At 36.7% G+C, this 72,089-nt stretch overlaps 3 protein-coding genes across 3 annotated transcripts; 1 reads left to right on the top strand and 2 right to left on the bottom strand.

Annotated features, from left to right (window-relative positions):
• Window positions 1–36,957: 36,957 nt before the first annotated feature.
• On the top strand, window positions 36,958–41,093 carry LOC140891686 (probable serine/threonine-protein kinase PBL11). Its single transcript, XM_073300289.1, has 5 exons — window positions 36,958–37,115; window positions 37,753–38,451; window positions 39,593–39,850; window positions 40,001–40,120; window positions 40,284–41,093. Exons 2-5 carry the CDS (start codon window positions 37,798–37,800, stop codon window positions 40,890–40,892), a joined length of 1,641 nt encoding a protein of 546 aa, XP_073156390.1. The 5' UTR covers window positions 36,958–37,115; window positions 37,753–37,797; the 3' UTR covers window positions 40,893–41,093.
• Window positions 41,094–44,260: 3,167 nt separating this feature from the next.
• LOC140888098 (ATP-dependent DNA helicase PIF1-like) lies at window positions 44,261–45,280 on the bottom strand. The gene has a single exon (XM_073295778.1). It carries the CDS (start codon window positions 45,278–45,280, stop codon window positions 44,261–44,263), a length of 1,020 nt encoding a protein of 339 aa, XP_073151879.1.
• A 33-nt stretch (window positions 45,281–45,313) lies between these two features.
• On the bottom strand, window positions 45,314–46,027 carry LOC140888097 (uncharacterized). The gene has a single exon (XM_073295777.1). The coding sequence runs from the start codon at window positions 46,025–46,027 to the stop codon at window positions 45,314–45,316; it is 714 nt and encodes a 237-aa protein (XP_073151878.1).
• Window positions 46,028–72,089: the final 26,062 nt, after the last annotated feature.

The following is a 72,089-nucleotide window of genomic DNA, read 5'->3' as shown; positions in this document are numbered from 1 at the left end:
GAAGCTAGAGTCGGTATAGCCTTCCAATTTTTAGTTCTCTTCCTCCATATACCATGAACATATTCTTAGTCCTTCGTAAGTACTTAAGAATGTCCTTCACGGCTTTCCAATGCATTTGACCGGGATTAGCTTGATATCTGCTCGTGACACTCAGAGCAAATGCTACATCCGGTCTGGTAGATATCATCCCATACATGATACTACCTATGGCTGATGCATATGGTACATGTGTCATTTTCTCTATCTCTTCATCAGTCTTGGGACACATAGACTTGGATAGAGAAACTCCATGACACATGGGTAGATGTCCTCTCTTGGACCCATCCATTGAAAACCGTTTCAATATGGTGTCGATGTAGGTTGATTGAGTGAGTCCTATCATTCTCTTAGATCTATCTCTATAGATCTGTATCCCAAGAATATAGGATGCCTCACCCAAATCCTTCATCTAGAATCTACCTGATAACCATATCTTTGTTGACTGCAACATCCCTACATCATTTCCAATGAGTAGGATGTCATCAACATAAAGTACTAAGAATGTCACAGCATCCTTAACTACTTTCTTGTACACGCATGGTTCCTCCGGATTCTTGATGAAACCAAAATCTTTTATTGTTTCATCAAATTTTTGGTTCCAACTTCTTGATGCTTGTTTTAGACCATAAATTGATCTCTGAAGCTTGCATACCTTATGCTCGCTTCCCATGGATGTGAACCCCTCAGGCTGCTTCATATAGATTTCTTCCTTAATGTCTCCATTAAGAAAAGCAGTCTTCACATCCATTTGCCATATCTCATAGTCATACCATGCAGCTATGGCAATAAGGATTCTTATGGACTTGAACATTGCAACTGGTGAAAAGGTTTCATCATAGTCAACTCCTTGTCTTTGAGTATAACCTTTTGCCACCAATCGCGTCTTGTAGGTCAATACCTTACCATCAGGCCCAAGCTTTCTCTTGTAGATCCATTTACACCCTATTGGAACAATTCCATCGGGAGGATCTACTAAAGACCAAACTTGGTTTGTATGCATCGAATCTATTTCCGACTGCATAGCTTCAAGCCATAAATTTGAATCCACATCAGAAATTGCTTCCTTGAAGTTTCTTGGATCACATCCAACATCGGGTTCATCTTGATCCCCTTCAAGAAGAAGACCATATCGAATAGGAGGTCTAGAAGTCCTCTCGGATCTTCTAGGTGCTGGCGTGTCCAGCAATGGTTCCTGAGGTGTAGGATCTTTATTTTGTATTTCGGGTTCTTCTCGAATTTCTTCGAGTTCCATCATCTCGCCTTTCTTATCCAATAAGAACTACTTCTCCAAGAAGGTGGCATTCCTTGAAACAAACACCTTTGTTTCAGCAGGATAATAGAAATAATATCCGATGAATTCTTCGGATACCCTACAAAATAACATAAGCTGGATCTACTATCCAACTTATCTCCCACTGTCCGCTTCACGTAAGCAGGACATCCCCAAATCCTCAAGTACGAATACTTAGGAGCTTTGCCATTCCATAACTCATATGGTGTTTTGTCCACTGCTTTAGTGTGGACGTTGTTCAACAACAATACCGCCGTTTCAAGCGCATAGCCCCAAAACGAAGGTGGAAGCTCAGTGAAGCTCATCATGGACCGAACCATGTCCAACAAAGTTCGATTACGACGCTCCGATACACCATTAAGCTGTGGTGTCATAGGAGGAGTCCACTGAGAGAGAATCCCATTCTCTTTTAGAAAGTCTAAAAACTCGGTACTCAAGTATTCTCCACCTCGATCCGATCGAAGTGCTTTAATACTTTTACCTAGCTTGTTTTCTACTTCAGCCTTGAATTCTTTGAACTTTTCAAATGCTTCAGACTTATATTTCATTAAATATAAATACCCATACCTTGAATAATCATCAGTAAAGGTAATGAAGTAGGTGTGGCCATATTGAGTCCCAACTCTAAATGGACCACAAACATCTGTATGGATCAAATCCAACAGATTTTGACTACGCTCAGGTTTCCCCTTAAAAGGAGATTTAGTCATTTTTCCTTTTAGGCAGGATTCACAAGTAGGTAGAGAGTTAATATCAGACATATCAAACATGCCCTCTCCCACTAGCTTGTTCATCCTCCTTGAGGAAATATGACCTAGCCTAGCGTGCCAAATGTTTGCCGGGTTTTGGCTATCGATTTTCCTTTTGTTTGTTGTTGCCGGTTTATCAACATAATTTATTGGAACGTCTTTTAGTTTTAAGTTGTATAGATCGTTTTCAAGTTGTCCATTTCCAATTAAACATTCATTCTTGTAAATATTGCAAATCCCATTCACAAAATTGCAAGAATAACCATCTCTATCAAGCATAGAAACAGAAATAATGTTTTTAATTAAATCCGGAACAAATAAAACATCTCTTAAAAGTAACTTAAAACCGTTCTGTAAAATTAAATAAACATCTCCCACGGCTTTTGCTTCAACTCTGGAACCATTTCCGAGCCTCAGCTGGGTCTCACCCATCCTAAGCCTGCGACTTCTTGTCATCACCTGCAAATCATTGCAAATGTGAGATCCACATCCGGTATCCAATACCCAAGAAGTAGTATTAAGTGAAACATTTATTTCAATATAGAACATACCCTTTGCAGTTCGCAACTGCTCTAGATATTCCTTGCAGTTACGCTTCCAATTACCGGGCTTCTTGCAGTAATGGCAAACATCCTTGGATTTTTCCATGTTTGAAGCCTTTGTCTTGTACTTCTTCTCGGGTTCGACTTTCTTGGGTGGGGCAGAACGTTTCTTACCCTTCGTACTTGGCCCCTTCTTAGCAGAAGTAGAGGAGCCCACCAAGAAAGCCGGTTTATCCTTCTTTAATGTGGATTCATATGTCACAAGCATATTGACCATCTCTTCAAGGGAGGCCTCTATCTTGTTCATATTGAAATTTACCACAAATCGGTCAAACGAAGAAGGAAGAGACAGAAGTAGTAAGTCCACGTTGAGTTCATGCTCCAACACCAAATCAAGGGTTACCAACTTCTGTATGAGCCAAATCACTCGTACCCCAAGATCACGGACCGAAGTCCCTTCACGCATGCGACATGTCATTAGCTCTTTTACAGTAGCGAACCTTTCAGCCCTCGATTGAGCCCCAAAAAGTTCCTTGAGTTGAACGTGAATGTCAGCAGCATTCACGGTGTCCTCAAATCGCCTCTGGAGTTCATCAGACATCGAGGCTTGCATATAGCATTTGGCCTTGATATCATGGTCCCACCATGTATCAAGTTTGGCTAACTCTTCCGGACTTATGTCAGCTGGTGCTTCCTTCGGAGGAGATTTTTCTAACACGTAGAGCATCTTCTCCGAAGTCAAGACAATCTTCAACTTAGGGAACCATTCCGTATAGTTTGCGCCAGTCAATTTATTTTGTTCGAGGATCGAGAAAAGTGGATTACGCGAATTCATCTTTATGAAATACTGAAAAGAAACAGACAAATATCAGTGATTGTTTAAGTAATTTACTAAGACATAAAATAGGCGAAATTTATTTTATGAATCTCACTCTCACTATTTTAACGATTTCACTACCCTCTAGTGAAAACGGGAAACTATTTTCCTTAGTGAGAACATGGAGTCCAATTGACAAACTATGGTCCCGAATAATATCAGCCAACCATAATTTTCAAAAGGTAGAGCCCAATTGCTTCTAAAGCAACCTCCACGTTTTTACCTCATGTCCAATAAGGGCCCAATAATATGACGTCGTTTATTGTGACATGTCAAGATGACCCATCAATATTAAGTTGTGATGGACGGTCGCCATGTGGATCCCCCAATAATATGAGCCGATCCCATGAGAGTTCCACCCAACTTACAACATGTGTCGATCCAATGTACAGCTTTCCGACGAACGGGCCCCCCCAATAATATGAGCCGGACCGTATCCGCGGGTAGCATCTCATACATTGATCGTTGATGGAAGGTAGGAACATTTAAACAAATTTAAATTTCCTTTATTTATATTGATATCAATTTTAAATCATATTTAAAATGAGGGATTTTTAATTATGAAAATTTGTCTCATCATTTTTATAATTTTTGTATGCTTGTCGGATTCACACAATTTTGTATAAAACATGCATACAACTATAATATCACATATTATATAGGATGATCGATTCCATTTCTAATCGACCCGTGGTTGCCAATCACGAGTCTTAGTCCAATCCTATGTAATATGCAGTATGCAATGCAATCCTATTACATTTGCTTCCAATTTACATTTCTTCTGTCTTTATTGTCTGCTGGGCCCACCTCCATCTTCAAATCTTCATCTCCCACTAAATCTAATGTATTTACAATAAATAACAATGACAAGTAGGGGATACATTTTTAAGGGGTGGGAACGGGCCATAAACCAAGCCCACTTTTATTACATATGACATTCATATTGGGCCATAAACCAGGCCCATTAATAAAACCAACAACAATAAAACAAATGTAAATTCCTAACATACACCTACAAAATTGGTCATGGCAATCGATCATCCTTATCCAATAACATTTAATTCAAAATTAATTTATTGGATAACATGCAATGGCAATTTAAATTTAAAAAGATAAAATCATATCTCATACATAAAATCTTATTTTACATGTAAAATCATATTTTATCTTTTTATCAAATAAAATCATATTTTATCTATAAAATCCAATTTTATACATAAAATCATATTTTACTCAATATATCCATAAGATCATATCTTATCATCAATTGTACCAAAAATTAATTAATTTCAAAATTCAATTAAAGGATAAAATATTAAAATTTTCCAAAAATTCAAATTTATCCAAATATCAATTTTAAAATTTTCGGACTCGAACAATTCGATCCGACGCCTCGTGGACCAATCAAAACAATTTTCGATCGGACCAAAAATAGAATTTTAACATATTAAAATTTAATTTAAAAAATTAAAAATAATTTTTCCCGCGGGCCGCCCGGGACGTTCCCGGGCCGGGCAGCCCGGCTGCCCCTAGGGCAGCGACGATCGCTGCCCATGGGCAGCGCCGTGCGCCGCCCTGTGCAGCGCCCAGCGCTGCGCAGAGCAGCGCCGTGCGCTGCCCGGGGCAGTGACCATCGCTGCCCAGGTTTTTGCCCGAAAAAATATTTTTATTTTAAAATATTTATTTTGTTTCAAAAACCGAGGCCTAAAAAATTTTTGTACAATCGATTAATTTAATCGCTTGATCTGAGCAACCTGGCTCTGATACCACTGTTGGAGAACGCGGCTTTCAGATCAAACAAGATTGATACCCGGTGCAGCGGAAGTTTAAAATATTTATTATATGGAACGATTCCATATTGGGTATCAAATCTTTACGATTAAATTACGTGTGTGTAAAAATTTAAATAACAATTATAAAATTTTTACCTTTAATCTCGTATCGAGATTTTGGACACCAACAGATTTCTCTGCTCTTGTTGTATCTCCCTGGAACCGATGGATGAACTGTTCTTCAATCAGGTCCACGAATAGAGATTTAATCCCTCTGATAGATTGCACTAGAAAATCTATCAGAAGTTTTCTACGAAGAGATTAACGAATTTGATTCGTTAAACCAGACTGTAATTCAAAATCATAGGCTGGATTTTTCTGACAGAGAGAGGGAGGGGGGCGGCCACCTTTTAGAAAAATACTTTGGGTTTTCGAAAATTGTGACCTATTGTTTGTAATTTCTGTACTGCAATAACTTATTTATAATGTAGGCCACTAACAGCTTAGGGCCCATTAGTCATAAGTTCAGGCCCGACAAGCAAAGCCCGCATGTTCAGAAATTAATATAAAATTCATCGTGACTCCAATTGATAAACCGATTTCACCAATGTGCACAGAAACCATTTCTGCACCTTTTAAAGTCAAGATAAATTTTTCTGAATCCGAATTCAGTGATTTCCAAAAATGGCCATCCCTATGTCATTTTAGGAAATCTTACTCCTCTACTCTTAAATAAGAAGTCCAACTTCTTCGTTCATTAAATTTAACTCTTTAAATTTAACTATATCAACGGGGATTAAAAATCCATTACACTGTGTGACCCTCAATGGTTCAGGGATACAGCTAGCCGTGGGCTCACAACTCCTTGTGACTCGGAACAACAATTTCCGACTTGCCCATCGAATCATGGTATGAGCGCCTAGCAACATCGCCCCATGATTCCCTAGGTATCACTGATTGTGCCTACAAGAACCAGTAGATTTTGGTTAGCGTACAGTACGGTCCCTTCATCCATATATCCCGATCGAATCAACAACCATTGGTATATCGAGAGTCTCTCGAGATTCGATAACTATGCAATGCATCTTGAAGATCAAATAGTGACATCGCATGTGCTACTAAGAAACCATTTCTTAAATCACATCATGTACTCTGGCCAGAGATTCGTCACACTAATATCTCCTCAGATCGCATAGGATATCCACACTCGCAAGTATGTGGTGAATCCTTGACAACAAAGCATCGACTCCTATATGTGTTGTAACTGTACCCAATCCCGACACCTGATGACCCCAATAGAGTCGGTAAACGAGTCAAAACACAGTACTAGAATATAGAGTCTCAATGATGTCTCAAGTAGTAAGGACTAATGGTGTACAACCAAAACCGCGGACTATATCCACTCGATAAGTGATAACCACTTGGAAAGTCCGGATAGGGTAGTTCGATCATTCATCATATGAATATCCATTTGCATGCTTCGAACATCTCTATGTTCCTTACCAATGAAACGTGGTACTCTGCATCGCAAATGCTAGTCTCAAGCTCGAGCGATCCTTATCCTTATTATCGGACGGCTCAATCGACTAGGAACAGTTTAGAATATACAGTGACTATAAGATGTGTTTCATGATAGACATCCCCATGTTCTACCACATCTTACATACACTATAGTATATTCAAGGTCTTTATCAAAACAACAATAGTATATCACAATATTACAATATGAAGAAAGATAAAGTCATTGCCATTAATAAAAGTGTAAATTATATTAAACAAAAGATTGTTTATACAAAGAGTCATCAAAGCCCTTAGCCACAAGTTGGCTCACCGGGCACCCACTCTTTCAGCATCAAGAATCACTCATTTTGAATTTCATATGAGAGAGTTATTCTCAAAATACCAGACTATGCCAGAATTTCAGTGCAGACCTAGAGACTTCAATGTAGTTTATCAACTCTTTATGATTCGATTCAGACTTCGACGTGTGAAGATGATTCGTAGATCATGTTATTAGTTTTTCAACACATACTAATTCATTCCATTTGGATAAACAAGCTTCAAGACATGACCAAAATACCATAACTGGGTTGTCAACGGCTTGTTGTCATCTTATTCGTCCAGTTCAATGTTGAGGCAGTATTTTGACCTAGATAACATCCAAATTGGACCGACTGGTCTGAAATATAACTTGTAGATATTTGAGTTGGTTGTTCAACGATTATGGCAACTGGTCATCTGCATAATCAAGATATGAAATATGCTCGAAACAATAAGTTACGCCAGAAACTCGGTTTGGTTGAATTTGAGTTCATCATCTCGAAACTTACAAAATGTGAACTACCAACTACACACTCAAGTAAATATGTTAGAGACATAATAACAAGTTTTGTTATCATCAAAATCAAGATTTGTCTTTAAAATAGACCTAACAGTTTCTTTTCCCGACTTACTTGGGGCAATCTCTTGAATTGGAGCAGCTTCCTTATCAGCCATAGGAACAATAGGGAGAAAGGGGAAGTCTGTGCATGATCCATCGGTGTTGTCACTGTTTGAACTACAAATTTTTTATAATTGACTAAGATCTAGAAACTTCAGAGATCAACTGATCAAATACCGAACACAAAAGACACTAACTAACTGAAAGTTCTCAAGGAAAAATCAAGAGATCAACTAAACTGATCTTAGGTGAATAAAAGATTAACTGAATATATAAGAAACGAGTATTACTCAGTCATCAGAGAAGTTGATCAGAGTCCAACTGAGAGATGAAGACAACTCGATTCAGTTTATCTGAGATAAACTGAATCAGTTGGGTTTAACTAAAACCTAAGCCGATCAAGAATCTGTGCAAGCCAATCCAAATCAAGAGGAACTCTTGTTGATAGATTTACCATACCAAACAAAAGCGCTGAAAAGCAGAAATACATCGGTGAACGATGGTGCCAGAGAATGTTGCAGAAAATACAAGCCAACGGCCAATTATTTGAATTCAAATAGAGTCGTTGTTTGTTGATGTATAAATACCCACTCATGTGATAATTCAACCATCTGACTCCTCAAGAATTCTCATATACACATTCAAGGCATCAAACATAAACTGAACTCATCCAGATTACCCACTCAATCAAGAAAGCAAGCTTATCATCTAAGAGTCTAAGAACACAAGCAAGAACATTCAAACAGAGAAAAGATCAATTAGTGCTTAGTGTTGTTTATCAACAAGTGTTGTATCAATTGAGGTGTTGCAAACCTCATTGTAACAAAAAGAAGTCATGAAATGTTCTCTTGAGTGTTTCTAGGAGTTCTAGGATAGGCAGTGTGTGTAAGTCCTAGTCTTGGAGTGGGTTGTTTCAAGTGTATTATAATAGTCAAAATCATCTAGAGTGAATCCTTTCGAAAAGAAAGAAGGGGTGACATAGGAGTCTTTGAAATCTTCGAACATCCATAAACAACCATCTGTGTCATTTTTCTTCAGTTTTCCACAATCACACACAGTTTATTAATATTAAGTTCAATATATTAGTTGGCATCATTCCTCACAATATAGTTGTTTGCCAATTAACATCGACACATGAGAAGGAAAGAAATCAGTTGACTAACCTCAACTGAACTCAACTTGATAGATTTCGAAGTCAACTGCTACACTGAGTTTGGGAAAATCAGTTTACCAACAACACCGCACTCGATCCTATTAGTCACGTCAGGGGAAACATCTCTACCAAAGCCCATATTGCTCTGAATTTTGTGAGAATCAAAGACCTTTACTTCCATTTATGATATAGTATTAGAGATTTTGTGATATATTTTTACACAAAGAAACATGGTAAATATGAGAGCATAATAAAATCAAGAGAGAGCAGCACATATGCATGAGAAGCAAGTGAGAGGAAATGAAACAAATAGGGTAAAATATAATTAACCATTCAATGGTAAAAAAAATTCCCAAATAAACCCGTTCACATCCCAACAAAGTTTCCAAAATTTTTAAACCAATGGTAAGAAAAGTATTTGATGAAAAACTCATCATTCCTAGAGTAAGGAATATTTAAAAATTCATGTATATTCTTGTCCTAATGATGCCTAAAGCAGAGTGAAATATTAGAGAGAAAATGAGAACAAAATGAATAGCATGTGATCAAATTGTGAGGTGTTTGTCATGGATATATGAGACATCTCCCAGCAGTACTTCCAGTCTTGAAAAAAGATTTTGAAAAATTATCTCTAGAATGATAAGAAAACACTTAAATTTTATTATTACTCAGAAGTGGTAGCTCACACACTAGAAGAACGGTCTTCATTGGACTTTTCTAGGTAGTTTTTTCTATTTTCTTATGATTTACTTTTTGGTTTGAAATTGTTATGATAATTTGATTCCAATCGTATTCAAGAATCTCTCAATTGTTCGAGACAAATCACACAACCGTAGATTAAAACAATAGCAAAAATCATCAAGAATAAGAACACAACTTGTTTATAATGGTTCAACAATAGGTTGCCTGCATCAACTCCTAGAACTCAGAACAAGTTTATTGAATCACGAAGAAGAAATTACAAAGTGTTTTTCAAAGAAGAAGATACAACACTATATATTGTATCGTATTTCCCTATTCTTGTTTTTTTTCATATTTACAGGTGCAAAGATACAACAAAACTAAGCGGGCCTATCTCTCTAATATATTGGGATACAACAAAACTAAGCGGGCCTATCTCTCTAATATATTGGGGTGCTTCTTGATCCAGTTAGTAAGAATCCAATAGCCACTTAGACCTATTGACTTCTTTTAGGCATAAACATCAGTCCATTTCTCATCCTTGTTGTTTGTAAATGTGTTTTGTTACACTTATCTATTTTGATCCTATATATTTCTAATTATTTATAACTTAATTAGACATTCCTCGGCTTTCATTCGTAAATGGATTCCCGTATAAAGTGATCTAGAATTAACAAATATTTACCTGATCACTCAATCTATGCACCTTGTTCTTCATAGTTACAGGTGTCTTAGGTCATTCAAGGTGGTTTCTGTGAGGACCTCGGTTCTAATCATATAATCGAGAATAAATCATTCAAACATAAACAAAGAGTCAAGACAAAAGTAAAGAATTTTTTTTAAAGTATGCACGGACCCCGTGAACACCTACGTGCTTGGGTCCGTGCATTAATATATAGCCAAAGATCGAAGACTACAGGGTACACAGAACCCATGCACACCTCTGTGCTCAAGTCCGTGCCCAAAAATGCACTAAACGCAACTCTCTATTTTTTGCACGAACTCCGTGCCTCTTCTGTGGTGGGGTCCATGCACAACATATCAAATTTCTCAACTTACTGTCTCGATAGAAACTCACATGGACCCATGCACGGATTCATGTCAGGGGTCCGTGCATGGTCAAAATCCGAATAAATCAAAATGCGAGGATACATGGACCCAGTCACGGATGTATGCACGGGGTTCGTGCCCTGCTATAAATCAGAAAAATAAAATAAGGCATGCAATACTGAAAATTCCATATCAACTCCAAAATACAACCATAACATGTAATAATCCATTCATCTAACATATTACAATACATTATATATCTAAAGTTGTTCAAATACTCAAAAGGTAGAGCATGCATCGGTTCAAGTCTAGTTACATCAAAATACATATCGAGTTCGAATACAAAATGACTTCTACACCAAGTATCCACTTCTATTAATCACAACCCAAACTAGTCATGTCGCCTATGACTCGATCCCGCCCCACCTATTGCCAAGTACACATACAAAACAAGACAACAGCCGGATAACTCCAGTGAGAATAATATTCTCAATAAAAGCAACATAACATGCAATAAAAAATAGTATATCAAAATCATGATATAACTTCAACATATTCCAAGATAAGATAGAATGAAATGAATGTCTTGAAAAATCGAGTTTATCTAATCGGATAATCAAAGGAAAAAATGGTTCTTCGGTTGGGATCATGAGGACAAGATATCACAACAACTCACTGACTCTCTCGATCAATGTGGATGATGTATATCTCAATCCTCTAGACTTTGGAGCAACTATAAAGAGTATTCGGGCTCTTGGAAGAACTCAACAGCCAAGTCCACTCGATTATAGTCCCCAAAACGTCTAATTCGAAGTGAAGTCAAATAATTTGGCTCAATATGAATGCATATGTAAATCGTAATACATTCAAACATAATTCAAATAATTCAAATAAACATGCAAGTATGTGATTTAGGAAACTCGAGAATCAATTCGGATTTGATTATTTGTCCCATTCAACTCGATGCCAGCTCTTTTTTCTCGAATCAATTGATGCTCCAAATCTGGAAATCAACATCAAACATATCTATCAAACTCTATTTCAATCTCAAAACAAATACTCAAGGTAAAACTCATTACCAACTCGATCAACTCTTTATCGCTTCAAATTCTGACAACTCATATTTAAAAAGCCTTCAAACAAATTTGTACGGAGATATATAATTCTCAATATCATTGAAACAAACTCAATTCAACTCTAATTCAAATAATATTCAGAAATTCTCAAACCGACGGCATAACGGCTAATAAACGGACAATAGAAAAACAACAAACATCAGTATATCTAACCAAATCAACTCTTGACCTCATCAATCCATCAAAATCCCATAAATTGACATTTTTAAATTATCTTCCAAAAATTATAACAAATCCAAACGCCGTTATATTTCCGAACCGTCTTAGATATAACATCACAGTTATCTCAAGAACAACATATCCAATTGAAATCAAATTTTGACAATGTCTCAAAATCAAAACATGTTGGATCAAAATAAAACTTACGATAGAACGAAGCTCTCACAGTTATGATCGCAAATATATACTCAAATCGAAATTCTATCGAACGGATCATGCAAACCGAAGAAATCAAAAGCTTGGAGTTCCCGTTTGGAATAAAAATGGAGGATGAGGCATGTTGGAGGAGAAGTAATGGAGAAGAAATAAAGCCTACTCATCACTATAATCCAAGACCAAGTCAAATAAGAGAAATTGCACATTGTTCCCCGAGCTCTTCAAAAATTGCAATTCAATCCCTGATCAAATATCAATTCAACCCTAGAATTTTCCTAATCTCGGAATATCAAAATTAATCTCAATTAATCTCAAATTAAGATAATTTCAGGGCCTTACAATTCACCCCCTCTAAGAACTGATTTCATCCTCGAAATTGCATATAATTAGATCACATAAGATAAAAGCTAATATCAAAAACTGAATAAGAACTCATATCAAAGAAATAAATCTGGGAATCTTTGTCTCATATCCTGCTCTGTCTCCCACGTCGCTTCATCAACTCCGTTTTGGCTCCACTGCACTTTCACTAATGAAATCAACTTGTTTCTGAGCTGTTTCTTTTTTCGGTCTAGAATCTGTATCGATCGTTCGAAATAACTCAAAGTCTCATCAAGTTATGCCTCTTCTGTCTGAAGAACATGAGAAGGATCTTGGTGATACTTTCGCAACGTCAAAACATGAAAGACGCTGTGAATACCAGAAAGAGACGGAGGAAGTGCAAGTCTGTAGGCAAGATCGTCTATCTTCTCCAGAATCTCGTAAGGACCGATGAATCTCAGAGACAACTTCCCTCTCTTTCCAAATCTAACTGTGCCTCTGAAAGGAGAAATCTTCAGAAATACTCGGTCTCCCTATTCAAAATACAGAGGTTTGCGTCTGATATTCGCATACTTGGCATGTCTGTCCTGAGTTGTTTTCATTCTCAACCGAATAATCTTCACATGTTCAGTCATATCTCAAATCATATCTGTTCCCAAATCAGGTAAATCAGAAATCTCATCCCAATACAAAGTAGATCTACATTTCTTTCCGTACAACGCTTTGAAAGGTGTCATACCAATACTCGGCTGATAGCTGTTGTTGTACGAAAACTCAACAAGAGGTAAAAAATCTTGCCAACTGGTACCAAAGTCCAACACTACAGCTCGTATCATATCCTATAAAGTTTGAATCGTCCTCTCAGACTGTCCGTTGGTCTGAGGATAATATGTTGTACTCAGGTGCAATCAAGTACCAAGTTCCTCTTGAAGAATGTTCCAAAAGTGAGAAGTAAACCTATGGTCTCTGTCTGAAATGATAGATTTAGGCACACCATGCAATCTGACAACATCCCTGACATAAATATCGGTCATCTAATCATGTCTAAATGTCATCCTGTACGGGATAAAGCAAGCAGATTTAGTCAATCGGTAAATCACTATCCAGATAGAATTGCAACCTCGGACTGATCGTGGTAGCTTCGTGACAAAATCCATCGAAATGTGATCTCATTTCCACTCTAAGAAGGATGAACTGTGTCGGGTACCCGAAAAAAATGGGTAATGTCGGGTACCCGATTTTGGGTACTCAAAATTTCATCATCAGTATGACAAATGGCATCCTTTAAATTTCAAATTCTCACAATTCAAAATGAAGTCCAGCTGTAAAACCCACATCCGCCACCTCCAAGATCCACGCCTCCAAATTGGTATTTCATCTTCTCATCATAGACCCTCCATCACCATTGTTGATTTCTTGGAAACTTACAACTACTGAATCTCTTCCAAATTAATACTACCAATTCCACGCCTTTTTCCTCCAAACCCTTTTTCATCTCCCTTCCCTCTTTAGTTATTCTCACGTAAAGTAAAATAAAAGATCAAAATTTTGAAATAAATTGAAACTTCTTGAATCAAGGTTATCATTCACTGAGAGAGAGGACATCACAGTTTGGTGGTGGTTTCAAAGAGAGCAGACATCACGCAGGGGTTAACTCGAGCTTCAAGGCCCTGAGGTATAAATATTTTTTTAAAGATGTCGGGTACCCCCAAAATTACCCGACACCAACCAAAATTTTAATAGAACCCGAACCCGATTTTTTTAAAAATTAACCGACCCGATCGGGTTTTACCCAATTGGTTCGGGTCGGATACCCGATACCCGAAACTAAACGCCCACCCCTAGTCAAGAGGCAAACTTTGTTTTCATTTCCACTCTTCACATATCCCTCTGGTTGAGATATGTAGATGGTTTCGTCCAACTCTCCATGTAAAAAGGTTGTCTTCACGTCCATTTGCTCTAATTCAACATTGTATCTGGTTACCAATGATAGTAGAATTCATATAGAGATTTTCTTAACAACTGGTGAGAATATTTCATTGAAATCAATCCCTTCTCTCTTACACCCAGTGTTCTAAAAAGCTCGTTTAAGCGACGCTTAATCTCGCTTAACCTTTAATACGCTTAAGCTCGATCAAGCGACCGCTTTTTAGAACGGAAGATTACATTTGTTTTTAAAATGAAAACATTTTTATAAATATGTATATTTATAGTTTAGAACTTGAATTATCTATTAAATCATATATTTATGGTTAATCTTACATTTTATTTAATGTTTGTCTTAAAATAATTAAAATTATAGTAAAAATTTAAAACATTTTTTCACGCTTAAGCTTGTTATAAGCTCGCTTAATCTTGACCACCACGCTTCGACGCGCTTCATGCTTTTTAGAACCTTGCTTACATCCAATAATTATTTGTTTTTCAGGCTTAGGAGCAAGGATCCATGTTCTATTCTTGTGTAAGTATTTCATTTCCTCATCCATTGCTTTTTCCATAGATGGTTTTTGCCACTGCTCATAGCCATCCTGAATTTCTTTGGTTCATCACCAGATCCTTTGGCTACTGTCAGTGCATAGGAGATAACATTAGCATATCCTAGTCTATTTGGAGGCTTAATTTCCCTTCTTACCCTATCTCTTGCTAGCTGATATTGGCTCAGATCTTCTTCTTCTTCAAATTTTGTTTCCTCTATTGTAGCTTGATCTTCACCAAAACTTATTTCATGTTTAGTTCTGTTAACAAATGAGGTTTTTGGTACTATATGTTTCTTGGATCTGCTGAACTTGTTCACTTATAACTTTTTGTTCAGAATTGGGCTTTAAAATTTCAAGCTCATTGAACACACATCTCTGTTGTAGATAAGTTAGGATTTGTTCCTGTCTTTAAGCCAACATCTATATCCTTTCACTCCATCCGAGTACCCCAAAAATTTACATTTGTTAGACCTCGGTTCTAACCTTCCCTCATTGAAATGTACATATGCTGGACATCCAAAGATTTTTAAGTTTGAGTAGTCTGTCTTTCTTCCAGACCAAACTTCCTCGGAAGTTTTAAAATCTAAAGGAGTTGAAGGTGATCTATTTATGATGTGCATAGTTGTGGATACAGCCTCCCCCCATAAATGTTTATCTAGGTTTGAAAAATTTAACATGCATCTTACTCTTTCCAAGATGGTCCTATTCATTCTTTCCGCAAAACCATTTTGTTGGGTTGTATATCGCACTATTTAATGCCTGGCTATTCCTTGATATTTACAATATTCTGTTAAGTATTTGTCTAAATATTATAAATGTATCATTGTCAGTTCTAAGCCTTTTAATTCTCTTATTCGTTTGATTTTCAACCAAGGCTTTCCACTGCTTGAATGTTTTAAATGCCTCACTTTTATGTTTTAACATATATAACCATACCTACCGTCAATAGTCGTCTATGAATGTTATAAATTAAGCTGCTTCACCTAGAGTCCTAACCTTTGTTGGTCCCAAAATGTCAGAATGAATGTAATCCAAAGTCCCTTTGGTAGTGTTTTTACCTTTTTACCACTGCTGAATTTTACTCGTTTTTTGTTTTCCCATCAGGAAGTTCTCACAAAATTCCATTGTATGTACATGATCTATACCAAAGGCACCTTATTTCTTTAATTCATCAATGCCTTGCTGGATAATATGTCCTAATCTTAAATGCCATATTCTAGTCATATCTGAATCTAGTTCTGAGTCTAAAAGTTGAAGGATTAGTGTTACCTTGCAGAACATATAAGCCATTCTTTTTCATGCCTTACATTACCACCAATGATCCAGAGTGCACTTTAAGTATTCGAGCTTCTACCTTATATGTGTATCCTCTATAATCAAGTGTCCCAGGTGAAATCAGATTCCTTTTAAGATCTGGGACATATCTCACTTCAAAAATAACTTTGCAGTTAGTTACATCATTCATACTGAGTCTTATGGAAATGATTCCGTTAACATGGCACTCTGCATCATTTCCCATGATGACTTTCCCTCCATCATAATTTTGAAAGTTTCAAAACAATCTCTATTGGGATTCATATGATAGTTGAAACCCGAATCTAGAATCCATTCATCCCCACCATGGCTTTTTGACAGTACAAATACCTCAGGACTATCATATCCATATGTGATCATGGCATGTTCTAAGGGCTGATTTTCTTTCTGTTTATCCCTTTTCTTTCTTTCAGGACAGTCCCGTTTAAAGTGTCCCTCATTGTGACAGATAAAATACTTGAATCTTGACCTTGATTTTGATCTACTTCTTCCTCTCATTTTGTCATTGGAATTCTTTTTCCAGGTCTACCTCTTGCCATAAGTCCTTTTCCATCTATTTCTTTGAGAATTCTATTCTTTTGGGATACTTTGGATTCAAGTGTTGTTAGAACTTCATCAAGGGTCAAGGTTTCCTTTGAAAAATTGATTGTATCCACAAAGATCGTATATAATTTTTGTAGTGACCCACTTCGTGATCACCTACTAATCAGAAGCTTAGGCATGCAATTAAATTTTAAAATAAACATAATCAGATTAACTGTGAAATTAATTCAAAATACTGAATCGACGGAATACAACCGATAAATAAACCCAAATAATACAACCCAATCGAATTAACTTATACAAATGAAGTAAAACCTAGCGACTAACCTTGCAATCCTTCCTTGGTCACCACCTAATCTCCAAATCCTTGGGAGAACTATTTGCAACTGCCCCATCGAATGGGGTGTCCAAAAAATACAGAAACATGGACGTGAGCGAACTACGCTCAGTACGAGAGTATTAGTATACAAATACTATATGAGCATGGATGCAAGTGTATGGGTACCAAGACACTAGGTCAAGAAATCCTGCTCACTGACTCGGGGCCCAGGTATATAGCACTCTATGCCGTTGCACCAGGATGTGGCTCATATACCCAATGTGGATATCGATGACCTGACACGATTCCACGTGTTCAATCATCCACTACACGTAGGGTGAGCGCCCTACTATCGACTACCTCAAGGTTATAAGCTCAATATGCTAATGCATGAAGCATAATATCGTGAAAAGTAATATTCAGATAAAATCATGTCATATAAACAATGCAACACATAATACATTCATAATCAGTCTGGATATCTCGACCAGTACTTTTGTACTTAATAATTGTCCTAGATGTCCAAGAATCTACATTTCATCACTACAAATCATGATAATCATGCATTACTCATAATATTCTAAAAGTCTTAACTAAGCTATTAAATACTCCCAAACTATTTATAAGATCTCGGGAATATCTTCATCCATCGTCAGTCCGTAGATGTCGAACACCCCAAAACTTGGGCACAACTCCACTACAACTCCGGGACACCTCGTCAAGGCTCGTCCCTTGCCAAAGTTACTGGATACTACTTAGAATCGAGAGAGAGAGAGAGAGAGAGAGAGAGAGAGAGAGAGAGAGAGAGAGAGAGAGAGAGTTGGTGAATTGGCGCCCAAAATGTGATCTCGGATCTTATATTTATAGGCGGAGATCGGAAGCCCAATCTCTAAATCGGACGTTCCGATCCTGCATAAGGGACACGTCGCATGCATGCACAATTCGAATGCTCCGATCGGGTTCAAACGTTCCGATCTATGGAACGTGTCACTCCAAAGTTTACAACGCATAGGACACTAATCTGCATGAGTTCGGAAGCTCCGATCGTGGGATCGGACCTTCCGATCTCTCCCACACCTCCCAAACTTCAACTTACATTCCGATCGTAGGATCGGACCTTTTGAAATAAGAAAATATTTCTGAAATTCGTGTTCCAGTTATAAAATTTTGATAGTTGAAAATTTTAGTCATTAATTCCATTTCATTTGGGGTAAATTAATTATTTGTATGTGACTTGATATAGGGTTTGGGATCGTTGAACCCATGAATTTTGAGAATCAGTCTTCTAAAGGACCCTTCGACCAAATCCTTTTTGGGAACCAATTTTTTTCCTCATCTTCATCTTAATATTTCTATAAAGATAGTGATGGGTTGTTTCTTGTGTTTTAGTTTCATCCCCCCGCAGTATAATGAACCAACCAAATTTTGTTGTGATCAATTTTTTGTTTCATGCTTTGTTCTTTCTTCATTTTCCTCTCCAACTCAATTAATTTTTCCTACTTCAAAGGCACATGGCTTCTTACAGTTCTTATCATGTTGTGATTATACATTTATATCTCCGATTCATAGAATGTTCCTTATCTTTTTAGTTTTTTGGAGGATAATATTTCATTGGTCTTCTTCTTTAGTTATTTCCAAGATAAAATTACCTAAAAAAAAGTTAAAGTGGTGCATGTTTACAAATGAGAAAACTCAAGTTTTGAAAGTAATCATGTTATGTACTAATTGATTTACAAAATTGGTGATGTTTTTCTGGCAATGGGATTGACAAAGCAGCTTTTCTCTTATTCTTGGATTTTGAAACAAAAAATCTCCCGAGTTTCTTCGAAAAGGTAGTTTATGACTGACTAATTTTCAGTCTTCACAAGATTTAGCTTCTTATTGCTTCTGTATTTTATGTTATATAAAGTTGTTTATTTACCATTCCAATAGAAGGTATTCAATTTTCTTTGCAATGACAAGCATAACGGCTTTGCTGGTATATAAAGGATTTTATGACATTGAAGTGGATTATTAAAGTGAATGCCTGATGGATTGGATGAATGTAGAGGCATGAGATTTTGATCCAAAATTTATTAATCATAGTTGTATGTTTTTAGGTGTCTGGACTTCGGTCTTTTGTTTATATTTTCTATTGCCTCCATGAATATGTATTGGTTTTTGAATGATGGTCTGTCATTACTTTAAACATTTATGTTTTTCTATGATATTTTAAATTCTTAAGAAGTAGGAAATTAGAAATGAAGAAATTGGTCTGCATGTTCCTATTCACTACAAATATTTTATTTTAATTTATTTATAATCTTTCTATTGTTGAAGATATAGATCGGAAAATTGAAAGATGAATGCTTGTTTCCAGTACAAAACTAATTGAATTTTGTGAATTTTTCGATTAGAGGTTTTTTAGATAGAGGGTAAAATTTTTTTGTTGAGATGCATATGAAATACACATAAATGATGAGCAAGCCCTAAAGTGACGGTGACAATGCAGGTGTTGAAAGCACAAAATGATTCTTGTTTTTGTGTTGGATGTTTGTATTTCCAAGAGAAAAGAAACTCTATGGACTATGATTTTGTTAAGTTTCTGCGTGTATCTACATAATATACCTTGTGTGTGTGTCTGTGTGAAAATTTGAGATATTGTTGAAAGTTTATTTTATGGTGAAATTATGTTAAATATTTTGAAAAATATTACGACGTTAGTACATGATATGTTCATGGGGATCTTGATATAAACCAAGCACTTCAAAATTTTATCACATTTTATATATTCAATAAATTATATTCCACACACGTAATGTGTGTGTATCCACTGCCTGTAATTAATCATTAAACAATATTATTTGACCATTGCGTATCACTTATATTTATTATTTATTTTATCAGTATTTGTACTTTTATTTAAATAAAATAAATTGGGATAATATCCATTTGGTCCTCGTTGTTTTTCTAATTTCCATATTCAGTTATTTTTATTTGAAAATACCTAAAATAGTTCTTTAAAATTTATTCCATTTTAGTCTAAAATTCAAAGTTTACCCTTGTTTTCTATTTTTATTTACTTTTTTTTTCCATCATGCTTCCATAGAATAAAATAAGTTTATTACCTTTTGACCGAAATATCCACAGGATTTTATAGACTATTCCTCACAGCCTTACCACACATTCGCAATCGATGGTTCATGTCACAGATTATTTCAACAACACCCAGCACATACTTGTTTCATTTCCTACATTAAGACGTACAATAATAGACTTAATTTGTAAATAAAATCAACATGAGAGGGGCAAAAGCCTGGAATTTTATTCAACATGCTAAATATTATTATAGTAGCAGAAAATACCCAACACATAAACTAGAAAGAAAAATATTATAATTTTTATTCTGAAGAAAATAAAGAGAATAGTCGATGTCTTCATCTTCCTTCTACTTGATATTTATAGAGGTTTTTCACGGATTTGAAATCCGAACTTCAATCTTTCTAACTTCTTATATTATTGCTGGCCATTTGTTTTCATGACTTATTGCTTGCACTTTCTTTTTTCAGGTGGTCCTGATTGGTTTATTCCATCTAGTGATGGTGGAGTTACATTTTTTCTTTTATTTTTGTCGGGGAATATTTGAATTTTGAGGTCCCCAAGAAAAATTATTTTTGTGTGAACCTTCCTCACTTGGATTAATTTTCTGCAACGTGTTTTCGATCAGATCTTGGTCGAAAAACTTTCTAAAATTCTGGTTCATTTTGGTTCGTGTGGTCTGGACAGATATTCTTTATCCATCTTCCGACGTGAACCATTTTGCAAAATTTTCGGCGAGTTTCTTTACTCCCTGGAAGCTTGTTGTACTACATAATATTTTTTTTTTCTTTTCAAATGCTTCTTTTACAAATCCTGTAATTCTTTTTTTGTCATTGTGTTTAATAGGAAATATTCGTTAACTGAATTTTGGTAAAATTTGAACAAAAATTTGACTTTACCAATCTATGTGAGACAGACTCATATTCCCCATGCTCTCCTGGCAGATATTTCTTCTTCAATAAGTGTGGCAACCAGAGACATTTCTTCTGTTGGAGAGTCCATAATAAATTTTTGAGCATTTATCTCCGGCCTAGGCTTCAATTGAGCCTTTCCCAGCTGGTTTTGGTGCTCTACTAAAACAGTATAGTTCCAGAATGTATCCTCTGGAAAAATAATCATTATTTTCTCAAGTTTCATGTACTGCTTCCTGGATCCATTTTGGTAGCGATGCTATCTTCGAGAAACCTGGTGAGGTGGTATAGACGAGACAAGGGCCCCAAAATCATACCATAGTTTAAATTCTTTTGGATGGGCATTGGGTCTCATCCACTTCCTTGTATATTTTCCTGTAACATCAACCCGACTTATAGCCGGATTAATTCCTACTCTAGTTTTTAATTTCTCACAAGTTTGTTGATATACCTGAAATGGAGAAATTGTAGTTTCGTAGTATCAACCTTAGTTTTTTCCTTGTCAGTACAAGGTCTAAGGTTCATCTCTTCCTCTTCAATTCCCGAGGTGAAGGGTTGACTTGATGGCTCGAGATACGGATTTGGAGCCCCAATTTTTGCTTGGGTCGACTCATCCGAAAATGATCCCAACTTTGCACTTGTGCCATAGGTACTTGAATCTGATCCTACTTCAAGTGTAGAGTCCTCTACACGAAAACTCTCCTTTTGGGAAACCCGTGGTTTCTCAATAGCCTGGAGAATTGGCTTTTGTAATACATACCATAACTGAGTATAGGCCTGTATGTAAGGGTGCAAACGAACCAAGCCGGTTCATGAGTTTTACGAGTCCACTCGATAAATATTTTATTTGTATTCGAACTTATTGAACTCGATCAAAATTCGAACATGTTCGAACCTTTTTTTCGAGCCAAGCTATAGCCAAAATTATTTTGTTCGATATTTTGCGAGCCTCAATATTTAATTAATATAATATAATTATATAATAAATATATATACATTTCAAACTTTTTTGAATATTTCGAGCTTTTCAAACCATAATATTCGAGCAATAGTTCACGAATAGGTTCGAATGTTTCGAGCTGAACTCGAACTCGAATTTCATTTCAAGCCGAGCTCGAGCCAAAATATTTGAAATTATCGAGCTTCGAATCAAGCTCGGGTTCGAATATACTCTTATCCAGTCGAATTCGAGCCTTAAAATTTTACTATTATTCGGTTTGATTTGGTTCGTTTGCACCCCTACCTTTATGCATCCTGTGATTCGATCAAAGACAGTTCTCTTATCAACCAGTTGTAGGCTGGCCGCCACTTTTGAATTTAGGACAAGCTTATTGAACTTGTTTTGAAGCATTTCAAGGTGTTCTCTCAAATGCCTTTGCATTTCATGATGACATCGACATCAGCACTGTCCATCTCTTGTTAAAAAAATCTACAAGAATATTTTTATGAGATATAATAATAAAAATATCAAAAATATAATTTTGATATAAAGCTTGTGATCTTAATAATCTAGCCTTTTCTGGTTTAGATTTAATTTTATTTTATAAAAAGGTTTTTACCTGTTTATTATCAACTTTTGAAGTAAATTTCTTAGAAATTAAAAATGATAATTTTTCAAAGGCCTTTTTCACCGAAAAAAATTCTTTGTTGTTGATATGTCATCTTGCTGCTTCTGCATCTGAGAATAGACCACTGCAGTATCTACATGGTTGTTCTCCATCTGATATGAGCTTTGTAAAAACTATTGCCCACCAATGGTCACTAGCATCTATGTATAATACTATTTCATCTTCATCTTGAGGGATAGCCATTTTTTGGAGATTTTTGCAAATATTTTTTAGTTGGCTAAGGCCCTTAGTATGATCTTCTTCCCATACAAATCTAGCATCCTTCTTCAGTAATGGACAGAACATTTTTCTGTGTTGTGCTAGATTTTTTTTATGAACATTCTAGCAAAATTAACATCTCTTAGGAAACTTGGAGTTGCTTCTTGTCTTTGAGATTTTTTGGAAAATTCTTCACCGTTTTTATAATATGTTTTTGTAGAATTATTCCCGATTCATCTAATTTTACTCCAAGAAATTCAATTTTTCTTATTGCAATGACTGTTTTCTTCTTTGATAAAATATTCCTTCTTGCTTACAAACTTTAGAGAAAATTTCTAAATGTTTTATATGTTTATCCATATTTTTAGATGCTATTAAAATATCATCAATATGGACAAATATAAACTCGAGATAATCTTTAAATAAATTATCCATTTTTCTCTGGAATATTTGGGGTGCATTAGTCAATCTCATCGGTAATACTTCTCAAATATAATGATCTTGTGGTGTAGTTAAAGCTCTGAATTTTTTGTTTTCCTCCTTCATCTGTATTTGATAAAATTCGGACTTACAATCAAATTTAGAGAACACTTTTGCGTTGCGTATACAACTGATTTTTTTTGAAACTGTATACAACTGATTAAGTAATCTCTACTTGATATAAAATAACCTTCAAATTCTAATATTTTATTTATTTCTTGGTAATTAATGACTAACCTAGGTTTGTTTCTCTTGATCTCACCATGATTTCTTACCAGAAAGCCCGAACTGTTGTATGGTGATACTTCTCCTTTGCTAAGATCAATGTCCAAATTTTTCTTGATAATAATATATCCTTATGATGAATTATATTCATCGGGATAGTCTTGCATCTTACAAAATCATACCCTTTGTCTTCCTTAATTTTAAGGCTGGCTTGGAGTTGGTTTCTTTCCCACCATGTCAAAGGATCTTCATTGTAATTTTCTTTAATCCTTCTTGTTAGTTTTGGACAGTCTGAAATCACAGAAATACCAGAAATAACTTTTTGACTTTAAGAGTTTGTGTTATCTTTCAGTGTTGGCAACACTTCAAGAAAACACTATGCAACAAAATTAAATAATTAAAAGTAAATAGCACACAGATATTTATGCACAAGTATTAAATACTTGTGCGATGTCTCATGGCGAAATAATCACTTGAAAATCAAATCAGTTTACAAAAACCAACTAGTGACTGTTTTATGAAATCTACTTTTCTCAACAGATTGAGAATATAAAAGACTTCCTAAAAACTAGTAAGAACTAGAGTAATAAACCAATAGAAAGTTCTAAACCGAAAAACAAAAACCAAAGAACCACTTTCAGAACAACACTTCACTCGTGTGTTCTTTAGTATTTCCAACACTACTCGGCAACACAACGTAGCAGTAGTATTTCTTCAAAAATTCTTCAATGATCGATCTTCAACGCTCCAGAATTTTTTCAGTAATTATCTATGTATTTTGCTCTCTACGTTCCATTCTTTTCTCTCGTTAGTTTTCTAAACGTTCCACCATCTCCTTTAAATAGAGATTAGAATTCCTTCCATGATTAGAATCCTACAAAATATGAAAACAATATATTATCAGAAATCAAATATTTTCAATAGAATATAATAATTATCACCAATTTTAAAACTTGTCTAAGAAAGGGAAAACTCTAAAATAGAATTTTATCTCAATAAAATTAGAAAAATATCACTAAGGAATTTATGTCTTGCAAGGCAAGTTATATTCATTTCACTTCTCTTGGCATCTTCTAGGAAAACTTTTGTTCCGTGGTCTACCTCTTTTTGGTGTAAAGTTGGTAGCGCATAATCGTGTCACGCCCAAATTACCCGACTCAATCAGATAAACAAATAATGCAGTAGTGTGAGTAGGGATCGTTCCCACGAGGAAAGGTAAATTTAATGCGCTCTAAATAAATAAAAGGGGGTTTTGAAGTTTGAGATTAACTACTGAAAATTTTAAACAATTAAAATTCACTAACATGCAAGATTGAATAATAAACTTGGAGAAATCAATAAGAGACGAGACTTGGTATCGGTCGACTACACCCTTGATATTCATTCATTCAATCATCGATTCCCTAAAAATAATTAATCCTATTAAATATTCGTCACTGAAAACTAAATTTCTGTTTCACCATAATTTTAGTTAATTATAAAACAGCATTCTAAATTAACCCTTACCAATGAATTAACCCGATAACAGCAATCTAGATTTAAATCCACGGTAGCATTCAAACTAGTAAAATTGACGAACCTAGACAACACAAACACCAGCGGTTGTATTTAGCCTAGTCAATAATTGATCCTACGATTTAATAAATTCAACAGCAGAAAATATCAAACGTAGTTGCTTCGCAAATTAGATTGTTCAAACAATTACGGATTTGAATTCTAATTTAGCTATCGTTCGCAATACAAAACTCTAAGATGGCCAATCCTAAAATCTCGCATACAAACATGAAATCAAACAGATCAAAGATTGATACTTAATAAAGATTAAACACTAAGAATCGAATCTCATGAATAAAATATATCAAGGTTTCGTCTCCCTCAACCAAGTATTAAAAGGTTTAGCTACAACGATTCATCACCAAATCAATAAAAATTCAAAGAAAAGAAGAAAACTAGAGAAGAATTTGAGGAACAAAACCTAGCCTCCAAGAGAGAGTGTCCACAATCTGATAATCAATCCTTAAAAATGGAATTAAGAGTCTAATAAAACCTAGAGTCCAAAATAACAAAATTTCCAAAATTAAAAAATCATTATCGAACAGGCCCGCGCGCTCGATCGCATTGAGTACATCCTGTTGGATAACTCGGCGATCAGATCAATCAGAATTGATACCCGGTGCAGCGGAAGTTTAAAATTTTTGTATGGAACGATTCCATAATGGGTATCAAAACTTAACGATTAAATTGTGTGTGTAAAAATTAAATAACAATTATAAATTTTTACCTTCAATCTCGAATCGAGATTATGGACACCAACAGATTGCTCTGCTCTTGTTGTATATCCCAGGAACTGATGGACGAACTGTTCTTCAATCAGGTCCACGAACAGAGATTTAATCCCTCTGATAGATTGCACTAGAAAATCTATCAGAAGTTTCTACGAAGAAAATTAACGAATTTGATCCGTTAAACCAGACTGTAATTCAAAATTCACAGACTGGATTTTACCGAGCAGAGGGGAAAAGGGGGCGGCCACTTCAGAGAAAATTACTAGGGTTTTTCGAAAATTTGTGACCTGTTGTGTATAATTTCTGTACTGCAATAACTTATTTATAATGTAGGCCGCTAACAGCTTAGGGCCCATTAGTCATAAGTTCAAGCCCGACAAGCAAAGCCCGCATGTTCAGAAATTAATATAAAATTCATCATGACTCCGATTGATAAACCGATTTCACCAATGTGTACAGAAACCATTTCTGCACCTTTTAAAGTAAAGATAAATTTTTCTGAATCCGAATTCAGTGGTTTCCAAAAATGCCCATCCCTATGTCATTTTAGGAAATCTTACTCCTCTACTCATAATTAAGAAGTCCAACTTCTTTGTTCATTAAATTTAACTCTTTAAATTTAACTATCTCAACGGGGATTAAAAATCCATTACTCTGTGTGACCCTCAATGGTTCAGGGATACAGCTAGCCGTGGGCTCACAACTCCTTGTGACTCGGAACAACAATTTCCGACTTGCCCATCGAATCATGGTAAGAGCGCCTAGCAACATCGCCCCATGATTCCCTAGGTATCACTGATAGTGCCTACAAGAACCAATAGATTTTGGTTAGCGTACAGTACAGTTCCTTCATCCAAATATCCCGATCGAATCAACAACCATTGGTATATCGAGAGTCGTTCGAGATTCGATAACTATGCAATACATCTTGAAGATCAAATAGTGACATCGCATGTGTTACTAAGAAACCATTTCTTAAAACACATCATGTACTCTGGCCAGAGATTCGTCACACTAATATCTCCTCAGATCGCATAGGATATCCACACTCGCAAGTATGTGGTGAATCCTTGACAACAAAGCATCGACTCCTATATGTGTTGTAACTGTACCCAATCCCGACACCTGATGACCCCAATAGAGTCGGTAAACGAGTCAAAGCACAGTACTAGCATATAGAGTCTCAATGATGTTTCAAGTAGTAAGGACTAATGGTGTACAACCAAAACCGCGGACTTTATCCACTCGATAAGTGATAACCACTTGGAAAGTCCGGATAGGGTAGTTCGATCATTCATCGTATGAATATCCATTTGCATGCTTCGAACATCTCTATGTTCCTTACCAATGAAACGTGGTACTCTGCATCGCAAATGCTAGTCTCAAACTCGAGCGATCCTTATCCTTATTATCGGACGGCTCAATCGACTAGGAACAGTTTAGAATATACAGTGACTATAAGATGTGTTTCATGATAGACATCTCCATGTTCTACCACATCTTACATACACTATAGTATATTCAAGGTCTTTATCAAAACAACAATAGAATATCACAATATAACAATATGAAGAAAGATAAAGTCATTGCCATTAATAAAAGTGTAAATTATATTAAACAAAAGATTGTTTATACAAAGAGTCATCAAAGCCCTTAGCCACAAGTTGGCTCACCGGCACCTACTCTTTCACATCCGATCGAGCGCATCAAAATATTCAATTCTCTGTTTTCAAACTTCTCGGCCCGCGCTCGATCCTGCTGAGTACGTGCGATCGAGCGCACCAAAATCTCCAAAATTCTGCCTTTGCTTTCTTCATCTTGAAATCTCCTACACATTAAACCCGGGAGTATGTTATGAATATAAATGCATGCAAAAGACAAAACTAAGATAAAACATGAACAAACACAATTAAATGCATGCAAACTATTAACAAAATACCAACAAAATATGCAAACAAAACACAACTACCAAATACCCCCACACTTAAACTTTGCTCGCCCTCGAGCAAGTCATGCAAAAACAAAATGAAACAGGACAAACACATAAGCAAGGACGATTATGCATAAAATTTAGCCTAAGAGAAAACCACTTTTATCCAAAACAAGCTCATAGCTACTCTCAATCATCAATGATACACCTTCAGTCGAATGCGAACGTGTGTGTGTGCCATGTTACCCCAGTTACATGCAACTTCAAAAGAACAAAGTTTCAAGACTGTTCGCCGGCCTATAACAATTCAGTGTAAGTCTCACAATCCAGAAATCTCCTCTCAACAATCCTCCAACACAACAAAACTTCCTTAAGAATAATTACGCACCATTGGATTTTTCACCCAATATTTTTAAAAGTCCCAATAATTACCCGCATACTTAGCTATACTAGATAGGATTCGAATTTCAATCCCCTCGTCTATAGCCCGTATGGAACTACAATCCCATTAGGTCCGCAAACTTAGCTATGAAATAATGAATAGAATTTTATTCACATTCCAAGCCCGGATGGAATCAAAATATTTTTTTATTTTTTTTTATTTTTTTTTTCCAAAAGATTAACCCCATGTAATCCGCATACTTAGTCACAAACAAGATAAATAGAATTTCATACATCTCGCTCGCAACCCGGATGGAGTTGATTGGTTTCCAAAAATTAATTTTCTTCTTAAAAACCAAAAATGTTAGGTGCGCCCAAGAAAGTAAATGCCACATCAAAGAAATCATCAAAATTCAAGAACTATCATGTTCCACAAACACCTATTATCGTGCAATGGTCCAACAGACATCCACAATATCTAATACATCGGTACACTTTACTGGTTCAACATGCGTGCTTGGAATATTCAACAAACAACCTACGGTTTCTCATGTCCAATCAAGAGTTAAAATTTTTCAAAAATTTCATTTTTCCATCATCATAGGCTAAAAATCATCATCCTACTTATGCATACGACACAAATGAAAAACGACACAACAAATCACAAACTCAATGCAATAACAAAACAAAACAAATGCAACAATATGAATACATCCCCCCACACTTAAATGAAGCATTGCCCTAAATGCGTCAAAACACAAACACAAACAAACAACTAAACACAATGCAATGCAAAAAATGTAAAATGAAACTCCCCTGGTTTAACAGTTGGCACTGTCCTCTTCAACGTCTGACAACATCACGGAAGAATCATATTGAAACTTTGTCTGTGGAGGTGGCGGCATTCGGGAAACTAAAAACAACAAAAATAAAATGAAAGAAAAAATGAAAGAAAAGAAATAAAAACACTGGGTTGCCTCCCAGCCAGCGCTAAATTTACAGTCAGTCTATAGCTCGACTGCATTTTTCTTTTACTCATGGTGGTTCATATCTAGTTCCCTTGTCCACCTTCACCCACTTGCACAGTTTTGTAGAGATTTTTGGTCTTTGCTTCTTCTTCTTGGATTTCTTGGGTTCCTGCAGTTCAGAACGAACACTTTCAGTAGTAAAATTCTTCATAGGTCTTGCAATAACCTTCTTAACTTGATTCCCATTCACAACCTTCTTGTGTTCTTACGACAAGTTATTAATAACATCAAGATTATTAACAACACTTTCACAATCAGTAATTTGCAGGGTATCAAAAATATGAAACTTAACAACCTCCCTATCAAATTCCATAGTGAGAGTACCATTATTCACATCTATAACATACTTTGACGTTTTCAAAAACGGTCTTCTTAGCAAAATTGGACTATTCAAATCATTATTTTTCATATCAAGCACATAGAAATCAGCAGGAAAAACCAAATTACCAACTTGCACAAGAACATCTTCTAGCACTCCTCTTGGAAAATTTGTAGATTTATCAGCCATTTGAATAACAATTCCAGTTTCAGTCAAAGGCCCAAGATTTAAGGAAGCATAAACAGAGTGTGGCATGACATTAATATATGCTCCTAAATATAGCATGGCCGTATCAAGCTGACTATCTCCTATTTTACATGGAATCGAGAACATACCTGGGTCCTTGCATTTTGTAGGTACCTTTTTTTGAATGACGGCAGAGACCTGTTCTCCCAATTCAACTCTCTTACATCCCTTCAACTTTTGTTTTCTTTTCGCAGTACATAATTCTTTCAAAAATTTAGCATAGCGAGGTACTTGCTTAATAGCATCTAACAGTGGAATATTTACCTCGCATCTACGAAACACTTCATACAACCCCTTAATTCCATCATCCCTCCTAGACTTTTTCAATGCTAAGGGAAAAGGGGCTATAGGTTTATACTCGGAAAAAGGAGGGAACTTACCTTTAGGTGCTTCCTGAATTGTGTCGTCCTCCTCTACCTTGGATTCCTGCTCATCTTTGTTATGTACTGGTTCTTTCACCACTTCTTCATTAACCTTCAACTCCTTTCCACTCCTCAAGGTGATTTCACTCACATTCTCCCTCGGATTCACCACAGTCTATGATGGTAAGCTGTTCGAATTCAGTGCCTCCAACCTGTTCACTGCGGTTGCCAACTGTCCCATTTGAGTGTTCAACTGTTGGATACTTGCTCGAGTTTCATGTTGAAAAGCGGCAGTATTAGTAGCAAGATCCTTAACAATGTTTTCTAGAGACTCACCAGGCGTGGGGACTTAAGGATGTTGTGGTTGTTGGGGGTATGGGGGCCTATAAGCTGGACTGTGCAATGGTGCTTGAATTGCTTGCGGGTTCCCATATCTCAGGTTTGGATGATCCTTCCAACCAGGATTGTATGTGTTGGAGTATGGATCCTTCCGTTGTGGTGGCCCTGGAAATCCTCCTGCTGCATTGACTTGTTCCGCAAATCCCTCTTGAAGTGTGGGACACGTGTCAGTCGCATGTCCCCTTGCAGTGCAAATTCCACAAACCTGCATATTTTGTCCATTCCCTACAGCCATTTGACGCACAAGAGACGTCAGATCAATCAGTTGCTGTTCAAGGGAAGAAACATTTACCTCATTATTCCTTCCGGGTGTTGGATCACTCCTGACGGTTCCAAACTGTTGAGAATTGGCGGCCATGTTCTCTATCAGATTCCTTGCTTGGACTGGAGTTTTGTCCACGAAAACTCCTCCACTGGCCGCATCCAGCATATTCCTGTCATGGGACAATAAACCTTCATAGAAATATTGAATTAAGAGATTTTCACTTATCTGATGTTGCGGACAGCTAGCGCAAAGCTTTTTGAACTGCTCCCAATACTCGTGAAGTGACTCTCCTGTATACTGCTTGATGCCATAGATCTCCTTCCTTATGTTTGCCGCTCTAGATGCCGGAAAATACTTCTCTAAAAATATCCTCTTCATCTCTATCCAGGTGGTGATGGACCCAGGAGGTAAATAGTATAGCCAATCCTTAGCAGCATTCTTTAAAAAAAAAGGAAAGGCTCTTAGCTGGATTTGCTCCTTCGTTACTCCATGGGGTTTCATGCTCGTGCACACCACATGGAATTCCATCAAATGTTAATTCGGGTCCTCACCTGCAAGACCATGAAAAGCAGGCAACAAATGTATTAGTCTAGATTTAAGCTCAAATGTAGCATTATTTTCTAGGGTAGGAAAAGTAATGCATAAAGGCTGCTGGTTGGGATCAGGAGTGCCCAGTTGTCTCAAACTCAGATTGGCGTTAGCAGCCATCTCTTCTTCTGGGAATGCAGCTCGAGCAGCTTTTTTTTGTTGTTTCCTACGAAGTTCTCTCCTTCGCGTAGGCAAAGTCCTTTCTATTTCCGGGTCGTAGAGAAAATCTTCTTCAACAGAGTCACCTGAAAGCATGAACGAAATAACTCGAAACAAAGAAAGAAGAGAGTGAGATAAATCAAAACAAAAAGAAAAAGAAAAAGAACACAATAAATTAAACACCGTTCCCCGGCAACGGCGCCAAAATTTGGTAGCGCTTAATCGTGTCACGCCCAAATTACCCGACTCAATCAGATAAACAAATAATGCATTAGTGTGAGTAGGGATCGTTCCCACGAGAAAAGGTAAATTTAATGTGTTCTAAATAAATAAAAGAGGGTTTTGAAGTTTGAGATTAACTACTGAAAATTTTAAATAATTAAAATTCACTAACATGCAAGATTGAATAATAAACTTGGAGAAATCAATAAGAGACGAGACTTGGTATCGGTCGACTACACCCTTGATATTCATTCATTCAATCATTGATTCCCTAAAAATAATTAATCCTAGTAAATATTCGTCACTGAAAACTAAATTCATGTTTCACCGTAATTTTAGTTTATTAGAAAACAGCATTCTAAATTAACACTTACCAATGAATTAACCCGATAACAGCAATCTAGATTTAAATCCACGGTAGCATTCAAACTAGTAAAACTGACGAACCTAGACAACACAAACACCAGCGGTTGTATTTAGCCTAGTCAATAATTGATCCTACGATTTAATAAATTCAACAGCAGAAAATATCAAACGTAGTTGCTTCGCAAATTAGATTGTTCAAACAATTACGAATTTGAATTCTAATTTAGCTATCGTTCGCAATACAAAACTCTAAGATGGCCAATCCTAAAATCTCGCATACAAACATGAAATCAAACAGATCAAAGATTGATACTTAATAAAGATTAAACACTACGAATCGAATCTCATGAATAAAATATATCAAGGTTTCGTCTCCCTCAACCAAGTATTAAAAGGTTTAGCTACAACGATTCATCACCAAATCAATAAAAATTCAAAGAAAAGAAGAAAACTAGAGAAGAATTTGAGGAACAAAACCTAGCCTCCAAGAGAGAGTCTCCACAATCTGATAATCAATCCTTAAAAATGGAATTAAGAGTCTAATAAAACCTAGAGTCCAAAATAACAAAATTTCCAAAATTAAAAAATCATTCCCGAACAGGCCCGCGCGCTCGATCGCATTGAGTACATCCGATCGAGCGCATCAAAATATTCAATTCTCTGTTTTCAAACTTCTCGGCCCGCGCTCGATCCTGCTGAGTACGTGCGATCGAGCGCACCAAAATCTCCAAAATTCTGCCTTTGCTTTCTTCATCTTGAAATCTCCTACACATTAAATCCGGGAGTATGTTATGAATATAAATGCATGCAAAAGACAAAACTAAGATAAAACATAAACAAACACAATTAAATGCATGCAAACTATTAACAAAATACCAACAAAATATGCAAACAAAACACAACTATCAAAAGTTATCTTAAGAAACTCTATTTCTTTTGGTCTGAGTTCCTGCTCCTCTTAATTGGAGCATTGTTTCTCCAAATCTTCTGGATTTCTTCATTTTTGGGTGTAGAAGTTTACCTTCATCACCACGCTTGCTGCGAAACTTGATTGACACTTTTCTATGAAATGCCTCCCTAAGTCTCTGGACTATGATTTTGTGATCACACGGTGTTGTGAACGTTAATCTTCTAGTGTTGTTTTCTTGTGTATAAGATTTAAACATTTGAAGGAAATTATTTCCTAACAAGACGTCTGCTCATGTATCATGAAATATATTGATAGTGTCTTCACCTTATACCAAAGTGTTTGACTAGCTCCACCAATTAAAAAATTTATTTGTCTTAATCCCTTTGATTAAGATTTATAAGATTATTTTTGAGAAATCAGGCACAACTATTTAAGATAGTTCTTGTTCTAATTCATTTGGAAAAACTCCTCTTTTTTGCTGTACAAATTTCAGCTCTTGAATCAATAGAAGCAACAAAATATTCTTCTTTATATTGTTCGTATAACATCCCGATTGAGATGTATATCGAGAATGGACTAGTGGTCATTGGATTTTTCACACTTGGTCCTCTGCCACAAATTCCATTCAATTTATAGATGTTTCCAAGGTTTGTGTTCCTCAAGAAACTCTAAGCCTAGAACCAGTTAATCTGGTTCTTTTCCTGGAATTTTCTTAATATAAACTTTAAAGTTTTCAATATTTATTACTCCTTGGTAGGTTCCTATTATTGGTTGATCTAAATAGTGTATGGTACTACAAGGGAATTGATTTCTCTAACTTGTAATATCAAATACTCAAAATATCAAAAACTATTTCAACTTCTTTCCATACCTCCAGACATCTAAGTTTTCCGAGAGTTGAAAAAAAATTTGGTACTGATTGAAATTCTTGCACATGTGTTTTTTCTCATCCGTAACTAGTGATTCTATCTCCTTGAAAAGATAGTCTTTTTGGTTCTAATCTAAGATTTTGATTTCTTTGCAAAATCGATTTGTCTTGGATTTGTATATCAGTTTCCTGTATTAATGAAAACTCGATTCTACCTGGATATATTGCTTGAGAAACTTTTTCAAATATTTTTAGTATTTCAATAAACTCATTTCTAATAAACAACTCTGAATGATGTGTATTAGATAAAGCATACGATACCTGGTAGGTAAAAGAATATGTATTATTTCCTTCTTTCATCAGCCTTTTTTCTTTGAAATTTTGATGTAGAGTTAAGGCTCAACTAAAGTCTCGATGTGCTAAAGTATAGGTAATTCCTGGATAAATCACTCCTACAATCTTTCCCACAAAAATATTTTTTGAGATAGTTCCCAGTATCGAATCTTGAAGATTAACCATTCTTTTATCACATATTGTAATATCTATAGGTGAATCTATCTCTTCTTTGAAAATAGCTTTTATCATGATCTGGACTGCTCCAATATGAATCCAGGACATGGTTCATGCTATTTCTGGCTTGATCTTCTGCAATTCCTCTTTCATTTCTTCAAAAAGAATTAATTTCATTTCCATAAGGTTTTCTGTAAGTTCCATTGGGATTGTCATTTCTCTTCTGGAAACCTTATAGATCAGATGATGCTTTTTTAGGCCAAGATTTCCCAAGAATTTCTCGATTTGTCTTGCAGAAAATCCTTGATATCTATGTAGAGTTGGATTTTCTCTCATAATTTTTTGAACCATATTATGAGATATCGTGGTTGGCTAAAGAAACCAGATAAATCTTCTCGTGTTTCATATCGAAACACTTCTTCTTCAGTCTCATTCTGATTTTGTCTCTCCATCTAACTCCCATGAACTAAAGACTTCTTCCTCTTCATATATACTTTCGTCTGAGGAAATATTCTCGAACTGGTATATTTGATACATATCTTAATATTAAATTGCTTCTTCAATATCTAGAGTTGATTCGAAACACTTTATCCATTTCTCTCATTTTCTGGACAATTGGTCGAGATGAGACCATTTGCCCTGCATGTCTAGCAATTGCAATATTTAAAAATTTCATTAACTATGACATGAGTTATTTTGAAAGTTTTTCTCGTTGGGGTTCGTCCCGTGCTTTGAGATGAGTTCGATGCGTGGGATGATATCCTGCTTCTTGATGGTCAACTTCTTGTCCAGATTTGTAAAATCTGGTCTTATGTCTAGACCATATCGTTCTTGTCTTCAAGAACTTCTTCCTCCTTTTTCTCTCCTAGTATATGGATGAGACCTATAGTTCTTCCTTTTCTGCCTCTGAGGGTTAGTTCCAATAATTATTGGAAGGTCATTTTCTCTACAACATAAATGAGTACGTCTGTTGATACCCCTTAGTCTTTTGTAGTTCTTTTGTAAGATTGTCATATGGCACCATTTTGTCAATTTTTCTTTTAGAAAAGAGGCTCTTCGTGCCAGAGTATCTGGATTCCAATGTATGTATTCTCTTATTAGTATTTCTCTCCAAGGACTTGAAAATTTTGCGAAGAAAAGTTGCATTGTTTTGCTTTCTTCGACTCTTGAATTCCATCTGTATTTAGTGAATAACATAGTGTATTCATCTACTAAACAACTCATTTATAAAAGTTTAATGAATCATTCTTTATTAAGATCAAGTGTTCCTGCTGCGATTTTCATAACTGATGTCCATTCATCTATAAGGTCTTCTCTGTTTTTGAAATCCAATACATCAAGGTTAAGCATAACCCCATAAGGATATATTGGTTCTAAAATAGTTTTTCATAGGGTGTTTGGTGCAAGAGAATTTGGTTCCTTCTTGACCTTGTCCCTGCTGCATGTGATTCTCCTTCTGTTCGGAAATCCGTATGATTTTCTCCCATATTTGTGTTATAAGTCTCACACTTTCTTCTCTTTGTGTATTCTGTCTTACTAAGGATTGATCACCCTAGTGATGTTCATTTTTAGATCTACGATCTTGAGATTTGCGAATGATTATGATAGGTCCCGTAGATCCTCAAAACTAATCTTTGCTATAGTTGTCATCAATTTTTTTTTCTGAGACAAATTTGATAAGTCTGATCAATTTTTTTTCATGGGTTAAAGGTTTATGCACTACTTTGGCTTTTCTCCTCTAATGTAATAGAGGTTCTGTATCATATGATAGTGGTATCCTTCCTCCCGTGACCTTTTGACTAGAACTAGGTTGTTGTTCTAGATTTTGGATCCTTGTTTGAATATCCTTTAAAGTTTCCAAAATTTCTTTTTGGTGTTTAAGTATGACTTCAATTTATTTTGGTACATAATACAATTTATTACCATAATTGTGTACTGTATTTTGAATTTCTCTAAGATCTTCCAATATAATAGATGAATCCGGAATAATTTCTAAAAATTTATGACTTTAATTTAGTTTTTTATTCATATCGGCTTCCAGCCATTCATGATATCTAACTTATTTCCAAAATATTGAAATAATTCCTGAAAATAAAAAATCTCGAACATGTATTCGAATCCTCTTTTTTTTTCTTTTTTTTACAAAAGTGTTCGAATCCCATTATTCGAGAGAAAATTCCTCTTTTGCCAAGTAACTTAGAGAGTAATAATAATTTCTTAGGTTTGAAAAAAATAGCTAGGTTATGATATCATTTTCATGGTATTTATCAATATTTAACAATTATTTATATTTCAGTGATAATCTTGGATTTTTTTAAAATATTTTAGGTTTTAGGACTAAATAAGATAGTTTTTAAAAGATTAAGGATCAATTTTTGGGAACTTTAACGTAAATGAATCAAAATAAAATTTGTGTAAAACTGTGGGGACTGGTTCGCAATTGCCCCAAATAAATTTAATAAGTATCTCTCTATAAAAAAACATAAAGATAATAATTTCTCCCATTTTCCGTTTTCTTTTTCTGTTCATTGGTCTCTCCTCTAGTGCTTTCATTTACCACCAAAATTTTTCATTGATTCACAAGATTGAATTTTTCTTTCACTCTTTGGTATTGATCTGCGAAAACCTGTGAAAACTGAAATCTAACCTTGAAACATTGGAGTTGATTGCCCCATCAGGTGTGTCATTTTGCTTTTGTTGAATAAATTGGGATTCTGCAATAAATGTTGAAAAACCTAGTATGGAAACTTATATATTTTGGTTAAATCAGTAGTGGATTCATCTCTTTTTGTTGAAATATGAGGAATTATTGGATCCGACCTTGTGTTTTTTGTGCTTCAACAACTATATAATGGTTATCTGAATGAATTTTGTCAAACTAAAGGGCAGAAATGCAACATTGTATTTTGTTTTACATTGTAAATTCCTGACCATTTTTATTTTTTATGATATTTCTACCGTGTGGATGAGTTGTCCTGTTGTTTTTAGGCATTTACTTGGAGACCTTTTGAGGAGTAACATAGCATGAGCTGTTAGATTTCCTGAAATTTGGGGCTTGAATCATGTGTGAAAATTGAGTGGACTTGTACCTGGGAAATTGGTAGTTTTTGAATTGACGCTGAGGCAATATATTATTAAAAGTGGGACTTGGCTGAGGAAGCACCCCACTCCCACTCCCAACCCGACCATTTTCTAGTTCAAAATGGTTTACATTATTTTTGGTTTTGGTTCTTTTGTTTATGTAAGGATTATGATACTGAAACCGTCGTGTTACAGTTTTGCTGTATAATAATTCTTCTTTATTGTTGTTGGCAGGAACTGATCGTGCCTGGTTAAAATTTGGAGTTTTTCACTTTCAACATGGGATGTTTTACTGTATTAAAGAGTAAGAAAAAAAAATCTGAGCAGACCATCTTTATCAAACGCGTCAACCCTCAGGAGCATTCACCAACTATGTTACCTGAACCCCAAACTCAGACACGATCGTTGCAGTCTGCACCACCAAGCTTTAGAAATAGAGTAAAACCAAGCCCGTCAAATAATGCTATTAGCAGTAGTAGAACACGGACATTGTCGGCCCCTTCAAGTCTTGATGCTACGGAACAAGATGCACTAACGTCTGCTGAATATGAGGAACAAGAGCAGCCCGCCAGTCGCATTGGATCAATTAAGGAATATAGTTCGCCTACTCCTCAACCGCTTCCTCTTCCATCACCTCATGGCACTAATGCTCTGAAGACCACATCAAGCTTTAAGATGAACAATAACAATGGCTTACTTAATTCATCTGGACCACTTCCTCTACCTCCTACAGTTCCTCTAACCCTACCGGGTAAAGGAATGCTTATTAACTTTTCATTTGATGAAATTGCATCAGCTTGTCACAACTTCTCTCCAGAGAGATGCATGTCTGAAGGTCTCTCTTCTGTCATTTATCAAGCTTCATTTGGGGATGATAATTCAGGTCCAAGGAAGTTTGAAGCCACTGTTACTCGACTTCACTCTTCCAACCAGGTAACATTAAGGTTCACATCTGTGCTGATATTTGAATTGGTGGTTTAGCATCTCTATTTGACGTTTCTTAAAAGTCATCATCGCATGATGGGATCTAATTATTGTTTACATAAATGGGTGAACGGATGGCTTTCATTGGTAGTTGTCCTTCCTTCCTCTCGGAAGTTCATATATTCTGATAATTAATGTTAGATAAATGGGTGAACTTATTGCGCTTAATTGGCAGTTTTCTTCCACACTGAAGTTCATATATACTGTTTGCTTCCATGTTTGTCATTTCTGGTATTTGAGGGCATATGTTTATCTGTTTCATTTAAGAGGATGTTTCACTAAGCTTGTTAAAATAGTTGCTTGCTGTTTTAGGAGTTTATAAGGTGTCAGGTCTTATTTAAAAATAAGCTGCTAAAGTGTTTGAGTGAACTTATTTTAAACAACTTAAATATGTTATGTGTTTAGTATTATAAGATCTTTTTATTGTCAAAATTACCGCTTATAAGCTGTCAGGTCTTATTTTAAAAATAAGTTGTTAAAGTGTTTGGGTGAACTTATTTTAAACAACTTAAATATGTTATTTGTTTAGTATTATAAGATCTTTTTATTGTCAAAATTATCAAAATGTTGTAACATTATGAAAGTAATGTAAAATAGTAATATATATACAAAAATATTTTTAAATTTATTATAAATGCTAAACATATCTTAAAAAATTAAACTATTTTTAATTTTAATTTAGAAAAAATTTGATAAATTATGTACAAAAAATGGGCAGAGGACAGGGTGAGAGTTTAACAAAAAATATGGAGAAGTAAGATCTTTTCTAAAAAAGTAGGGGTCACCTTACTTTTTTAAAAACAACTTATAAACTGTCAAACAACTTATTTTGACACTTTATAAGTTTGACAAAAAATTTGCCAAACAAATTTAAAAAGCTTATAAGCTCTTAAACAACTTATAATTTGTTTTCATGAGCTTATAAGCTCTGCCAAACACCCACTAAATATTGACTGGTTGAAAGACTCTAACTCCCTCTCATACCATTTTAGCTTTAGCTCTATCTGGTTCTACACAACATCAGTTTAAGGGTAATTCTAATATCTTGGGCAACTTTGAGTTAACATGATATTTGATTTTGTTTTCTCAGGGTTGGAAGGAATTTGTCAATGATGTGAATAGCCTTGCATCTTTGCAGCATCCTTTCCTCTGTAAATTGGTTGGTTTTTATGCGCGCGAAGGCTCAGATCACAGGATGTTGGTATACGAGAGGTTATTTTACGGAAGCTTGGATAGGATTCTATATGGAAGATCTGATGGTCCACCTATTGACTGGAACAGCAGAATGAAAGTGGCCTTCTGTGCTGCACAAGGTCTTACCTTTCTGCATGAGGAAGGGCCCTTTCAGGTCATCAAGATTATCTGAACCATTTAAATTCGAATTACATTTGTATAGTTTGAGTACAGTACCGTACATATGTCGTTTGTTTCTTGTAGCTGCCACCAGTTTTGGATTGTACTGGGATTTTTCAATAACTTGTATTTGGCTTCTGGACAGGCAATGTTCCATGAATTTTCAACCGTACATGTTCAGATCGACAAAGATTTTACTGCAAAGCTTTCTGGATATGGTTGCCTTGGCCATATTCCAGAAACAGACATATCCAGTAGCTCAGTTGTAAGCATTTTTTGCATGTGCTTTGTAGCATAATTTTCACGCCTCTTTCTGTATAATATTTAATTTAGTATGCGCTGTTGTTGGTGGGGCTGTTCTCTGTCTCAGCTCCTTATACCACTCAAAATCATTGTCACCTTGCTGAACTTTCCCAATATTTGTTCAGGCTATGGCAAATCTTTCAATGGAGACGCTCGAACGAGGGCTGCTAACCCCGAAGAGCAATGTCTGGAGTTTTGGAATTGTGCTGCTTGAATTGCTCACTGGCAAGAAAAACCTTGACAGTAGGCATTCAAAAGAGGAGAGAAATTTAGTCAAATGGAGTCGACCTTTCCTCGCAGATGACTGTAGACTGTCCCTAATCATGGATCCGCAGCTCAAGGGCCGTTACCCCCTCAAAGCTGCTCGGATAGTGGCAGATATTGCTCAACGATGTCTCCAAGTGGATCCGTCAGAGAGACCAACCATGAGAACTATTGTGGAGCATCTCAAAACCATCCAAGACATGAAGTATACCTCTCGGTTTCCTCTGCAAGAGCCAAGACCCGTTAGTGGGAAATACATGTCAAGATCCCCTAGCCTGAATGGTATTATTACACCAACTCCAAGATCAAATATCTCTCCACCTCCAACAATTGCAGCATCTATTTCTCTTACTAGGCTGTCTGCACTGCCCTTGGCTGTACCTCCTAGAATATGCTCGTCTACGCAATCATTGGAAGAAACTGATCGACGAGAAAGCAATCAGAGATCATCACCATCAAGTGTTCGTTGATCTAATGTTGAAGGCTTCTGAATGTCAATAGCGACCATTTTTTTCTTATTTTTTTTTATCAACTTCAGGGAATCTGATGTTTCATGGTACATGGATGCTCATACAATTGTGATGGGATGAGTTGGTGTATTGATCGAAGGTTTTGTAAATGAAATACTTTTCTTATGTTCGTTCGGTATTTCTTCATTCTGAATTGCTGCTGATCCTTTTTTGTCAGGAGTATTTATTGTATTCCTAGGCTATCTACATATACACGCATGTTATATTCTTGATTTAAATTATCACAGTAACAGGCGCAGATTCAGGAGTGTAAGTTTGGGGAGGCCGCATACTAGGTGATGGTAGCATTCATTGATGACAGAGCTACAAATTTTCGAGAAAGTTGTCATATTTGCTATTTCAAAATTGTAGTATGTGTTAGTTTCTTGAAAATTTAGACATTTTATATTTTATTATTATTATTATTATAAATTTAATCCAAAGTAAAGAAAATATTGTTATTTTTATCAATTTTTTAGATCTTTTTCAATATAAAAATAATGAATGAAAATAAATTTTAAAAGTTAAGTTTTGGTTTACGGGAGATGTCACGCATAACTTTAATACATAAGAAAGACAAAAGTTCAGTCACCTAAATAAAAACTAGTTCAATAATAGAGATTAAAATTAATCTAATAAAAAAATTATACAGTTAACAATAGATTAACTCGCTAGACTCAATAAAACAAATCCAATTAAAAAAAAATTTGAGAACGAAGCATGATGGGTTAATCTAAAAACAAAACTGAAAATGAGTTAATCACAAAATAAAATAAAACTGAGAATTGGTAGATCTAAAACGGGTTAATCCAAAAATAAAACTGAAAACGGGTCAATATAAAATTGAAAGTGGCTTAAGCTATCTGATGTAACCAAAAATCACTTGTACACAAGACGGTGCTTCCGCAAAGTTCGGAATATCAATGGATCTTGTATGTTCCCGGTGAAGATCTTCAGTGGGTTGTTCCTACGTCACAAAACAAAGTCAGAGGAGCCGGGAGGGTTCCCGACGAAGGCACTCCGACGCTCAAATCAGTTATTACTCAAGGAATAATAATCGAGAGTAGAGCGATATAGTGCAAAAGAAAGTGTGTAACTTAATAATGATACTTGAGCTATTTATAGATATTCGGAGAGTTTTCACGGGTTTGAGCCTCTTATGGGCTTTTGTAGAATTCAGGGTCTGCTTGAATTAAATATATATAATATTTAAATAAGCTTGGACCTCAAAAATATTTGGAGTGGACCTTCATTATTGGGCTCAGGCCCAGTTGAATTTTTAGGTGTAACCTATCACTACCCAAAAAAAAAAGTTAAAGTGTGTCTTGATTCGAACCCGCATCATTTCCAAAATTTATGTTATCTTAACAACTGGGCACACATCTATATGTTAAATCGTGATAACAGATTATATATATATACTAGCGACCGAGGCACACGCGATGCGTGTGCGAGATAATTAAAGTTTGAAGTATATTTTTATATGAAACAATGATGTTTTTATAATGAAAATTTTGTGTGTGATTTGTAATTACATTAAATATAATCATCGGTGTACTTATAATTTTTTTAGAACAATAATTAATTTTAAATCAATATCACAAATTCACCATCAGTATTCAAACATAAAAAAATCAATAAATGATTTAAATTGAATATCTACCTTTATTTAAAAAATATTGAAAAAATAAAATATTCATCTTCACCTTCACATTGCAACATTTTGTATCCCCTAATGTTCACTTATTTATAATAGGTAGACATAAAACTATTAAATGTATATATCTCATAAACATGAGATATAATTATTTGAATCAATTGTTCAAAACTTATTTTCTTATTTGCGACGCTCGTAAAACTGCAGAAATAACAATTATAAATTGAGAATTTATTCTATTGAATTGAAGTAATATTTAGTAAGAATAATATGTAATTTATGTAGTACCGTTTTTATGTCAATATCATTGGCAAGTCTGATTTTTTTCCTGTCAATATATAAATAAGGGTAAAAAGTATAATGAAATAATAAGTAAGGTTATTATTATTTTTTCCTTTCAACTATAAGCGCATATGTACCTGAACAATTTTGTTTCTTCTATCTGCCTTCGTTTTGCTATGCCTTTCTTTAAAATTAATGTGATCAAAAATTGTAAAACTTAAATAGACATTAAACACACTGCATTTATAAAATCTGAAAGAGTATATGTTGTCATACCTTCGTTAGATCTCAGCCTTCAATCCAACCAATTCTCTTCATACTATAAAATAAATTTAAAAAAAATATAATCATAACTTTCTAAGTTAAATAAAAAAGATAGACTGTATAATAAATTTTCTTACGTATGTCTCTTAAGTTTTTGGAATATTTTTATAATCAAACGTCCAAAGTCAATTATCTTCATTCCAATTGTGATTTTCCAGCCCAAACCAATAATCCGCGTCCTTGTAGGCATTAAATTTTTCAAAGTCAATGTTAGATGAGACTTATTTATAAAATTATACGTAATTAGAATTAAAATAACAATTAATTAAAATATATCATATGCAACATAGCATTCAACCGCAATATATTTTGTTGATAAATTGTAATAGCATCAGTGTTGAACTGCATCTTGAGCTTTATGATGTCGCCTGCTATTCAAAAAAAAATGAGTTGTATAAATTAGTAAATAGAAATTTTTAACGATAATAGGAAAAAAAAAATAATGATATCTCACATTCATGTTTTTCTCATCAATTTGGTAGCAGTATGTCTCTGTACACAATGTTTTTGGTGTACACCCCTGATCGATTTTGTAACTTTTCATCTTTTACTAAAATTTTTGTTGATCTTTGAGAAACTCCTCTAGAAAGTGCGACATACAGTTGACCATGACTAAACACATGATTACGCAGGAAAATACCAACATTTGGTATTGTTTGACCTTGTGCCTTGTTTTTGGTAAGAGCAAAACTTAATCTTATGGGGTATTGCCTGCGTGTCAATTCAAATGGCAGTCCTGAATTTTTTTCACTTTTCATAGGCATTCGATGAAAAAAATATCGTGTACCCTTATGAGGACTTGTTATGATTTTTGCATCTATGAAGTTCCTCCCAAGATTGCGGCATATTAATCTTGTTCCATTGCAGAGTCCGAGTTCAGGTGCAACATTCTGTAAGAGCATAATTGGACATCCTACTTTCAATGTGATTCGATGAGGTGTCAAACCACTCGGACAAAGAGAATTCAAAAACTCTTCTTGGAAAAGATTGTTGTTATCATCTTCTACGGAGTCCCAAGATGTGTATATTTTTTCTTCTTCGGGAAATTTTAAAATGAGAATTTCATTTATTCATCAACATCTACATTTTTTGTAGTGATAATAGCTCTGTCAACCATGTAATTTGCATCATTTACATGGTCTGTCATATTTGGAAAAACAGAATCAATCAATTGTTGAATTGAATTTTCACTTTCCCATGGTATGATCATCGTATTCGGCAACTTTATAAAATTACCACCTACATTTTCTTCTAAACCATCACCAACACGTAAAAGAAATTGTGAAAACTCAATATCTTGGGCAGATCTCATATTTTGTTGTAAGTGTAATATCTTCACTGAATTCCAAAATGACGACCTTGAAATGATGGCAGCAATTTGATCTCTCATTGATCCTCGTTTAACAACCGATAATACTTGCCTAAAGTCACCACCAAAAATAATAGTCTTTCCTCCAAATGGCATTTGGTTATCCATTATATCTTGGAAAGTTTGACTGACAGCTTCAAAAGCATAACGATTTGCCATTGGAGCCTCATCCCATACCACAGTTGTTGCACGTCTTATTAACTCTGCAAGATCTGACTGCTTGTTAATCTTGCAAAGAGTTGATGCCGTCGGTCTTAGTGGTATTTGGAGGCGTGAATGTGCAGTCCTACCACCGGGTAACAATGTTGCAGCAATTCCAGAAGTTGCTACTGCAATTGCAGTTTTACCGTTTTTTCGTAACTGTGCCAGAATTGATCGATAACGAAAAGTTTTACCAGTCCCACCTGGACCATCAATGAAGAAAATGTTTGAGTGATTGCGCGTAATACTTTCCATAATAGTATCAAAAGCCATCTTTTGATGTGCATTTAAATGTTCGATTGATCTCAAATCTTCTTCAGGTATTTCAATCGAGAGCTCATCCTCGATTATTCTCGGCAGTGGGGAATCTCCTAAAAAGTCGATACCTATTGGTGGCAAATCAAAGTCATCCAATTTTTTTTTATATTGATGCAACAATCTTCGTATCTCAAGAAGCAATTTATTTGTGATGATTAAACTACTTCCTGAAATAGATCTACCATAATCTTCAGACATATATAGGTTAAACTCATCCCAAAGTTCTCTAACTCATGTTGGTTGGCAAAAGACCAATATGGACACAAACAACCTTCTTAGTGAAGATGGCATGTTAGAAGACCATGCTTCCTGCAAACATTGACGAATATAATCATCTTGTTGGAGAAGACATCCCATTTCAGCTGCCTCTTTGAATGTTGTATATGTAATCCCATTTACTTTCCTCAGTTTCTCAAAAGAGCTTGGCCCTTTAACATGGTTCAAAAGTATACGAAGGTAGAACATGTCGCCTTCAGATGGTGAAACAACATATAGCCTTCCTACAACTTTATTTTGGCTTCGTCGACGAATCCAATTTTTTCCAGATTGTATCCACGCATAATATTGCGGGAAATCACGATATACGTACTTCTCAACCATGGCAGGATTGGAATTCATTTTGAAAAATTCAGTAAGCATAGTCTTCGAATTGTCTTCGTCTGCAAGTATATCGCCTAAGGATTGATTTGGATTGTAACGGATTAACTGCTCATTCGGTAAATGTATTTGCAACCGAATAACTGAAGAATACATCCTACTGAATTCAAATGAATAAATTCTCCAAAGTGCTTCTGGAGCGCAAATCCACCTTCCATCAACATATTGTTGGATTTCATCACAACTTTGTCTATTACGTAACTCTAATGCGACACGATCAGGTCCTTTGTGAATGTATTTGTATATGTATTTGATTGACACATTTAATACCCCCACAGACTTCAACATTAATATGACAATAATATTTCAACAAAATCCACGGATTATAAGGGATAACCCAACCATTGTCAATGATAACTTGATCATTGTTGTTAGATACTACTCGTATACCTTCACGTCTCTGATACAAAGGATATGAGTCATTACCTCGAGAAGTATATGCGACAAACGGCTTTGGGAAGTTCTTTTTGCACTTACCATCTTTCATACATGGACTATGAGGATTGATTAAACCACACGGTCCATGTATCATATGGTGTATAACCACTTCATATAGACTGGGTTCATCTCTCTGTGAAGGTATTTCAGCACGCAAAATTGAGTCAAAATCTATTGGAGTATGTATCTTATCACTGTTGTCAAATATAACCAACATATGCACATGAGGCAGTCTCCTCTTTTGATATTCGATGACATATGAGTAAGAGAGAACTCTTCCTAGAACTCCTTTATCCACCACATCTTTCTTGAATTCTTCAAATTTTAATTTGAATATCCTTGTAATCAAATCTGGACGATCCTGAGGAGATTGTACAGGAAGTAGTTGCTCTTTTATTTCATGTCAATTAGGATTGCATGTCATTGTAAGCATTAAATCTGACTTTCCATATGTTTGTACCAAAGTCATAGCATCTTGGTATCGTTGATACATATCACGTGGGCTTCCAAAGAATGTTGATGGGAGAACTATTTTGTGACCAATATTTCCTGGATATTGTATTTGTTAGAACACCGGAAATAAATAAATCTTAATCATATGTTAGATTAAAATTATCATATTATACATGTGTTGTGTTGGAAAACTGGCGAGTTCCCAGACCAATTACGATTGATACCCGGTGCAGCGGAAGTTTAAAATTTTTCTATGGAACGATTCCATGGTGTGGGTATCAACCATACAACGATTGAATTATTGTGTGTGTAAAATTTAAATAACAATTAAATAAATTTTACCTCAAATCTCGCAACGAGATTAATGGACACCAACAGAACAATTCTGCTCTTGTTGTCTCTCCCTGGAACCGATGAACGCCTTCAATCAGGTCCACGAACAGAGGTTTAATCCCTCTGATAGATTGCACTAGAAAATCTATCAGAAGTTTTCTGCGAAGAGAATACACGAATTTGATTCGTTATTCCTGACTGCAATTCAAAATCACAGACCGGAATTTCTCGGGCAGAGTGAAGGGGGGCGGCCGAAATATGTTTGAGAGAGAGGGTAGGGTTTTCGAAAATTGCTCTCAAAATAATGACCTATTCTGTGTAATTTCTGTACTGAAATAACTTATTTATAATGCAGGCCACTAACACCTTAGGGTCCATTAGTCATAAGCTGGGGCCCGACAAGCAAAGCCCGCTCGTTCAGAAATTAATATAAAATTCATCGTGACTCCGATTGATGAAACGATTTCACCAATGTGCACAGAAACCATTTCTGCACGTTTTAAAGTCAAAATAAATTTTCCTGAATCCGAATTCAGTGGTTTCCAAAAATGTCCATCCCTATGTCATTTTAGGAAATCCTACTCCCTTACTCTTATTTAAGAAGTCCAACTCCTTAGTTCATTAAATTTAACTCTTTAAATTTAACTATCTCAACGGGGATTAAAACTCCATTACACTGTGTGACCCTCAATGGTTCAGGGATACAGCTAGCCGTGGGCTCACAACTCCTTGTGACTCGGAACAACACTTTCCGACTTGCCCAACGAATCATGGTAAAGCGCCTAGCAACATCGCCCCATGATTCCCTAGGTATCACTGATAGTGCCTACAAGAACCAGTAGATTTTGGTTAACGTACAGTACGGTCCCTTCATCCATATATCCCGATCGAATCAACAACCATTGGTATATCGAGAGTCGCTCAAGATTCGATAACTATGCAATACATCTTGAAGATCAAATTAGTGACATCGCATGTGCTACTAAGAAACCATTTCTTAAATCACATCAAGTACTCTGGCCAGAGATTTGTCACACTAATATCTCCTCAGATCGCATAGGATATCCACACTCGCAAGTATGTGGTGAATCCTTGACAACAATGCATTGACTCCTATATGTGTCGTAACTGTACCCAATCTCGACACCTGATGACCCCCTCAGAGTCGGTAAACGAGTCAAAGCACAGTACTAGCATATAGAGTCTCCATGATGTTTCAAGTCGTAAGGACTAATGGTGTACAACCAAAACCGCGGACTTTATCCACTCGATAAGTGATAACCACTTGGAAAGTCCGGATAGGGTAGTTCGACTATTCATCCTATGAATATCCATTTGCATGCTTCGAACATCTCCATGTTCCCTACCAATGAAACGTGGTACTCCGCATCGCAAATGCTAGTCTCAAACTCGAGCGATCCTTATCCTTATTATCGGACGGCTCAATCGACTAGGAACAGTTTTAGAATATACAGTGACTATAAGATGTATTTCATGATAGACATCTCCATGTTCTACCACATCTTACATACACTATAGTATATTCAAGGTCTTTATCAAAACAACAATAGTATATCACAATATAACAATATGAAGTAATATAAAGTCATTGCCATAAAAGTGTAAATAATATTAAACAAAAGATTGTTTATACAAAGAGTCAACAAAACCCATAGCCACACAGTTGGCTCACTGGGCACCCACTCTTACAATCTCCCACTTGCCCTATAGCCAACTAGTCATACTACGTAGACCCATTGCTTCGCGATGTTTGTCAAACAATGGTCCTGGCAAAGGCTTAGTAAGTGGATCAGCGATATTGTCTGCAGAGGCCACTCGTTCGACACTGATGTCTCCTCTTTCCACAATCTCCCGGATTATGTGGTATTTCCTCAGTACGTGTTTGGATCTTTGATGAGACCTCGGTTCCTTTGCTTGAGCAACGGCACCCGTGTTGTCGCAGTACACCGGGACTGGACCAACAAATTCAGGAATGACGCCCAACTCTTGGACGAAATTCCTCATCCAAACGGCCTCTTTAGCAGCAGCTGATGCTGCAATGTATTCAGCCTCAGTGGTGGAATCCGCTGTGGTGTCCTGCTTGGAACTCTTCCAAGAGACAGCACCACCATTGAGCATGAACACAAATCCAGAGGTTGACTTCGAGTCATCCACATCACTTTGGAAGCTAGAGTCGGTATAGCCTTCCAGTTTGAGTTCTCGTCCTCCATAAACCATGAACATATTCTTAGTCCTTCGCAAGTACTTAAGAATGTCCTTCACGGCTTTCCAATGCATCTGACCAGGATTAGACTGATATCTGCTCGTGACACTCAGAGCAAATGCTACATCCGGTCTGGTAGATATCATCCCATACATGATACTACCTATAGCTGACGCATATGGTACATGTGTCATATTCTCTATCTCTGCATCAGTCTTGGGACACATGGACTTGGATAGAGAAACTCCATGACACATGGGTAGATGTCCTCTCTTGGACCCATCCATTGAAAACCGTTTCAATATGGTATCGATGTAGGTTGATTGAGTGAGTCCTATCATTCTCTTAGATCTATCCCTATAGATCTGTATCCCAAGAATGTAGGATGCCTCACCCAAATCTTTCATCGAAAATCTACCTGATAACCATATCTTTGTTGACTGCAACATCCCTACATCATTCCCAATGAGTAGGATGTCATCAACATAAAGTACTAAGAATGTCACCGCATCCTTAACTACTTTCTTGTACACGCAAGGTTCCTCCGGGTTCTTGATGAAACCAAAATCTTTTATTGTTTCATCAAATTTCTGGTTCCAACTTCTTGATGCTTGTTTTAGACCATAAATTGATCTCTGAAGCTTGCATACCTTATGCTCGCTTCCCATGGATGTGAACCCCTCTGGCTGCTTCATATAGATTTCTTCCTTAATGTCTCCATTAAGAAAAGCAGTCTTCACATCCATTTGCCATATCTCATAGTCATACCATGCAGCTATGGCAATAAGGATTCTTATGGACTTGAACATAGCAACTGGTGAAAAGGTTTCATCATAGTCAACTCCTTGCCTTTGAGTATAACCTTTCGCCACCAATCGCGCCTTGTAGGTCAATACCTTACCATCAGGCCCAAGCTTTCTTTTGTAGATCCATTTGCACCCTATCGGAACAATTCCATCGGGAGGATCCACTAAAGACCAGACTTGGTTAGTATGCATCGAATCCAATTCAGACTGCATAGCTTCAAGCCATAATTTCGAATCCGCATCAGAAATTGCTTCCTTGAAGCTTCTTGGATCACATCCAATGTTGGGTTCATCTTGACCCTCTTCAAGAAGAAGACCATATCGAACTGGAGGTCTAGAAGTCCTCTCGGATCTTCTAGGTGCAGGCGTGTCCAGCAATGGTTCCTGAGGTGTGGGATCGTTATTTTGTATTTCGGGTTCTTCTCGAACTTCTTCGAGTTCCATCATCTCGCCTTTCTTATCCAATAAGAATTCCTTCTCCAAGAAGGTGGCATTCCGTGAAACAAACACCTTTGTTTCAGCAGGATAATAGAAATAATATCCGATTGAATTCTTCGGATACCCCACAAAATAACACAAGCTGGATCGACTATCCAACTTATCTCCCACTGTCCGCTTCACGTAAGCAGGACATCCCCAAATCCTCAAGTACGAATACTTAGGAGCTTTGCCATTCCATAACTCGTACGGTGTTTTGTCCACTGCTTTAGTGTGGACGTTGTTCAACAACAATACCGCCGTTTCAAGCGCATAGCCCCAAAACGAAGGTGGAAGCTCAGTGAAGCTCATCATAGATCGAACCATGTCCAACAAAGTTCGATTACGACGCTCCGATACACCATTAAGCTGTGGTGTCATAGGAGGAGTCCACTGAGAGAGAATCCCATTCTCTTTTAGATAGTCCAAAAACTCGGTACTCAAGTATTCTCCACCTCGATCCGATCGAAGTGCTTTAATACTTTTACCTAGCTTGTTTTCTACTTCAGCCTTGAATTCTTTGAACTTTTCAAATGCTTCAGACTTATATTTCATTAAATTTAAATACCCATACCTAGAATAATCATCAGTAAAGGTAATGAAGTAGGTGTGGCCATGTTGAGTCCCTACTCTAAATGGACCACAAACATCTGTATGGATCAAATCCAACAGATTTTGACTACGTTCAGGCTTCCCCTTAAAAGGAGATTTAGTCATTTTCCCTTTTAGGCAGGATTCACAAGTAGGTAGAGAGTTAATATCAGACATATCAAACATGCCCTCTCCCACTAGCTTGTTCATCCTCCTTGAGGAAATATGACCTAGTCTAGCGTGCCAAAGGTTTGCCGGGTTTTGACTATCGATTTTCCTTTTGTTTGTTGTAGCCGGTTTGTCAATACAATTTACTGGAACGTCTTTTAGTTTTAAACTGTATAGATCGTTTTCAAGTTGTCCATTTCCAATTAAACATTCATTCTTGTAAATATTGCAAATCCCATTCACAAAATTACAAGAATAACCATCTCTATCAAGCATAGAAATAGAAATAATGTTTTTAATTAAATCTGGCACAAATAAAACATCTCTCAACAATAATTTAAAACCATTCTGCAAAATCAAACAAACATCTCCAATGGCCGTAGCTTCAACTCTGGAACCATTCCCGAGCCTCAGCTGGGTCTCACCCATTCTAAGCCTGCGACTTCTTGTCATCACCTGCAAATCATTGCAAATGTGAGATCCACATCCGGTATCCAATACCCAAGAAGTTGTATTAAGTGACATGTTTATTTCGATATAGAACATACCCTTTGCAGTTCCCAACTGCTCAAGATACTCCTTGCAGTTGCGCTTCCAATGACCCGGCTTCTTGCAGTAATGGCAAACATCCTTGGATTTTCCATCGTTTGAAGCCTTTGTCTTTTGCTTCTTCTCGGGTTCCACTTTCTTGGGTGGGGCAGAACGTTTCTTGCCCTTCATACTTGGCCCCTTCTTAGCAGAAGATGAGGAGCCCACCAAGAAAGCTGGCTTATCCTTCTTAAGTGTGGATTCATATGTAACGAGCATATTGACCATCTCTTCAAGGGTGGCCTCTATCTTGTTCATATTAAAATTTATCACGAATCCATCAAATGAAGAAGGAAGAGATAGAAGCAGCAAGTCCACATTGAGTTCATGCTCCAACACCAAATCAAGGGTCGCTAACTTCTGTATGAGCCAAATCACTCGTACCCCATGATCACGGACCGAAGTCCCTTCACGCATGCGGCACGTCATCAACTCCTTAACAGTAGAGAACCTTTCAGCCCTCGACTGAGCCCCAAAAAGTTCCTTGAGTTGCGTGTGAATGTCAGCAGCATTCACCGTGTCCTCAAATCGCCTCTGGAGTTCATCAGACATCGAGGCTTGCATATAGCATTTGGTCTTGATGTCATGGTCACACCATGCATCAAGTTTGGCCAATTCCTCCGGACTTATGTCAGCTGGTGCTTCCTTCGGAGGTGCTTTCTCTAACACGTAGAGCATTTTCTCCGAAGTTAAGACAATCTTCAACTTCCGGAACCATTCCGTATAGTTGGCGCCAGTCAGCTTGTTTTGTTCGAGGATCGAGAATAAAGGATTTCGCGAATTCATTGTATGAAATACTGAAAAGGAAAACAGACATATATCAATGATTGTTTAACAATTTACTAAGACATAAAATAGGCGAATTTAATTTTATGAATTTCACTCCCACTATTTTAATGATTTCACCACCCTCTAGTGAAAACGGGAAACTTTTCCTTAGTGAGAACATGGAGTCCAATTGACAAACTTATGGTCCCGAATAATATCAGCCAACCATAATTCTCAAAAGGTAGAGCCCAATTGCTTCCAAAGCAACCCCCATGTATTTACCTCATGTCCAATAAGGGCCCAATAATATGACGCCGTTTAAAGTGACATGTCAAGATGACCCATCAATATTAAGTTGTGATGGACGGTCGCCATGTGGATCCCCCAATAATATGAGCCGATCCCATGGGAGTTCCACCCAACTTACAACATTTGTCGATCCAATGTACAGCTTTCCGACGGACGGGCCCCCCCAATAATATGACCGGACCGTATCCGCGGGTAGCATCGCATACATTGACCGTTGATGGAAGGTAGGAACATTTAAACAATATTTAAATTTCCTTTATTTATCTTGATATAAATTTTAAATCATATTTAAAATGAGGGATTTTATTTATAAAAATATTTGTCTCATCATATTTAATTTATTGCATGCATTGCCGGATTCACGCAATTTATGTCTAAACATGCATACAATCATAATATCACATATTATATAGGATGATCGATTCCATTTCTAATTGACCCGTGGTTGCCAATCACGGGTCTTAGTCCAATCCTAGGTAATATGCAGTATGCAAATGCAATCCTATTACATATGCTTCCAATTTACATTTCTTCAGTCTTCATTGTCTGCTGGGCCCACCATCTTCAAATCTTGATCTCCCACTAAATCTAATGTATTTACAATAAATAACAATGACAAGTAGGGGATACATTTTTAGGGGGTGGGAACGGGCTATAAACCAAGCCCACTTTTATTACATATGACATTCATATCGGGCCATAAACCAGGCCCATTAATAAAACCAACAACAATAAAGACAAAATGTAAATTCCTAACATACACCTACAAAATTGGTCATGGCAATCGATCATCCTTATCCAATAACATTTAATTCAAAATTAATTTATTGGATAACATGCTGTGGCAATTCAAATTTAAACAAGATAAAATCATATTTTATATATAAAATCACATTTCACATATAAAATCATATTTTATCTCCATATCAAATAAAATCATATTTTATATATAAAATCCAATTTTACAAATAAAATCATATTTTACTTAATATTTCATAAGATCATATCTTATCATCAATTGTACCAAAATAATTGATTTCAAAATTCAATTTACGGATAAAATATTAAAATTTTCCAAAAATTCAAATTTATCCAAAATTAATTTTAAAATTTACGGACTCGAACAATTCGATCCGAAATCTCGTGAACCAATCAAAAACAATTTTTGACCGGACCAAAAATAAAATTTTAACATATTAAAATTAATTTTTAATAAAATATTAATTTTTCCCGCGGGCCACCCGGGACACTCCCGGGTTGGCCCGCACCCGGGGCGCGGGCCGGGGCAGCCCGGCTGCCCCCTTAGGGCAGCAACGTTTGCTGCCCTGGCGGCGCCTGGCGCCGCCGCTGGGCGGCGCCGAGCGCCGCCCTGCGCAGCGCCCAGCGCTGCGCTGGGCAGCGCCGTGCGCCGCCCTGGGCGGCGACGGTCGCCGCCCTGGGCGGCGCCGTGCGCCCCCTTTGGGCGGCGCCGTGCGCCGCCCCTGGGGGCAGCGACCATCGCTGCCCCCTCCGGGCAGCGATCCAATCGCTGCCCGGTTTCGCCCCCCGAAAAAAAAAAAATTTTTATTAAAAATATTTATTTTGTTTCAAAAACCGAGACTCAAAAATTTTGTACAATTGATTAATTCAATCGATTGATCTGAGCAACCTGGCTCTGATACCACTGTTGGAAAACTGGCGAGTTCCCAGACCAATTACGATTGATACCCGGTGCAGCGGAAGTTTAAAATTTTTCTATGGAACGATTCCATGGTGTGGGTATCAACCATACAACGATTGAATTATTGTGTGTGTAAAATTTAAATAACAATTAAATAAATTTTACCTCAAATCTCGCAACGAGATTAATGGACACCAACAGAACAATTCTGCTCTTGTTGTCTCTCCCTGGAACCGATGAACGCCTTCAATCAGGTCCACGAACAGAGGTTTAATCCCTCTGATAGATTGCACTAGAAAATCTATCAGAAGTTTTCTGCGAAGAGAATACACGAATTTGATTCGTTATTCCTGACTGCAATTCAAAATCACAGACCGGAATTTCTCGGGCAGAGTGAAGGGGGGCGGCCGAAATATGTTTGAGAGAGAGGGTAGGGTTTTCGAAAATTGCTCTCAAAATAATGACCTATTCTGTGTAATTTCTGTACTGAAATAACTTATTTATAATGCAGGCCACTAACACCTTAGGGCCCATTAGTCATAAGCTGGGGCCCGACAAGCAAAGCCCGCTCGTTCAGAAATTAATATAAAATTCATCGTGACTCCGATTGATGAAACGATTTCACCAATGTGCACAGAAACCATTTCTGCACGTTTTAAAGTCAAAATAAATTTTCCTGAATCCGAATTCAGTGGTTTCCAAAAATGTCCATCCCTATGTCATTTTAGGAAATCCTACTCCCTTACTCTTATTTAAGAAGTCCAACTCCTTAGTTCATTAAATTTAACTCTTTAAATTTAACTATCTCAACGGGGATTAAAACTCCATTACACTGTGTGACCCTCAATGGTTCAGGGATACAGCTAGCCGTGGGCTCACAACTCCTTGTGACTCGGAACAACACTTTCCGACTTGCCCAACGAATCATGGTAAAGCGCCTAGCAACATCGCCCCATGATTCCCTAGGTATCACTGATAGTGCCTACAAGAACCAGTAGATTTTGGTTAACGTACAGTACGGTCCCTTCATCCATATATCCCGATCGAATCAACAACCATTGGTATATCGAGAGTCGCTCAAGATTCGATAACTATGCAATACATCTTGAAGATCAAATTAGTGACATCGCATGTGCTACTAAGAAACCATTTCTTAAATCACATCAAGTACTCTGGCCAGAGATTTGTCACACTAATATCTCCTCAGATCGCATAGGATATCCACACTCGCAAGTATGTGGTGAATCCTTGACAACAATGCATTGACTCCTATATGTGTCGTAACTGTACCCAATCTCGACACCTGATGACCCCCTCAGAGTCGGTAAACGAGTCAAAGCACAGTACTAGCATATAGAGTCTCCATGATGTTTCAAGTCGTAAGGACTAATGGTGTACAACCAAAACCGCGGACTTTATCCACTCGATAAGTGATAACCACTTGGAAAGTCCGGATAGGGTAGTTCGACTATTCATCCTATGAATATCCATTTGCATGCTTCGAACATCTCCATGTTCCCTACCAATGAAACGTGGTACTCCGCATCGCAAATGCTAGTCTCAAACTCGAGCGATCCTTATCCTTATTATCGGACGGCTCAATCGACTAGGAACAGTTTTAGAATATACAGTGACTATAAGATGTATTTCATGATAGACATCTCCATGTTCTACCACATCTTACATACACTATAGTATATTCAAGGTCTTTATCAAAACAACAATAGTATATCACAATATAACAATATGAAGTAATATAAAGTCATTGCCATAAAAGTGTAAATAATATTAAACAAAAGATTGTTTATACAAAGAGTCAACAAAACCCATAGCCACACAGTTGGCTCACTGGGCACCCACTCTTACATGTTGTTCTCGCCTCCATCTAAACAATCTTGTAGACCCTGATAAAGGTCAGAACGAATGTTGTGTTGATTTGTACGGATCCATCTTAGTCTATGTGTTTCAATCTTTACATAGTTTTCAACTACGTATTGTTGAAAGAGCCGACCTCCGTGAAGTAGTAATGATGAAAAATTTTCTCGTATCTAGTACAAAATCATAGTTTTCATTATTTTAGTGATGTAAAAAAATTTTAAGTTGCGGAAAAAATTATTTGTTGAGTAAGTATAAGATTACCTGTAGCATGTATGCGTAGTAGTTTAAGCATGTAACCCGGGTACCATCGATGTTTCTACTGTTTGTGTCCCAACCATATGTACCATATGACAATAGGAGAGGATATTGTAGGGGATCATAATAACCAACGATATCTTGGATATTCATAAGATGATCACCAATTCCTTGTACAATAATGTCACGACTACTCAAGTTGTATGGACATTCATTGTCAACGATAACCGCCGCAACCTGAGATGTTGTTGGTAAATTGTATTGACGTTGATTAGGTTGTTGTTCCTTTATGATAAGCTTGCAGCTAGGTATGTCTTCACGTCTGCCAATTTTCCGAAATACATGCACAAATGGTGATGGGTTATTACCCAATTTGACTTTCTCCCGGGCCCAAGCCCAGTGACTCAATCCATTTGGATCTCATATTATTTATTGAGACACTTTATCAAGGCCCATAAGAGGCTCAAACTCATGAAACTCTTCAACTATCTATAAATAGCTGAAGTCCTCTCATTATTAAGGTACGCACTCTATAGTCACATGCTAGAGTTCTCTAGAACTTTTATTGGGCAAATACTGACTTGTGCATCGGAATGTTTTTGCCGGGCAACCCCCGGCGCCACTCACTTTGTTTTGTGATGCAGGTGACAACCCACGAAGTTTGGTCTATGGAACAGTTCGAGTATTAATCCGGCTATCCAGATCTCCACAAGTTACCCAGATTTTCTCTAATCGGGTAATATCAATTTTTTGCTACATCAGCTTGGCGCCGTCTGTGGAAAACTGTTCACTGCATCATTGAGAATGCATACTCCATCACAAATATCTCAAAGAAATAATCGCAATGGAGACCCACCTCCCATCTCCGAACCACCGCTTGGGTTTAATTTCACTCAAGAAACGTTGACAGCCTTAATGGAAGGAACAGCTGCACGCGCAGCAACTAAAGCAGACGCTCAGTTCGTGGCATCCCGTCAACGTCGAAGCACCGACAAGAGAGCTCATAAAATAGGGTCATCATCTCGTGACCCTAATAAAGAAGAACCAAAGAAAACTAAGTCTAAAGTTAATGACAAAGATCCTGAGGGAATCAAGAAAAATACTACTCATAAAGAGGGTGAAACAACTGCTCACACAATTCACGACGTATCTGACGAAAACAAAACCATCAATCCAACCCGTGGAGATGGATCTCACACATATGTAATTGGAGAAAATTCGTCAGCAATCTTGCCTATACATCGGAGCCCGTTCACTAACGCTATTCTATCTGAAGCATTGCCTAAGGGAGTCAAAATTCCCAGTCTACCTGAGTTCGATGGAACTAGTGATCCTCAAGATCATATTGACAAATTCTACGCGGAAGCAGATTTGTATAACATTACAGATGCAGCTTACTGCAAGATATTTCGAACAACGTTATCAGGGAGAGCTCTCGCATGGTTCAATAAGTTGCCATTTGAATCCATTGCCAACTTGGAGCAACTCATCCATCGCTTCATCCAACAATTCTCAATCAACAAGAAGTACCCGAAAACAGCAGCATACTTATTCACAATTGTTCAAAAAGAAAAAGAAAGTTTGAGAGACTATGTTAAGAGATTTACTCACGCGGTTCATGAAGTCCCATACGTGAACCACGATATGTTATCTTGAATATGAAAGATTGGGTGCCCGGTTAGCCAACTTGTGGCTAAGGGCTTTTATGACTCTATGTAAAACAATCTTTTGTTTAATATATAATTTACACTTTTATAATGGCATTGACTTTATCTTTCTTCATAATGTTATATTATGATATACTATTGTTGTTTTGATAAAGACCTTGAATATACTATAGTGTATGTAAGATGTGGCAGCACATGGGGATGACTATCATGAAACACATCTTATAGTCACTGTATATTTTAAACTGTTCCTAGTCAATTGAGCCGTCCGCAAATAAGGATAAGGATCGCTCGAGATTGAGACTAGCATTTGCGATGCCGAGTACCACGTTTCATTGGTATGGAACATAGAGATGTTCAAAGCATGCAAATGGATATTCATATGATGAATGATCAAACTACCCTATTCGGACTTTTCAAGTGGTTATCACTTATCGAGTGGATAAAGTCCGCGGTTTTGGTTGTACACCATTAGTCCTTATTACTTGAAACATCATTGAGACTCTATATGCTAGTACTGTACTTTGACTTGTTTACCGACTCTATTGAGGTCATCAGGTGTCGGGATTGGATACAGTTACGACACATATAGGAGTCGATGCTTTGTTGTCAAGGATTCACCACATACTTACGAGTGTTGATATCCTATGCGATCTGAGGAGATATTAGTGTGACGAATCTCTGGCCAGAGTACATGATGTGTTTTAGGTTAATGGGTTTTCCTAGTAACACATGCGATGTCACTATTTGATCTCCAAGATGTAATGCATAGTTATCGAATCTAGAACGACTCTCGATATACCAATGGTTGTTGATTCGATCGGGATATATGGATGAAGGGACCGTATTGTACGCTAACCAAAATCTACTGGTTCTTGCAGGCACTATCAGTAATACCTAGGGAATCATGGGGCGATGTTGCTAGGCGCTCTTACCATGATTCGATGGGTAAGTCGGAAATTGTTGTTCCGAGTCACAAGGAGTTGTGAGCCCACGGCTAGCTGTATTCCTGAACCATTGAGGGTTACACAAGTAATGGATTACTAAAACCCCGTAGAGATAAGTTAAATTTAAAGAGTTAAATTTAATGAAAGAGAAGTTGGACTTCTTAACTAAAGGGAGTGGGATTTCCTAAAATGACATAGGAATGGGCATTTTTGGAAATCACTGAATTCGGATTCAGAAAATTATCTTGACTCTAAAAGATGCAGAAATGGTTTCTGTGCACATTGGTAAAATCAGTTTATCAATCGGAGTCACGATGAATTTTATATTAATTTCTATAACAACAGGCTTGGCTTGTGGGCTTAAGTTATAGATTGTGGGCCCTAAGGAGTTAGAGTCCAAATACAGTTATAACTTGATCTAGTCTAGAAATTATCTATAAATATACTGCAGTGTTCGAAAATTCCATAAGATTTCAGTCTTGCAATTTTCGAATTTCAGCCTATATTATTCAAGGGGATTTTCGAAATCCTCTGTCCCTTTTGGAGAAAAATTCGGGTTGTGTTTTTGTGAAAAATTACAATCTGAATTAACAGATCATATCTGTTTATTCTCTACGCAAACTTCTGATTGATTTTTATTGCAGTCATTCAGAGGGTTTTGTTTTCTATTTGTGGACCTGATTGAAGAAACGTTCGTTCATCAGTTCCTGGGATATACAACAAGAGCAGATTAAATTCTGTTGGTGTCCATAATCTCGCTTCGAGATTTCAAGGTAAAATATTTAATAGTGATTATTTGTTTTACTTACACAAATTTAATCGTAAAGTTTTGATACCCAGATATGGAATCGTTCCATATTAATAAAATAAATTTTTAAACTTCCGCTGCACCGGGTATCAATTCTAATTGATCTGAACACAGTTTCCAACAGTGGTATCAGAGCCAGGTTGCTCAGATCAAACGATTAAATTAATCGATTGTACAAAATCTTTAAGCCTCAGTTTTTTTGAAACAAAACGAAAATTTAAAATTAAATTTTAATGGGCAAATCGGGCAGCGATTGTCGCTGCCCAGGGCAGCGAGCGTCGCTTCCCAGGGCAGCGAGCGTCGCTGCCCATGGGCAGCGAACGTCGCTGCCCAGGGCAGCGCACGGTGCTGCCCATGGGCAGCGATCGTTGCTGCCCAAGGGGCAGCGACGGGCTGCCCAGCCCGGGCCCCTTTTTTGGAGCGCGATACCGGGCAGCCCGAAAAAATTATTTTTTAATTTTTAATTAAAATTTTAATTTTTTGAAATTCTAGTTTTTGGTCCGATCAAAAATTGTTTTTGATTGGTTCACGAGGCATCGGATCGAATTGTTCGAGTCCGAAAATTTTAAAATTGATTTTTGGATAAATTTGAATTTTTGGAAAATTTATAAATTTTATCCGTTAAATTAAATTTTATAAAATTAATTATTTTGGTACAATTGATGATAAGATATGATCTTATGGATGGATAAGATAAAATATGATTTTATCTTTTAAATTATGATGTCTTTGCATGTTTATCCAATTATTTAATTATTGAATTAATTAATGGATAAAGGATGATCGATTGCCATGACCAATGTTTTAGGTTTATGTTAGGTGATTTACATTTGTCTTATTGTTGTTGGTGTTTATTAATAGGCTTGGTTTATAGCCCAATATGATTGTCATATGTAATAAAAGTGGGTCTGGTTTATGGCCCGTTCCCACCCCTAAAAATGTATCCCATATTTGTCATCGAAATTTATTGTAAATTTATTAGACTTAGTGGGAGACAAAGATTTGAAAAAATGGTGGGCCCAGCAGACTGATAGAGTGGGTGCCCGGTAAGGCAACTTGTGGCTAAGGGCTTTGATGACTCTATGTATAAACAATCTTTTGTTTAATATAATTTACACTTTTATAATGGCGTTTACTTTATCTTTTATCATATTATTATGTTGTGGCATACTATAAGATGTTTATATGAAGACCTTGAATATACTATAGTGTATGTAAGATGTGGTGGCACATGGGGATGGCTATCATGAAACACATCTTATAGTCACTGTATATTCTAAACAGTTCCTAGTCGATTGAGCCGTCCGTTAATAAGGATAAGGATCGCTCGAGATTGAGACTAGCATTTGCGATGCCGAGTACCACGTTTCATTGGTATGGAACATAGAGATGTTCAAAGCATGCAAATGGATATTCATACGATGAATGATCGAACTACCTTATTCGAACTTTCCAAGTGGTTATCACTTATCGAGTGGATAAAGTCCGCGGTTTTGGTTGTACACCATTAGTCCTTACTACTTGAAACATCATTGAGACTCTATATGCTAGTACTGTACTTTGACTCGTTTACCGACTCTATTGGGGTCATCAGGTGTCGGGATTGGGTAGAGTTACGACACATATAGGAGTCGATGCTTTGTTGTCAAGGATTCACCACATACTTGATAGTGTGGATATCCTATGCAATCTGAGGAGATATTAGTGTGACGAATCTCTGGCCAGAGTACATGATATGTTTTAAGAAATGGTTTCTTAGTAGCACATACGATGTCACTATTTGATCTTCAAGATGTATTGCATAGTTATCGAATCTCGAACGACTCTTGATTTACCAATGGTTGTTGATTCGATCGGGATATATGGATGAAGGGACCGTACTGTACGCTAACCAAAATCTATTGGTTCTTGCAGGCACTATCAGTGATACCTAGGGAATCATGGGGCGATGTTGCTAGGCGCTCTTACCATGATTCGATGGGCAAGTCGGAAATTGTTGTTTCGAGTCACAAGGAGTTGTGAGCCCACGGCTAGCTGTATCCCTGAACCATTGAGGGTCACACAAGTAATGGATTTTTAATCCCCGTTGAGATAGTTAAATTTAAAGAGTTAAATTTAATGAACAAAGAAGTAGGACTTCTTATATCAGAGTAGAAGAGTAAGATTTCCTAAAATGACATAGGGATGGGCATTTTTGGAAATCACTGAATTCGGATTCAGAAAATTTATCTTGACTTTAAAAGATGCAGAAATGGTTTCTGTGCACATTGGTGAAATTGGTTTATCAATCTGAGTCACGATGAATTTTATATTAATTTCTGAACATGCGGGCTTTGCTTGTCAGGCTTGAACTTATGACTAATGGGCCCTAAGCTGTTAGCAGCCCACATTATAAATAAGTTATTTCAGTACAGAAATTACATAACAGAGGTCACAATTTTCGAAAACCCTAGCTGTTTTTCTCTCAAGTGGCCGCCCCCCTCCCTCTCTGCTTGGAAAATTCCAGCCTGTGAATTTTGAATTTGCAGTCTGGTTTAACGGATCAAATTCATTAATTCTCTTCGTAGAAACTTCTGATAGATTTTCTAGTGCAATCTATCAGAGAGATTAAACTTCTGTTCGTCGACCTGATTGAAGAATTGTACGTCCATCAGTTCCTGGGATATACAACAATAGCAGAGTAATCTGTTGGTGTCCATAATCTCGTTTCGAGATTCAAGGTAAAAATTTAATTGTGATTTAATTTTTACACGCACAATTTAATCGTAAAGTTTTGATACCCATTATGGAATCGTTCCATATAAAATTTTTAAACTTCCGCTGCACCGGGTATAAATTCTGATTGATCTGATCACCGTTTTCCAACAGTGGTATCAAAGCCAGGTTGCTCAGATCAAGCGATTAAATTAATCGATTGTACAAAAATTTTTAAGCCTCGGTTTTTGAAACAAAAGATTTAAAAAATTTAAAAACTAACGGGCAAAACACGGGCAGCGATCCAATCGCTGCCCTCGCTGCCCAAGGGGCAGCGACGGGCTGCCCGGCCCGAGCCCCTTTTGGGGCACGGGCTGCCCGGGATTGTCCCGGGCTGCCCGGGAAAATTAATTTTTATTTTTAATTAAAATTTTAATATGTTAAAATTCTATTTTTTGGTCCGATCGAAAATTGTTTTTGATTGGTCCACGAGGCGTCGGATCGAATTGTTCGAGTCCGAAAATTTTAAAATTGATTTTTGGATAAATTTGAATTTTTGGAAAATTTATAGATTTTATCCGTTAAATCAGATTTTATGAAATTAATTATTTTTGGTACAATTGATGATAAGATATGATCTTATGGAAATATTGAGTAAAATATGATTTTATGTATAAAATTGGATTTTATATGTAAAATATGATTTTATTTGATAAAAAGATAAAATATGATTTTGTATGTAAAATAAGATTTTATATATGGAATATGATTTTATCCATTTAAATTTAATTGTCATTGCATGTTATCCAATAAATTAATTTTGAATTAAATATTATTGGATAAGGATGATCGATTGCCATGACCAATTTTGTAGGTGTATGTTAGGGAATTTACATTTGTTTTTATTGTTGTTGGATTTATTAATGGGCTTGGTTTATGGCCCAATATGAATTGTCATATGTAATAAAAGTGGGCCTGGTTTATGGCCCGTTCCCACCCCTTAAAATGTATCCCCTACTTGTCATAGTTATTTATTGTAAATACATTAGACTTAGTGGGAGATGAAGATTTGAAGACGGAGGTGGGCCCAACAGACAATAAAGACTGAAGAAATGTAAATTGGAAGCTCAATGTAATAGGATTGCATTGCATACCTGCATATTACCTAGGATTGGACTTAGACTCGTGATTGGCAACCACGGGTCGATTAGTAATGGAATCGATCATCCTAAAATATAATATATGATATTATCGTTGTATGCATGTTTAAAACTAAATTGTATGAATCCCGCAAGCATACAAATTTAAAATGATGAGACAAATTTTCAAAATTAAAATCCCTCATTTTAAATATGATTTAAAATTGATATCAAGATAAATAAAGGGAATTTAAATATTGTTTAAATGTTCCTACCTTCCATCAACGATCAATGTATGAGATGCTACCCGCGGATACGGTCCGGCTCATATTATTGGGGGGGCCCGTTCGTCGGAAAGCTGTACATTGGATCGACAAATGTTGTAAGTTGGGTGGAACTCCCATGGGATCGGTTCATATTATTGGGGGATCCACATGGCGACCGTCCATCACAACTTAATATTGATGGGTCATCTTGACATGTCACAATAAACGACGTCATATTATTGGGCCCTTATTGGACATGAGGTAAATACATGGGGGTTGCTTTGGAAGCAATTGGGCTCTACCTTTTGAAAATTATGGTTGGCTGATATTATTCGGGACCATAGTTTGTTAATTGGACTCCATGTTCCCACTAAGGAAAACAGTTTCCCGTTTTTACTAGAGGGTAGTGAAATCGTTAAAATAGTGGGAGTGAGAATCATAAAATAAATTTCGCCTATTTTATGTCTTAGTAAATTAATTAAAAAATCACTGATTATTGTCTGTTTTTTTTCAGTATTTCATTAAGATGAATTCGCGCAATCCACTATTCTCTATTCTCGAACAAAATAAACTGACTGGCGCAAACTATACGGAATGGTTCCGTAAGTTGAAGATTGTCTTGACCTCGGAGAAGATGCTCTACGTGTTAGAAAAATCTCCTCCGAAGGAAGCACCAGCTGATATAAGTCCGGAAGAGTTGGCCAAACTTGATATATGGTGGGACCATGATATCAAGGCCAAATGCTATATGCAAGCTTCGATGTCTGATGAACTCCAGAGGCGATTTGAGGATACCGTGAATGCTGCTGACATTCATGTACAACTCAAGAAACTTTTTGGGGCTCAATCGAGAGCTGAAAGGTTCGCTACTGTAAAAGAGCTAATGACGTGTCGCATGCGTGAAGGGACTTCGGTCCGTGATCATGGGGTACGAGTGATTTGGCTCATTCAGAAGTTGGTAACGCTTGATTTGGTGTTGGAGCATGAACTCAACGTGGACTTATTACTTCTCTCTCTTCCTTTTTCGTTTGACGGTTTTGTGGTGAATTTCAATATGAACAAGATAGAGGCCTCCCTTGAAGAGATGGTCAATATGTTTGTAACATATGAAGCCACTTTAAAGAAGGATAAACCAGTTCTCTTGGTGGGCTCCTCTTCTTCTGCTAAGAAGGGGCCAAGTACAAAGGGTAAGAAACGTTCTGCCCCACCCAAGAAAACCGGACCCGAGAAAAAGAACAAGACAAAGGCTTCAAACATGGAAAAGTCCAAGGATGTTTGCCATCACTGCAAGAAACCCGGTCATTGGAAACGTAACTGCAAGGAATATCTAGAGCAGTTGCGAACTGCGAAGGGTATGTTCTATATTGAAATAAATGTTTCACTTAATACTACTTCTTGGGTATTGGATACCGGATGTGGATCTCACATTTGCAATGATTTGCAGGTGATGACAAGAAGTCGCAAGCTAAGAATGGGTGAGACCCAGCTGAGGCTCGGAAATGGTTCTAGAGTTGAAGCCAAAGCTGTGGGAGACGTTTATTTAATTTTGCAGAATGATTTTAAGTTACTTTTGAGAGATGTTTTATTTGTTCCAGATTTGATTAAAAACATTATTTCTGTTTCTATGCTTGATAGAGATGGTTATTCTTGCAATTTTGTGAATGGAATTTGCAATATTTACAAGAATGAATGTTTGATTGGAAATGGACAACTTGAAAACGATCTATATAACTTAAAATTAAAAGACGTTCCAATAAATTATGTTGATAAACCGGTAACAACGAACAAAAGGAAAATCGATAGTCAAAACCCGGCAAACCTTTGGCATGCTAGGCTAGGTCATATTTCCTCAAGGAGGATGAACAAGCTAGTGGGAGAGGGCATGTTTGATATGTCTGATATTAACTCTCTACCTACTTGTGAGTCCTGCCTAAAAGGAAAAATGACTAAATCTCCTTTTAAGGGGAAACCTGAGCGTAGTCAAAATCTGTTGGATTTGATCCATACAGATGTTTGTGGTCCATTTAGAATTGGTACTCAATTTGGCCACACCTACTTCATTACCTTTACTGATGATTATTCAAGGTATGGGTATTTATATTTAATGAAATATAAGTTTGAAGCATTTGAAAAGTTCAAAGAATTCAAGGCTGAAGTAGAAAACAAGCTAGGTAAAAGTATTAAAGCACTTCGATCGGATCGAGGTGGAGAATACTTAAATACCGAGTTTTTGGACTATCTGAAAGAGAATGAGATTCTCTCTCAGTGGACTCCTCCTATGACACCTCAGCTGAATGGTGTATCGGAGCGTCGTAATCGAACTTTTTTGGACATGGTTCGATCCATGATGAGCTTCACTGAGCTTCCACCTTCGTTTTGGGGCTACGCGCTTGAAACGGCGGTATTGTTGTTGAACAACGTCCACACCAAAGCAGTGGACAAAACACCATACGAGTTATGGAATGGCAAAGCTCCTAAGTATTCGTACTTGAGGATTTGGGGATGTCCTGCTTACGTGAAGCAGACAGTGGGAGATAAGTTGGATAGTCGATCCACCTTATGTTATTTTGTAGGGTATCCGAAGAATTCAATCGGATATTATTTCTATCATCCTACTGAAACAAAAGTGTTTGTTTCAAGGAATGCCACCTTCTTGGAGAAGGAGTTCTTATTGGATAAGAAAGGCGAGATGATGGAACTCGAAGAAATTCGAGAAGAACCCGAAATACAAAATAATGATCCCATACCTCAAGAATCTTCAGAGTACATGCCTATACCTAGAAGATCCGAGAGGACTTCTAGACCTCCTATTCGATATGGTCTTCTTCTTGAAGGGGATCAAGATGAACCCGACGTTGGATGTGATCGAAGAAACTTCAAGGAAGCAATTTCTGATGCGGATTCAAATTTATGGCTTGAAGCTATGCAGTCGGAAATAGATTCGATGCATACAAACCAAGTTTGGTCTTTAGTAGATCCTCCCGATGGAATTGTTCCAATAGGGTGTAAATGGATCTACAAGAGAAAGCTTGGGCCTGATGGTAAGGTATTGACCTACAAGGCACGATTGGTGGCGAAAGGTTATACTCAAAGACAAGGAGTTGACTATGATGAAACCTTTTCACCAGTTGCAATGTTCAAGTCCATAAGAATCCTTATTTCCATAGCTGCTTGGTATGACTATGAGATATGGCAAATGGATGTGAAGACTGCATTTCTTAATGGAAACATTAAGGAAGAGATCTATATGACACAGCCTGTGGGATGCACATCCATGGGAAGCGAGCATAAGGTATGCAAGCTTCAGAGATCAATCTATATTCTCAAACAAGCATCAAGAAGTTGGAACCAGAAATTTGATGAAACAATAAAGGATTTTGGTTTCATCAAGAACCCGGAGGAACCATGCGTGTACAAGAAAGTAGTTAAGGATGCTGTGACATTCTTAGTACTTTATGTTGATGACATCCTACTCATTGGGAATGATGTAGGGATGTTGCAGTCAACAAAGATATGGTTATCAGGTAGATTTTCGATGAAGGATTTGGGTGAGGCATCCTATATTCTAGGGATACAGATCTATAGAGATAGATCTAAGAGAATGATAGGACTTACTCAAGCTACTTACATCGAAACCATATTGAAAAGGTTTTCAATGGATGGGTCCAAGAGAGGACATCTACCTATGTGTCATGGAGTTTCTCTATCCAAGTCCATGTGTCCCAAGACTGATGAAGAGATAGAGAAAATGACACATGTACCATATGCGTCAGCCATAGGTAGTATCATGTATGGGATGATATCTACCAGACCGGATGTAGCATTTGCTCTGAGTGTCACGAGCAGATATCAAGCTAATCCCGGTCAAATGCATTGGAAAGCCGTGAAGGACATTCTTAAGTACTTACGAAGAACTAAGAATATGTTCATGGTATATGGAGGAAGAGAACTGAAATTGGAAGGCTATACCGACTCTAGCTTCCAAAGTGACGTGGATGACTCGAAGTCAACCTCTGGATTTGTGTTCATGCTCAATGGCGGTGCTGTCTCTTGGAAGAGTTCCAAGCAGGACACCACAGCGGATTCCACCACTGAGGCAGAATACATTGCGGCATCAGCTGCTGCAAAAGAGGCCGTTTGGATGAGGAATTTCGTCCAAGAGTTGGGCGTTATTCCTGAAGTTGTTGGTCCAGTCCCGGTGTACTGTGACAACACGGGTGCCATTGCTCAGGCAAAGGAACCAGGGTCTCATCAAAGATCCAAACACTTACTGAGGAAATACCATATCATCCGGGAGATCGTGGAAAGAGGAGACATCACTGTCGAGAGAGTGGCCTCTGCAGACAATATCGCTGATCCACTTACTAAGCCCTTGCCAGGACCATTATTTGACAAACATCGCGAAGCAATGGGACTGCGTAGTATGACTAGTTGGCTTTAGGGCAAGTGGGAGATTGATAGAGTGGGTGCCCGGTGAGCCAACTTGTGGCTAAGGGCTTTGATGACTCTATGTATAAATAATCTTTTGTTTAATATAATTTACACTTTTATAATGACGTTTACTTTATCTTTTATCATATTATTATGTTGTGACATACTATAAGATGTTTAGATGAAGACCTTGAATATGCTATAGTGTATGTAAGATGTGGTGGCACATGGGGATGGCTATCATGAAACACATCTTATAGTCATTGTATATTCTAAACAGTTCCTAGTCGATTGAGCCGTCCGTTAATAAGGATAAGGATCGCTCGAGATTGAGACTAGCATTTGCGATGCCGAGTACCACGTTTCATTGGTATGGAACATAGAGATGTTCAAAGCATGCAAATGGATATTCATACGATGAATGATCGAACTACCCTATTCGGACTTTCCAAGTGGTTATCACTTATCGAGTGGATAAAGTCCGCGGTTTTGGTTGTACACCATTAGTCCTTACTACTTGAAACATCATTGAGACTCTATATGCTAGTACTGTACTTTGACTCGTTTACCGACTCTATTGGGGTCATCAGGTGTCGGGATTGGGTACAGTTACGACACATATAGGAGTCGATGCTTTGTTTTCAAGGATTCACCACATACTTGATAGTGTGGATATCCTATGCAATCTGAGGAGATATTAGTGCGACGAATCTCTGGCCAGAGTACATGATGTGTTTTAAGAAATGGTTTCTTAGTAGCACATGCGATGTCACTATTTGATCTTCAAGATGTATTGCATAGTTATCGAATCTCGAACGACTCTCGATTTACCAATGGTTGTTGATTCGATCGGGATATATGGATGAAGGGACCGTACTGTACGCTAACCAAAATCTATTGGTTCTTGCAGGCACTATCAGTGATACCTAGGGAATCATGGGGCGATGTTGCTAGGCGCTCTTACCATGATTCGATGGGCAAGTCAGAAATTGTTGTTCCGAGTCACAAGGAGTTGTGAGCCCACGGCTAGCTGTATCCCTGAACCATTGAGGGTCACACAAGTAATGGATTTTTAATCCCCGTTGAGATAGTTAAATTTAAAGAGTTAAATTTAATGAACAAAGAAGTAGGACTTCTTATATCAGAGTAGAAGAGTAAGAATTCCTAAAATGACATAGAGATGGGCATTTTTGAAAATCACTGAATTCGGATTCAGAAAATTTATCTTGACTTTAAAAGATGCAGAAATGGTTTCTGTGCACATTGGTGAAATTGGTTTATCAATCTGAGTCACGATGAATTTTATATTAATTTCTGAACATGCGGGCTTTGCTTGTCAGGCTTGAACTTATGACTAATGGGCCCTAAGCTGTTAGCAGCCCACATTATAAATAAGTTATTGCAGTACAGAAATTACATAACAGAGGTCATAATTTTCGAAAACCCTAGCTGTTTTTCTCTCAAGTGGCCGCCCCCCTCCCTCTCTGCTTGGAAAATTCCAGCCTGTGAATTTTGAATTTGCAGTCTGGTTTAACGGATCAAATTCATTAATTCTCTTCGTAGAAACTTCTGATAGATTTTCTAGTGCAATCTATCAGAGAGATTAAACTTCTGTTCGTCGACCTGATTGAAGAATTGTACGTCCATCAGTTCCTGGGATATACAACAATAGCAGAGTAATCTGTTGGTGTCCATAATCTCGTTTCGAGATTCAAGGTAAAAATTTAATTGTGATTTAATTTTTACACGCACAATTTAATCGTAAAGTTTTGATACCCATTATGGAATCGTTCCATATAAAATTTTTAAACTTCCGCTGCACCGGGTATAAATTCTGATTGATCTGATCACCGTTTTCCAACAGTGGTATCAAAGCCAGGTTGCTCAGATCAAGCGATTAAATTAATCGATTGTACAAAAATTTTTAAGCCTCGGTTTTTGAAACAAAAGATTTAAAAAATTTAAAAACTAACGGGCAAAACACGGGCAGCGATCCAATCGCTGCCCTCGCTGCCCAAGGGGCAGCGACGGGCTGCCCGGCCCGAGCCCCTTTTGGGGCACGGGCTGCCCGGGATTGTCCCGGGCTGCCCGGGAAAATTAATTTTTATTTTTAATTAAAATTTTAATATGTTAAAATTCTATTTTTTGGTCCGATCGAAAATTGTTTTTGATTGGTCCACGAGGCGTCGGATCGAATTGTTCGAGTCCGAAAATTTTAAAATTGATTTTTGGATAAATTTGAATTTTTGGAAAATTTATAGATTTTATCCGTTAAATCAGATTTTATGAAATTAATTATTTTTGGTACAATTGATGATAAGATATGATCTTATGGAAATATTGAGTAAAATATGATTTTATGTATAAAATTGGATTTTATATGTAAAATATGATTTTATTTGATAAAAAGATAAAATATGATTTTGTATGTAAAATAAGATTTTATATATGGAATATGATTTTATCCATTTAAATTTAATTGTCATTGCATGTTATCCAATAAATTAATTTTGAATTAAATATTATTGGATAAGGATGATCGATTGCCATGACCAATTTTGTAGGTGTATGTTAGGGAATTTACATTTGTTTTTATTGTTGTTGGATTTATTAATGGGCTTGGTTTATGGCCCAATATGAATTGTCATATGTAATAAAAGTGGGCCTGGTTTATGGCCCGTTCCCACCCCTTAAAATGTATCCCCTACTTGTCATAGTTATTTATTGTAAATACATTAGACTTAGTGGGAGATGAAGATTTGAAGACGGAGGTGGGCCCAACAGACAATAAAGACTGAAGAAATGTAAATTGGAAGCTCAATGTAATAGGATTGCATTGCATACCTGCATATTACCTAGGATTGGACTTAGACTCGTGATTGGCAACCACGGGTCGATTAGTAATGGAATCGATCATCCTAAAATATAATATATGATATTATCGTTGTATGCATGTTTAAAACTAAATTGTATGAATCCCGCAAGCATACAAATTTAAAATGATGAGACAAATTTTCAAAATTAAAATCCCTCATTTTAAATATGATTTAAAATTGATATCAAGATAAATAAAGGGAATTTAAATATTGTTTAAATGTTCCTACCTTCCATCAACGATCAATGTATGAGATGCTACCCGCGGATACGGTCCGGCTCATATTATTGGGGGGGCCCGTTCGTCGGAAAGCTGTACATTGGATCGACAAATGTTGTAAGTTGGGTGGAACTCCCATGGGATCGGTTCATATTATTGGGGGATCCACATGGCGACCGTCCATCACAACTTAATATTGATGGGTCATCTTGACATGTCACAATAAACGACGTCATATTATTGGGCCCTTATTGGACATGAGGTAAATACATGGGGGTTGCTTTGGAAGCAATTGGGCTCTACCTTTTGAAAATTATGGTTGGCTGATATTATTCGGGACCATAGTTTGTTAATTG

Source organism: Henckelia pumila, chromosome 3 (genome assembly GCF_033568475.1).
Source record: "Henckelia pumila isolate YLH828 chromosome 3, ASM3356847v2, whole genome shotgun sequence".
NCBI lineage: Eukaryota > Viridiplantae > Streptophyta > Magnoliopsida > Lamiales > Gesneriaceae > Henckelia > Henckelia pumila.
This window is presented reverse-complemented; position numbering and strand designations above follow the sequence as displayed.

What these genes read in the sequence shown, in the direction of transcription:
- LOC140891686 (XM_073300289.1), top strand. Translation starts at nt 37,798, where the DNA reads ATGGGATGTTTTACTGTATTAAAGAGTAAGAAAAAAAAATCTGAGCAG. An exon ending in GACTTCACTCTTCCAACCAG is followed by an intron (nt 38,452 to 39,592) that starts GTAACATTAAGG and finishes TTGTTTTCTCAG; the next exon opens with GGTTGGAAGGAATTTGTCAA. An exon ending in ACATATCCAGTAGCTCAGTT is followed by an intron (nt 40,121 to 40,283) that starts GTAAGCATTTTT and finishes ATATTTGTTCAG; the next exon opens with GCTATGGCAAATCTTTCAAT.
- LOC140888098 (XM_073295778.1), bottom strand. Translation starts at nt 45,280, where the DNA reads ATGTCTGAAGATTATGGTAGATCTATTTCAGGAAGTAGTTTAATCATC.
- LOC140888097 (XM_073295777.1), bottom strand. Translation starts at nt 46,027, where the DNA reads ATGTTGAAGTCTGTGGGGGTATTAAATGTGTCAATCAAATACATATAC.